Genomic DNA, 69313 nt, shown 5'->3' with positions numbered 1-69313 from the left:
CCTACTCTGTGCCAGGTATTGGGGAGAAACTGTTAACAAAACAGATCTGAGGCTATATTCTAGTGGAGGAGATGAAACTTCATAAAAGAATCATCCAGATGTAAGCACAATGATTAATAACAGGAATAGCTGCCGTTTAAAAATGGACAGTTATTCACTTCTGGCGCTTTACCCATATTACTTTTTACAGCTTTACCGAGGTATAATTGACACACAATAAAATGCACATATTCAAGTGTACAGTTTGATAATTTTGACATATGTATATAAAGCCAACACCACAATTGAGATAATGGACATATCAGTCACCCTTTGTAATCTCTCCTTACTGTTCCTCTCCATCCCCCACCCCAGTCCCCAGGCAACTATTGATCTGCTTCCTGTCACTATGAATCATTTTTATTTTCTGGAGTTTTGTATAAATGAACCATACAGTGCAGTGTGTACTTTTTTTTTTTTTTTTTGGTCTGGCTTCTTCAAGTCAGCATAAATATTTTGAGATTCATTCATGTTGTTGTATCTATCAATATTTCCCTCTTTTTTATTGCTGAGTAGTATTCCCTTGTATGAATGTATGAAGACTGTTCACCAGTTGATGGATGTTTGGGTGCTTTCCAGCTTTTGGCTATTACAAATAAAGCTATGAATTACTGATATTGTTTTATCTCTTCCTCCCAACCTTCTTAATGAGATGATGGTTAGTTCTCCCCATTTTACAGATGAAAAAATGGAGACTCAGAGAGGTCAAGTAATTTATCCAAGGCCACACAGCCAGTAGTTGGAGCATAGAATCTTAAAGAGTGAGAATGTTTGAGCTACGTGACTTTAGGGAAACACTAAAGTTCAGAGAGCCTCAGACCAGCCCCTCATTTTATACTTGGGCATCTGAGGCTGGGTCTCGTCCAGAGCTGGGTGAGAATTTGGGGCTCCAGTGGGCAGTCTTGTGCTGTGTCTGGCTCTGCTCTGCTTTACCCTGGCTCTTCATCTGGTCTGGGGGAAGGATCTGTCTGGAGTGGGGTAGGGATCTGACATTTTTTCAAGAGGTTTTAATTTCAGGATTCCTCCGGCTGCTCAGAAATAGCAGGAAGGATTTGATGCTGGCTCCAGGGCCCGGGAGGTTCCCCCGCAGCTGCTCCACCTCCCCAGGCGGGTGCAGGGTTTATGGCGGCAGCTGCAAAGTATAAAATAGTCCTGCTCGTAAATCCACTCTTGCCAGGGTCCCTGATGCCAGAGTTCTCTGCGATGCTCAGCATGGAGTCCCACCAGCCGCTGGGGACCTGCAGGGACACTGAGGGTGCCCTGGCAGGCTGGAGGGTCCAGGTTTAGGGTGTCTACCTGCAGCCTCTCCCTTAGGGTTTGGGGAGCCCGACTCAGCTGGAGGGGCTGGAGAGGGGAAAAGACTGGGGTTGCATACGGGGGATTGGGGACAGCGACGGAAGGGGGAGGTAGTGGACACGGAAATAAGGAACCAGGAGACCCAGTTAAGGGTCCTCCTAGCTGTGTGACTTGGGCATGTCACCTTTTTGAACTATGGGTTCCTCACTTTTAAAGCTGGGGCCACAGCCCTTGCCCTGTCTCCCCACAATACTGTGAGGTTAATAGATGTGAATGCACTTTACAAGGTGCAGGGCAGGGTGGCCTGATGGTTAGGGGTTCAGATGACCCAGGATGGAATCTCAACTCTGCCACCACCCAGCTGTGTGACCTTGGGCAAGTCACTTAACCTCTCTGGGCCTGAGTTTCCTCATCTGTGAAACGGGAGCTTGGAGGGAGTTGAGTGCATTCCGTTAAAGGGCTTAGAACAGGCCCCCACGAGTGCTCAATGAATGTGAGCTTTTGTTAGCTGTAAACTGTGAAGTGTGGTGTCCCACGAAGAGAAAAGAGGGAAACTTCTGTGTCTAAAGGTCTGGCTGTTCTGCAAGTTACCTCTTCTCTCCAGGTCTAGGTTTAGAAACTTCAGAATCATAAGATCAGTGATTCTAGATTCTTGGAACTTTAGAGTCTAAACATCTATTCTTGGGGGGCAGGGCAGAGGGTCCTAGAAGGGTTGGTGAAATCTGAGCACTTCCAGCAGCCAGGGAAGTCCCGTGAACTCCAGGGAGGGGGTGACGGACGCGGCCAGAGACAGAGACAGGCTGCTGTGGCCCTTTGGGTGGAGAAAAGTCACCCTCACCCTGTGCGCCCCTCTGCAGGGGTTTGGCGACCAGTGGGGGCTAGGGGTCATGCTGCAGCTGTTCCCCGTATCCCTCTGGGGTGCGGTGACCCCAGCCAGGGCTTGAACGTTGTCTGGCAGGCACAGCTGGAGGCGTGGCCAGCAACACGGGCTGGGGAGCCCAGGGACTGGGGCCCATCTAGGGCAGGCACTGGGGCTATTTCTAGGTTGGAAAGGGGAGGGGGACCCAGTGGGATTAATTGCCAGATGACCTGGAACATCTCTCCTCCCCTCTCTGCTGTGTTTCCCTCTATAAAACAAACCAAATGCTTAGACTGGCCAGAAACTCCTTCAGGCACCGTGGGGGAAGGGCAGAAGGTGTCTACATCTCCGAAAGGCTGGGGTTCGAATCCCGGCATTCAAATCCCACCTCCAGGCTGCGTGACCTTGGGCAACTTCTGCCCTCTCTCGGAGCCTCAGTGTTTCACCTGTGAAACCACAGGTGTTGCCCTGCTGTGAGAATCAGATAAGAAAATGCTGCTTGAGCATGTGGCCCACGTGAGAGACCCCCTGAGCCCCCACATCTCCCACCTGTGCCCTTCCTCGGGGTTTAAAGCCCACCGCGAGGGCCTGTTTCCATCACTGCTTCAGCATGCACTGTGTAGCAAGTGTGGCACTGAGCACTTTCTACACACTGCGTCCTCACAAAGCTGAGGGCAGTACAGATATTATCCACCTTCTACAGAGGGAGGCATGGAGGCTCAGACAGGCCAAGTGACTCGCCCAAGGTCACACAGCCAGAAAGACCCTGAGCCAGGCTTTGAACGTCCTGCGCTTGTCGTATCCCATAGGAAGTGCTCTAACCACAGCTCCACACGGCCTACAAGCCTATTCATGAATGAATGAGCACATGAATGCAGCGTAATGGGGTTGGAGGAGGGGGCCCAAAGCCAATGTGTCCAGACTTCCATGTGACCCCACAGCTCAGCGGGTGGCAGGGGCGTCATCACAGCTGCCGGGGGCTGCATCCACTGCAGTCTGCGAGGAGGAAAGGCACGAAAGAGGGCTTTGACCACAACGGGCAGCGGACTCTGGCCCCTCCTGTTCACAAACTGCGCCTGCGCGCGCCTTGCGTGGGGCGGGCACTCCGCTGGGGGGAGGGTGGCACCCCAGCCCCTTGCGCCACCACCCAGCAGGCGGCCTGTCTCCCCTCGCTACCGAGTGTGCTGAAGGGGTCTGCGAGGCCACGTGGCCCGGGAATGACCAAGCTAGTCTGTCGAACGCCAGCCAACGCTTTGCTCCTGCCCCGGACGCTGCATGGAGACGACGCCGAGAGTTCACCGGGTCCAGGGTCAAGCTCACAGCCCTGAGCTCTCTGGAGGCGTGAACTTGGAGATGGGCACCCAGGCAGGCCCTGGCCCTGGTCTGGAGCCCCGGGGTGGAGGTCTGGCTGTGCCCACTCCCTGGCTGTGCCGCCTGAGGAAAGTTGCTCATGCTCTCTGGACCTCAGCTGCCTCTCCCACAAACGAAAGAAGGCGGCTTGATCTGGATTTCAGATTCCACCCAGCGGCGGGCCTCGAACTCTGCTCCCGTGTGAGCCGTTATTGTCAGCAGCTGGGACAGGAGCTGCAGGACGCCATTTTTCCTGAAGTAAAAAGAATCACTCAATTCTTGGACGAGAAGAGCTTGGAAGAACCTGGCTTTTTTACCCTCTCGAATCCATCCCCAGGGAGATCAGCCTCCCCCCACGTTAAGAGACCCCTGGAAGAGTTCTCCCAGCTCCTTTGACGCTCTCTCCAGCATCTGAGCAAAACCTCAGTCTCAGGAAGCCCTTTTCCATCTAAGGTAAGTTGAGCCGGTTGGGCCCGAGGGCCGATTTCCCTGCAGCCCGGCCCGTAGCACGAGCTCTGGCTGGAAGGACCGGGCCAGCCACTGGGGAGCCAGTTAGAGACACTTATGAATTTTTCCCCTGGCCTCTCACAAGAGAAGAACATCTTATCTTTGTCCGGATCTGATCTCCGCACTGTCTGGTTTTGAGTAGACTGCGGGGAGAGAGAGGGGCCCTTTTGGAGGGTCGTACTGCAACATCTACCAAGGTTGTCAATGTCCTTGTCCTTTGCCCCAGAGATTCTCTTCTGGAATCTGCCTACAGAAATACCTGTGTGTGGGCCCTGAGATGGGATGTTCGTGCCAGCGTTGTTTAGAATAAGTGACAAAAAGGGAAACCGCTTACGTGCCGATTGCTGCGGGAGGCTTAAGGAGACGGTAGTCCTGTTGAGTGGGGGGATATTCAGAGAGGATTCGCTTCTGGGGAAAAGGGTCTGGACATAAAAACTATCGTCAGCATTTCCCAGTTTGCTTTTCACATAAATGATTTCATGTGAAAAATCACTACGAAGTCGGTTTGATCAGCTTCCTTGAACCAACGAGGGAGCATCCCTGCGCAGTAAATTCTTGACGGATGCGGTACCCCAGGGGCAAAGGGACTTGTCACACAGCGGGTGAGTTGGGAGAGGGCTCAGGTCCTGGGTCTGGCCTGGCAGCTCATCCTCCTTGTGGTCTGTTTTCTATCTTATGTTAGGGGAAAGGGCGGCCCTGGCGTAGGGGACTCACACCTGGGAGTCACCTGTTTGAAGTGTGAGCCCAGACTTCTGCTACCCGGGCTTCAGGCATCCCTAGAACAGAACCCGTTCAGGGTGCCTCTGGGTCAGGTGTCGGGCAGAGTGGGACCTGGGTGAGCTCGAGAACGGGGATCACAGGCGGCAGAGCTGGACAGCCCTGAGTCATCACATGTTTCCCAGGCCATCCTGCACATGGGTGTCTTTGCAGACACCAGGTCCTACTGGGGGGTTTGCCGAGGCAAAGGGTACAAGCATCGCGTTTTCAGAGTTGCTGCCAAATGACTTTTCCAAAATGCGTCACCAATTTCCATTCTTATCTTGGTCTAAGGGTGGTTCCGTTTCCCCACACCCTTGACGACACTGTGAGTTTCCAGTCGAAGAGAGAAGTGGTATTCCATTGTTGTTTTCGTTATGGTTCTCCGATTACAGATGAGAGGAGCTTTTAACCTCATGGAGTTCCTCTCCTATGAATTACCTGTTTCTGTCCTTAGTCTCCACGTGTATTGGTGGGGTACCCATTGATTTTCAACTTTTTTGAGCTGCAGAATCCTTTGTTTGAACAAACTCTTCCTAGGAATCCTAACTAAGTTAAGTGAAAGCAGAGCTGCATCCTGGAAGCGAGGGTGGGATACCCAGAGGGCACCTGTTTGCCCCTTTTCCCCCTCTGCAGGGGCCCCTAGGGCTCAGTGGATCAGAGTTTGCAAACAATTGGTATAGTCCTACCACTCCAGCTACAAACGGGGAAACAGACCCAAAGCCACCCAGAAAGGTAACGGCCGAGTCTGGTCTCCAGCGCAGATCACCTGACTCTGTCAGTGTTCATTCAAGAAGGATCTCTAGGGCTTCCCTGGTGGCGCAGTGGTTGAGGGTCCACCTGCCGATGCAGGGGACACGGGTTCGTGCCCCGGTGTGGGAAGATCCCATGTGCCGCGGAGCGGCTGGGCCCGTGAGCCATGGCCGCTGAGCCTGCGCGTCCGGAGCCTGTGCTCCGCAACGGGAGAGGCCACAACAGTGAGAGGCCCGTGTACCGCAAAAAAAAAAAAAAAAAAGAAGGATCTCTAGGTAGGTGATCCAGCCATGAGTGACAGTTTCCTCACTTCCCGTCTGTGCCCTTCACTTGTTTTTTGTGTGATGCTGGTGGTAGAGGTGGAGATGATGGCGGTGGGGATGGGGTGGTGGAGGTGATGGTGATAAGGTGGTCATGATGTTGGTGGGCGTGGGTGCAGATGTCGGTGGTGGAGGTGGCGGAGGTGATGGTGGAGGTGATCATCCTTGCCTTGTTCCTCATCTTCATGGGAGTGCTTCCAAAGTTTTCCCGTGGGCATGATGTTTGCTGTAGTTTCCTGGTAAATGTCCTCTTTTCAAGTTAAGGAAATTCCTTTCTATTCTTAGATTGCCAGGATTTCTGAGTTGCAGATGGGTATTGAGTTTATCAAATGCTTTGCAGTCTCTACGAAGATGAGACAGTTCTCTTCTCTCACCGTGGGGCACCGGATGGAGACGTCCCTGGGACAATCTGGGTGAACTGATTTTGCCTCAAGCCCGGAACCTCGCTCTCTCTCGTCCACTTTCCCTGTCCCTTCTTTCTCTCTCCCTAAACACAGACACTTTTCCAGGCCCGAGGAGCCTGACGGTAGAGGAGGGTGAGGCATCAGAATAGAAATGATCTCCCCGTGCTGGGTCAGCGCTTTCCGCCTGCCTGACTTCTGCCGTTTCCTGTGCTAATCCCAGGGGGGACCAGCCCCCCTCCCCATCTGGTTCCAGACATAGCTTGAGACATTCTGAGGGTGCATGAAAATGCTGGTGGCAGACAGACAGGGGAGGATCTTGAAGCCCCGCATTCCTCTCTGGGGTGCTGGAGGAGGGGTGGGCACGGGGCGGGTGTGTGGTGAGGCAGGAATTTGTCTTGGTGGGGGCAGGGTTGGTCCGGGGTGTGGGGAGAAGGGCTGGGTTGCTAGGCAAAAGCGGCAGAGATGAATCATGTTCTGGCGTGAGCTGGTTATGGGCTAAAATGAGAAGTTATCCAAGGATGTGGAATCTTTTTGTTTGAGCTGGAAGGGAATATGGAGGCATTGGGTTCAGCCCCCTGGTTTTGCAGACAGAGGAACCGCAGATACAGAGAGGGAGAAAGGTTTGCCCAGAGAGTAAGGAACGGGCATCTTGCCTCCTAGCTTTTTCCACGGACTGTGGCCAGAATAAGGCTTTGGCACCAACTCCTGTATTGTACGCGGTTACCGTTCTAGGCATCCGAGATTTCATGAATCCTCAGGCATGCTTTCCCTGAGGAAGAGAAATCCAGAGCGATACGCTCTGAGATGGCTATGAACAGTGTGATGTCAGGGTGGATGGGGGAGGCCTGTCTGGGGAGGTGGCATTTGAAGTGAGACCTGGATGCAGGCGGCAGCCCTGGGAAGCTCTGGGAAGAGGGCTGCAGGCAGAGGGACCAGCCAGTGCAAAGGCCCTGCGGTGGGAATGAGTTTGGTGAGTTTGAGGGACAGCAGGGAGGCCAGTGGGCTGAGGGAGGCAAAAGGGGGGACAGGCAGGGCCTTGGAGGCCGGAGAGAGGCTTGATGGGAAGCTGTTGCCTGACATTAATCAGGGGGCGTGATCCCCCTCGTGATTCCTTCTCCTGCCCTGTGGTGCCTGCTAAGGGCCTGCCCTGTGGATTAATGAGCATTTACTAAGCACCTATTGTGTGCCTGGCTGTCCTGGGCACTCCGCCTGTATGGTCTCATTTCACCCTGCAATGGCCCCTCCCAGGCTGACCGTTGGAGGAGCACATCTGGGAGAGGCCCACACTTGCCCATAGCCGCTCTGTGCAGGCCTCGCTGACCCAGGCTCTGTCCCTTGAGGCCCTCTGCTCAGCCAGAAAAGGACTGGCCTGCACGAGCGGCTTGTCCTTTGGTTCAGCTTCTTAAGAAAAAGAGTGGGAAAGGTCGAGAGGAGACTCAGATCCCGGCGGCCGCCCCAGAAGACTTGCCAGGAAGCAGGGCCACGCTGGCCCGAGACTTCGGGGTTGGAAGGGATGAGCACCCACTCGAAGGGAGATGGTCCCCAGGGGCCTGCTGTGGTGGGAAAGTGAGTGAGAATCCGGGGCTGAAGGGCAAATGGGACAGTGTGAGAAACTCCCCCAAAGCTCCTTTGCCGCCAGATGGTAAGTCCAGCAGACGCCTGGGATTCCACCATTAATGATTTACACTAAGCCTGGCTTTTCACTCCTCTTCTTGTAAGATGCAAATCTCCTTTGGAAGAAGGAGTGAGAAGATGAAGTCTCAAACCCAATATTGTGATAAAATTCAGAGATAATAAGTGATAGGGGCCCGAATGCTGGACAACTCCGAGGGGCCATCAGATTTAGAGCTCCTCACGGGCTCAGCGGAGACTTCTGGTGGGGCTGCCCCGCTGCGCACCTTCTCCCTCTGCCCAGTCCTGCTTTCCAGACCAGGCTTCCACAGGTGTTGATCCCAGGAATACTCCTGGATAAACACCCTGCACGGTAACTCCATCTAAGAGTCAACTTTCTGGGGAATCTGACCTGTAACAATGAAGGTGATGATGTTGATGATGATGGTGTTTATATAGTTGATACTGATGATAATGACTGTGGTGATAATGATGGTGTTGATGATGACGGTGATAATGTTGTTGATACTGGTGATGATGACGATGGTGATGATGATGGTGATGGTGGATGAATCAGCCCGCTCGGGCTGCCGTAACAAGATACCACAGATGACGTGGCTTAAACAGTACGAATTTCTTTTCTCACAGTTCTAGAGGCTGGAAAGTCCAAGGTCAAGGCTCTGACGGGGCTCAGTTTCTGGTGAGAGCTCTCTTCCTGGCTAGCAGATGGCCGCTTTGTCCTCGCATGGCCTTTCCTCTGAGCGTGTGTGGAGAGACCTCTGCTTTTAAGGTCTCACTTAACCTTAATTACCTCCTAAAGACCCTATCTTCAAATATAGTCACAGTGAGGTTTGAGCTTCAATATATGAATTTGGGGGAGGGGGGTGCAATGTAGTCCATAGCAGTGATGTTGGTGACAATGATGATGGCAATGACCACGATGGTGACAGTGTTGCTGCTGTTGATGTTGGTGATGATGATGTTGCTAATTATTATGGTGATGGTGGTGGTGATGATAATGACAATGACAACTGTGATAGTATTGAGGATGGTTATGGTGATGGTAATGATGGGGTTGATGGTGATGGGGGTGATGGTGATGATGATGATGGGGTGGTGTTGATGATGGGGGTGATGGTGATGGGAGTGATGGTGATGATGATGATGATGAGGGTGGTGTTGATGATGGTGGTGATGGTGATGGGAGTGATGGTGATGATGATGAGGGTGGTGTTGATGATGGTGGTGATGGTGATGGGAGTGATGGTGATGATGATGATGAGGGTGGTGTTGATGATGGTGATGGTGATGGGGGTGATGGTGATGATGATGATGGTGGTGGTGTTGATGATGGGGGTGATGGTGGTGATGGTGATGATGATGATGAGGGTGGTGTTGATGATGGTGATGGTGATGGGGGTGATGGTGATGATGATGATGGTGGTGGTGTTGATGATGGGGGTGATGGTGGTGATGGTGATGATGATGATGAGGGTGGTGTTGATGATGGTGGTGATGGTGGTGATGGTGATGGTGGTGATGGTGATGATGATGATGAGGGTGGTGTTGATGATGGTGATGGTGATGGGGGTGATGGTGATGATGATGATGGTGGTGGTGTTGATGATGGTAGTGATGGTGGTGATGGTGATGGGAGTGATGGTGATGATGATGATGAGGGTGGTGTTGATGATGGTGGTGATGGTGGTGATGGTGATGGTGGTGATGGTGATGATGATGAGGGTGGTGTTGATGATGGTGGTGATGGTGATGGGGGTGATGGTGATGATGATGATGGTGGTGGTGTTGATGATGGGGGTGATGGTGGTGATGGTGATGATGGGGGTGATGGTGATGATGATGATGGGGGTGGTGTTGATGATGGTGGTGATGGTGATGGGAGTGATGGTGATGATGGTGATGGTGATGATGATGGTGGTGATGGTGGTGATGGTGATGGTGGTGATGGTGATGATGATGATGGGGGTGGTGTTGATGATGGGGGTGATGGTGGTGATGGTGATGATGGGGGTGATGGTGATGATGATGATGAGGGTGGTGTTGATGATGGTGGTGATGGTGATGGGAGTGATGGTGATGATGATGATGAGGGTGGTGTTGATGATGGTGATGGTGATGGTGGTGATGGTGATGATGATGATGGGGGTGGTGTTGATGATGGGGGTGATGGTGGTGATGGTGATAATGGGGGTGATGGTGGTGATGGTGATGATAGCTAACATTTATTGAGTGCTTATTACATACCTGGCACTGTGCTTTTTTTACTTTACATGGGATCATTCTTTTAATCCTTACAACAAACCTCTGACTTAGGAGCTAGTATCCTGCTGATTTTTCAGGAAGGGAAATCAAGGCTCAAAGAGGTTAGGTACCTGCCTACAGTCCCATAGAGAGCTCGTGGCAGAGCTGGGATTAGAACCCATGTCCCTAGGTCCCCATCCAAGGTTGTACCTTCATATCCTGTGGTTTGGTTCAAAGGGCCTGTGTGTGATGGGAGGTGTTTGGGGGGGTCCAGCCTGATTTCCCCACTGGGGCTCCCTCTGATCCGTCAGCCTGAGGTCCCGGGGGGCAGGATGGAGGCCCCTGGAACCTCTTTTGCACCAGCAGCTCTGGGGCATTAAGGGTTGTCCTCACCTGGGGGGACTTCTGAAGTTATTCTGGGATCTGGGCTTCTCTGAGGTGAGGCCAGGGGCTGGAGTGTCTAACACGACATTTCCAAAGATAGCTGGGCGGGGAGGGTGCTGGTGGTATTTGAGGTTGTGCCCTGTGTCTGACCAAGCACTGTGGAGTGAGCTTGCCCATCAAGCCACGTGTGACAGAAGTCACGTCTGTGTGTCCCCTGCACAGGGGCAGCCAGACGACGACTTTGTGTACTTTTGGAGGCCTTGCTGGGAGGGTGTGTCTCAAGGCAAAGACATCATAGATTGGAAGCCTGGAAGTTATAGTATTTTACTTTACAGTTACTTTATTGTATTGTATTAATTTCATTTAATGTTTAGTTTAATTTTATTTTGTCACGCTGTGTGACTTGTGGAACCTCTGTTCCCCGACCAGGGATTGAACCTGGGCCCCGGCAGTGAAAGTACCGAGTCCTGACCACCGAATCGCCAGGGAATTCCCTACAGTATTTCAAACACAGTCACAGTAGCAGTAGTAGTGACTAGTAATAGTGACAGCTGCTACGAGGAATGGTAACAATAAGACCAATGCTAATAGTAATAACGATAACAGCAGCAGAGAGAGTAGACCAGCCGCAAGCTGAGAGCTTGGGCTGGAATCCTGTTGCATCCACTTCCCGGCTCTGTGATCTTGGACACATCCCTCTACCTTTTAGTCTCTTCATCTGTAAAATGGGATAATCATAGAAGTTTAGGATTTTTGTGCAGAATAAATGAGCTAATCTATATAAAACACCCAGCAACTGTGTCTGGTCTGTAGCTGGGGCTGAAGAGTCATGTGTAATCATGACAATCCCCGTAACGTCTATGAACTCTTCTTTTTTTAAAATTTGTTTATTTTATTAATTTTGTTTGTGGCTGCGTTGGGTCTTTGTTGTTGTGCATGGGCCTTCTCTAGTTGTGGCGAGCAGGGGCTATTCTTCCTTGCGGTGAGCAGGCTTCTCATTGCAGTGACTTCTCTTGTTGTGGAGCACGGGTTCTAGGCGCGTGGGCTTCAGTAGTTGTGGCTCGCAGGCTCTAGAGCGCAGGCTCAGTAGTTGTGGCACATGGGCTTAGTTGCTCCGCGGCATGTGGGATCTTCCCGGACCAGGGCTCGAACCCGTGTCCCCTGCATTGGCAGGTGGATTAACCACTACACCACCAGGGAAGCCCTGCACTCTTTTTTATTTATTTATTTATTAAAAAAAATTTTTTTTTTGCAGTACGCGGGCCTCTCACTGTTCTGGCCTCTCCCGTTGCGGAGCACGGGCTCTGGATGCGCAGGCTCAGCGGCCATGGCTCACAGGCCCAGCTGCTCTGCGGCATGTGGGATCTTCCTGGACCGGGGCATGAACCCGTGTCCCCTGCATTAGGCAGGTGGACTCTCAACCACTGCGCCACCAGGGAAGCCCTGCACTCTTTTTTATATGCCACATGCTTTACATGCTTCATCTCATTTAATGGTCATGTCAACCAGACCAGGTAGGTACTATTATCATCCCATTTTGCAGATGAATACACGGAGGTTTGGGGTGGTTGAAGTCTCTTGTTCAAGGTCACACAGGGTAGGCGGCGTTTGAACCCACCGGCTCTGACACCAGCGCGCCGAGCTCACTCTGCTGTGCCCTGCTGCTGGGCAGAGACAGTCCTCTCTGGGAAGGTGGCTCTTTGAGGGTTGGCTGATGTCATCTTGAGGGATGGAGGAAACAAGTGGACAGGCCCCAAAGCCACAAATGAGAGATGTGCTCCACATCCATCTTCCGGTTGGGGCTGGGGCTCGTCTGCAGGGTCCCTCTAACTCTGCCAAGACTCAGTGGGACCCGGAAGTCTTCTGTCCCGTCACGAGGATGGACACAGAGTCTACCCTCTTGTCTCAAGTTCAAGGGGCCTTAGTCATCAAAAGGCACCCCTCATTTGCTTGGCCTTTTAAGAAGATGCCATGATAGAGACAGCTAGTTTTGATAGGACAGTTCTTAATGGGAAGTTGTGAAAGTGCATTTTGATGTGGTCCCAAGTGGCCAGAATCCAGGAATAACATCTAGGAAAGGTTAAATTCGAGATGTGGTCATAGCCATGGTGGGGGTGGGAGGTGGGCAAGGACCTCAGCTGGAGCTCTAACCTACCACTTCCTTGCTGTGTCATCTGAGGCAAGCCGTTTCACCTCTCTGAGCCTCTGTTTCTCCATCCAGCCATCCTCCCACCCACTCGCCCATCCATCTACCCACCCATCCATCCACTCACATACCCTCCATCCATCCATGCATCCATCCATCATCCATCCGCTCAGTAAGCATTCATGGAGCCCCTAGTAAGTCAAGAGCTGTACCAGAAGCTGGGTCCCATGATTGAATTGCTGTCATCAGTAGAAGACTCAATTATGAACCATGATACATGGAATGCTGGGTAGCTATTAATAAGAATGAGGCAGGCCTGTAGGAACTGATATGGAGAAATACAGCTAAGAGGAAACAGAAAGATATAGAAGTATATGTAGTATGCTACCACTTGTGTAAAAAAGAAAAAAACAGAGGGTCTATTTAAACACATGTACACTTGGATATGCCTAGAAAATTTCCAGAAGGACACCTAAGAAACAAGTACCAGAGGTTGCCTCTGAGGAGGGAGATTGGGGAATTAGTAGGGGTGGCAAGGAAACTTATATATCATCCTGTTCCCTTTCAGGCTGTTTGAATTTTTGAAAATAGTATATTACCTGTTTAAAATTGAAAAAAAATTATTAAAAAAAAAGAGTGTCTGAGAAATGATATAGAAAGATAAGAAAAGAGCAAAGTCCAAAACCCATCCATGACATTTACAGGTTCAGGGAAGGACAGGAGACTGTAGGAACAGAAAGGGCACCTAGCTCAGCCTGGGGGAATCAGGGGAGACTTCCTGGGGGAGGTGGGATCTGAGATGAGGCTCCTAGGCTGAGTGCAGGTTAAGGGAAGATGCCTGGCGAGGGCTTTCCGGGCGGGGGCTGCAGCATAGGGCCTGAAGGGAAGGCTCAGTGTGGCTGGAGCTAAGTGATCCACGTGGTAGGAGGTTTGGAATTTGTCGGAAGGGCAACGGGCAGCCATGGACAGGTTTCAAAAAGAGGAGGGACAGGGTCCGAGTGGGGAATGGATCCCAGCAGTGAGGCTGGAGGCAGGGAGGCCAGTGCGGAGGCTAGGAGAGAGACGATGGAGGCCCAGACTAAGGCAGATGTGTGGGGTGGGCGGGGCAGAGAGGGAGGTTGGAGATGGGAAGTGACACCTTCTCACAGGACTGTGAGTCCCCACGGAAATCATTTCAGCAAACTGCTTTGCAGACTGCAGAGCATCTCACAGTGGTTCTCACTCAAGGCTGCACCCTGGAAACTCCTGGGGAGCTTTGAAAAAATGCCACTGCCCAAGCCCCACCCACACAGCATCAGATTTAATCAGGCGTTGGGGTTAAACTGGGCTCCTGGATGACTGAGGCGCAGCCGGGGCCGCGGCGTGTGGAGGTGAGTTGGCCAAATGAATGGATCAGGGCTCACCCTGCGTGGGCGTCCACCTTCCCGCCGATGCTCAAGGCACAGGTGAGCCTCCAATGGTGTTGAGTTCTGCCAGAAGGAGATGAGGCAGAAGCATGGCCTTTGGGGTCACCCAGCCCAAGCCCAACCTCGTGGCCTGGGAGTAGCTGACCTCCTGAGCCACTTTCCTTGTTTGAAATAACGCCCACCCCAGGGGGCCATCCCGAGTCTGGCTCAGAGCACGGGTGTGTGAGCCTGCTGTAAGTTACATGGCGGGGTCCCCCGTGGAAGTTTATGTGGAGGTGCTGAGATCCATAGGATGCCAAGATCTCTAGACCTGAGCTCACCCAAGGAAGGGGACACGGTGCCCTCATGTGGTGGAAACTAGCTGTGTTCTTAATGGAATTTCAAACAAAATATTCATTTCTTTTAGCTGCACGACCACATATTTTGAGGTTTGGGCTATTCTGGTAATATTGCCGTGGCTGTTTACGAGCAGCTTCTGATGTGTAAAATTTAGCCTCAGCTCTCAGAGGATGTAATCGGGACAAAAATATCTCATTTAAAAAAGTCACAAAGTACAGCGGTGGGGAATTGCAGGGCGGCCACATATAATAAAGAGAGAAGCGCAGCCTTAGAGGGACTGTGAATTAAACAGTAGAACATGCCACATGGGACAATGTGACATGGCTCCACCCAGCAGCTCTAATTTGAGATTCTGATGAAGGCCCTGCTCTGTGGCCTTCCCCGCGGGTTGGCGGGGGGGCGGGGGAAGGGGCCTTTGAAGTTCAGTGTCCTTCCCCAGAACCCAGAGAAGTTTTTTGTTTTTTGCTTTTTTTTTTAAACAAAGAAGGTATATTTAAGAGAAGCAGCAGCCAGCCTATGCCTGAACATCGGGAAAAACAAAGCCATCTTACTTTTGAAGTTGGAGATTTGAGTCTTAGCTGGCATTTTGAGATCATGTTTCACTAGAAAATTGGGCCTTTAGTGGGGCTTTTAGCTGTTGCGTGACTGTGGGCGCCTCAGCATGGCACCCCCTGCCTGTCCACCCTGGGGCCAGATGGGGTAGGAGGAACAGTGATTAGAACAGCTGTTATTTGTCCCTGAGCCAGGGAGGTATGTTTTTAAACTTGAGGTCACTGTACACGTACACAGTTCACAGTGAACTATTTAAGTGTCACAGCTGTGCAGGGGTGGACAAAAGGAGGTTCTTCCCAGGGGCTTGGCTCACCTGCCTCCACACAGAACCACCCAGGAGGTTCTCAAGAGTCGGGTATTGGAACTACTTGACCAGACCTACAGCAGAACCCTGGGCCTACGAGTTGACATCTAAAACTCATCCCTCAGGCCTCTTTGTGGATTTGGTCCACAGCTTTAGGGTAGCGTCCAAGCCAGCGTTGCTCAGATTTCAGGATTTACAAACTAGTGAAATTACAGACAGAATCTTTTGGACTGACTTTGAGTTGTCAGCCTGTTATACTGTAAAGAATGAAAAGTGATGGCCATCTCCTTTCATCTTCCGCCTTGTTTCAGAAAACATTATTGACATCTGGCTTTGTTAAAATCTCCATGCCTGGTCTTTACCGCCCAGTTTGCTGGGAAAGGTGCACGAGTCATCACCGTCCAGCATCTGTGAACAAACCCCAAGGGGCTGAGGGCAGCCCTGTGAGGTGAGTGAGGGACCCAAGAGACAAGGCTTACCAGAGACAAACACTGCCTTATATTCCTTTATTTATTATATATATGCAAATCTGTTTTATGTACAATATTTGGTCCTACCAATAATCTTACCAAGGCATTCTACTGGTAATCTTCCCCAAAATAGATTCAGGTAAAATTAGATATTTGTGCACTTCACGACTACCCAAACCTACTGATTTCAGTTTGGGGGCCATATGCATAATTCGAAATAGACATACACTAGATTAAGGCGATGAAAGTGAGCTGCAGGAAACCAAAGGATTCAGAACAACTAGACTGTGTATTTTGCTTGCATTAGAATCACAACGTGAACAGCAAATGCCGTGCGGATCTCATAGTGCTTTTATTGTAGTGCGAGGGCTTCTGAACACCTACGTGACTGCATGGCGTGGCGTGGGTGGGGGGGCGTGTAAGCAGCCCACGTGACCTGCAGGAAGCTTCGCCAGGAGCTCATTGCTTTGCCGCCTCTCCTTTCTTGGGTTCTTGTTTCAGTTTGAAATCAGCCAGGGCGGCCTTGATGGCATCTTCGGCCAGCACTGGAAGTAAGAGAACGAAAGAGAGCCTAAGTTTCTAGAATCTGCAGGAACAGTCTTAGGAAGAGAATCTTTAAGAGCTGAGGTAGCAGTGCTGGGACAGGCTTAACAGAGTCACCTCACCAGGGTGCTGGGCGAGGCGCAGGCCTGCAGGCCGACGGCTGTTTCCTGAGCCGGATCCCTCCTGCGGGGCGGCTCTGGGGACAGCCTGTGCGGCAAGTACCCGAGATTCTAGGTTAGTTCCTTAGCCTCTTGGACGATCATGTTTTCTTGCTGTGATAGGGTGAGGGCTTTGTACATAAAGTGTCTGATGCACAGGAGGGACACAACAAATGTTAGTTCTCAGCTGCTGTCAGGGAAGTCGGGATAAATGTGGTGGACGCTGGTGACACTGGATGGCATTACTTAGGTTGTGCCAGTTTGTGGCTGGGATGGCATTTGCCGGCACTCTCTAGTGACCGCAAGTGTGGAAACTTTTATTTTGGAGTCGATATTAAAAGGGAGGCTTTGGGGGGGCTTCCCTGGTGGCGCAGTGGTTGAGAGTCCGCCTGCCGATGCAGGGGACGCGGGTTCGTGCCCCTGTCCGGGAGGATCCCACATGCCGCGGAGCGGCTGGGCCCGTGAGCCATGGCCGCTGGGCCTGCGCGTCCAGAGCCTGTGCTCCGCAATGGGAGAGGCCACAACAGTGAGAGGCCCGTGTAATGCAAAAAAAATAAATAAATAAATAAAAATAAAAAATAAAAAAAAAAGGGAGGCTTTGGGGAAAATAAACACTGAGAAAGCTGGAATGACATCAGAGAGAGTTGGCTAAAGGTTTCAGTACCCAAGAAGGCCTAATGAAAAGGCGGGGGGTTCCTCTGAAACCATGCGAAAAGGTTTACAGGCTATGGCCTTTATTCACGGGTATTTGAAACTGCAGCGCACGTGGAAAGAACTCGGGTCTCAGCAGACCTCCATCCCTGCTGCGGCACTCACTTCTTCTCTTGTGAGTCCTACCCTGGCAGGAGGCCTGGCCCTCTGCTGATTTTTAACTAATTTGGTCAGTAAATCTCCATCAATAAGTTTAGGCTACTGTTTCCCATAACCTCCTTCCCCTAGAAGGTTGAGATTTGAAAAGCTTTAGACTGAAATGGAAAGCCAAGTATAAGCCTTAAGGCATCTGGACTTTCTCTTAGGGAGAGTGCAGAGGGGGATATTGCACAACTGGGCTTAGTCATTGCATGTACACAGATGCAGACCCCGACAGTGATGGCATCTGGAAAGGAAGTGAGGAAACACACAACAAACAGGATTATGGTGAAAGCGGCATTTTCTCCTTTACTGGTCCCAACTTCACCATAGCCGGGTGAACAGCAACAGATAAGACTGGGGTTTAGACTCTGGCCCTCCCACTGAGGAGCTGTGTGACTGGGGGGCTTTAACCTGAGCCCTCGTTTCCTCCTCTGTGTGGGCAGAGGTAATGACACCTCTGGGGACTGGAGGACGTTCCTGAGGGTTAGAAGTGAGGCCACAACCTGCTCGGCATGATGCTTGGCCCACACCACCCGCGCAGGACTCCCCTGGAGGCCGCGGTGAGACCCTGGGCTCTAACCCTCTGGAGATTGTGAGAACGGACTCCATGAGCTGTAACCCTCGGAGGCTGTAAAGGTGGACTCCACTACCTGAAAGGACTCGCCGTTCCCCTGTCACAAATCAAGTGGATGCCATTACAAAACTGCCCTAACTGTCCGAGCCCATCGGCATCCTGGAGGGGACACTTACTGGAGCAGTGCAGTTTCACAGGCGGGAGGCACAGCTCCTTGGCGATGTCCGTGTTTTTGATGGTCAAGGCTTCCTCCACCTGAGAGGCAGATGGGACAGACGGGAAGTTTTAGTGATGCTCTGTCTGGTGGGACAGAAAATAAAAAGGGCCGAAGAGGCCCCCACGACAGGGTGGTGGGGGACGATTTCCATTTAATAACCCCAGACAGGGGACTCCCACTTCCATGTCCAGGCTGCAGCTGGGCTCCTCAAGTACGAAGTATACGCACCTGCACTGCTCAGCTGGGGTAAGCCAGGCCCGCAGAGAGGCTGCCACGAGGCAGGAGTGGACCCTGGGAGGAGTCTCTGAGGGATCTGCTTGAGGCCGCCAGCAACTTGAGCCTTTTTAAAAAGGCAGTGATGTTCTATGCTGGTTTTGTGACTCTCAGCTTCTCTGGTGTCCTTATACTAAATGTTCAGAATAAATCCCGTCAACTCTAAGTGCTAGATGGCGTCAGGGAGGCGGGAGGGGTGGCACCCAGGCTGGCAGCACCCGGGACAGTGGCACAGACAGCTCCTGGAAGGAGAGCTCTTGGGGCTCATCCCCAGCCCCAAGGAGAACCTTTCTCCTCTAGGCGGACTAAAAAGGATGCCTGGGGTTTGTCGAGAGCCCAGGGGCATAACAGGAGGCAGGCCTACCTGGAACGGAGCCCCGCTGCCTTAAGGAAAGTGATTTCCCCCCCTGCCCCCCAATCTCCCAAGTCCACTAACTCCACTGAATTATGCTTCAACTTCTGTGGCTGGAAACTCAGATGGGAGTCTCTCAGGGTCAGAGAAAGGCCCTCTCCCCACTTTCTGATCACATTCACGGGGCCAGGCCCTGGGAGCACAGGTGCCCTGTCTCCTCATTTCCTCTTTCCCTGAGGATAGTTCTGGACAAATCACTTCACAGCCACCTCTGGCCCGAAGAGGTTAGGTCTCTGCTTCCCCGGCCCTGAGGACCTTGCCGGCCAGGAGGCCCTGAGCCACGGGGAGCCGGCGGCACGTGGCCTGGTACATGCCTCTGTGACTCAGCTCCCAGAACCTGGGCCCGTGGGGCTGCAAAGGTGAGCACCTGCGGTTTGGTTTTTCTGAGAGGTTTGAATGGCGACAGGATTTTAGAAAGGCTAGTTTGTTATTTCATGAATCCTTGTAAGCCACCTGCACTCCCTCCTGAAGCAGGATGGGAGGAAACAAACAAAACAAACCACAACGGAACCGCCCCCGGAGCAGACTTAGACTTCTAAGAAATGATAACAGCGGTGACCCTGGAGAAAGCCAAAGATTTCTTTTCACTTCTATTGTGTAAGTGAGGATCTTTTTTCGATTTAGTTAAAAACAAAACACCATCAAAACCCCCAAACAAATAAAAATGATCAACAACAAAAAACTCCAAACTAAAAAACACTTAAAATTATCCGTAATTCCCAACGTGGAGAAGAATTTAATAAAAACCTCGGTAAGCAAAATTAAAAAGAAAATTCTTAGCATATTTAGAAAAAAAAATCATAGGTTTTTGGTTTGTTTGTTTACACTCACTAGACCCTTCCCTTAACTGAGAGCCAGGTTTGTGGAGAATGTGACTTAATTCTAGTTTGCAGAAACCTACCGTCTTCCCCTTTACCCATTCGGTGGCTAGCGAGCTGGAGGCAATCGCAGAACCACAGCCAAATGTTTTAAACCTGGCGTCCACGATCTTCCCCTTTTCATCCACTTGAATCTAGAAAAGAGGCAGGAGTTAGCAGAGGTTCTGGTGTGCCCCATAGAACCTGGCGCTCATGGAGGCCCACAGGGCGCTCCCTGAGAGCTTTGGTCCTGCTTTCTGCACTTAAAAGTTTGGGCACTAATTACTGAGTTTCCTCTATTCCAAAGAGCTCAGTGATGAGAAGATAAAAGCAGGAACAACTATACAGAATTATACAGGCCTAGCTAGTAAAGATCAACCAAAAAATATGCCTCCTGCCGCCCCCAACCCTAGCCTGATTTTTGGCCATGAGGTTCTCCTCCCAGCTGCTGGGTCAATGTGCGTCTTTAAACACTGGGAGAGTCTGCAATAAAGGTCTCTGGATAATGCTTTTTCCTTTGGCGCCAGACTGCATGTAGTAGTTCCCTCTTGCCTTGTTTCTGTTTTCCAAGATAGTCATGAAGCTGTCTGGCAAGCTGCCCACCACAGTGACGAAGGAGATGTGGAGAAAGCTATGGTTCACCCAGAGTGCCAGGCACTACCTGCATGTCATCTCCAACGTGGGGAAGGTTTGATATATTGCGTTTCCTGTCTCTTTGGGGATTGCTAACTGAACAGCTGTGGTTTTCCTTTGATTGGTGAAATTCACAAAAGATTTCACTTAGCTAAGTTGGAATTTAGGCTGGTACAGTGAGCACAAAGGTGAGATCAGTTCACTATGTCAGAAAGGGTCAGCGTAGTTTACCAGTGTGACTAGCATTCAGCCCCTGCTCGAGTCACTTATAACACTGACTTGTCCCATCTCACAGGAATCGAGATGGGGACCAGATGCAATGCTATACACGTAAATGCTCTGTCAACTACGGAGCACTGTACAAGCAAAGGGGTCAGCGTTACCACCAGTAAAGATGGGAGCCAGGAGTACCTGTAATTTCATGACATCACCACACGCTGGAGCTCCCACCAGTCCGGTTCCAACATTTTTAGATGTCTTATCAAGGGACCCCACGTTTCGGGGATTTTCATAATGATCAACAACCTGAAACGAAAGGGTGAACAGAAATCACAGTCACTCTTTTTTGCTGTTGGTCTCCCCGACTTTGATGGCAAGGTCCTTGAAGTCAGCAAGCTGAACCTGGCAGGCCATCACTAAACACCAAATTTCACCTTGGAATGTATTCAGAGATTCCAGATAGTGGCGAAAAATCAGCAAAATCGTGTCTTAATTCCGCAGGGTTTTGAACCACAAATAATTACTTGACCTGTAACCACCCAAGTCACCAGAGTTGGGCTCAAACAGCATTTTTGTAATTTCCAAAGAAAATCCGTTCTCAAAGGATGATGATTATTCGAAAATCCTAAAAGTAAGTATGGTCCAGAAATGGAAAGGTTTCCCAGAGCCTCAAGGAGACTGTTACAGGAGGAACAAGGCTATGGAATACGTCCCTTTGTGTGCGAAAATAATAAATATCTCATTACTGTATTTCAGGGCCCTGAAATCTCTCTGGTGCAGCAGCGCACCCTGGTGGCGGAAAGGCTCGTGTCAACAACACACATCCCTGGGTCGGGGAGGAGTGAAGTCCCTGGGGAAACGCGCGGAAGCCAGAACAGAATAAACATCTATTCAAACTGGCACACGGAAGGCTTTAAAAACCTTGACGTTTATTTACCAGTTAGTAGTAAGTATCCCGATCTTTCCAGTCCCCTCCCCCACCTCTCCAACCACGGATTTTGACTCCAATCCCAAGGACCTACAAGATAATGTCCAATCTGGACTTTCTGCCCCGGCTTGATTCACCGTATTCTTTAGTCAACCGGTTCCCGAGTGAGAGAGTCTCATGTTTAGGGACTTTCCACCCCCAGAAGGTAAAGGCTGCAAACTATGCACCTATCTCTACTCACAGCTCACCACCACTCCACACAGAAAACAAAAATTAAAACGTTATGACTGTTCGTTACATGTCCATCTCCACTCGGAGATGAGCTGGAGTTACTGTTGAGCTCCTGCAACAGTAACATCACCCTAAGTGGCCTCCCTGTGCCAGGCACCCTGCCGAGGACTCCGCAGGCATGGTCTCGAGTACGGGGGGCTGCTAAGACCCCATATGACAAGTGGGGAAACAGGTTCTGCGCAGGGCGCTGACTTGCCCAAGGTCACGTGGCCAGGGCGGTGGCCTTGGCTGAAGCCGCACCCCGCGCCGCTGTGTGTCGGGCTGGCAAGTCACTGCAGGACCCTGCTTCCTGAGCTGTTGGGGGTTTAAAGGCTGGATGCACGAGATCGCGGCCTGAGGCCGGGCCCACGGGCAGTGGCCACTAGATGAGCGGGAGCTGTCATTTTTATTTCAGGCGCGGTTAGTGCCCCTGCGCAGGGAGGGAAAGTCCAGGCGGATTCGCGCGAGGGGCGGCCCCTCCGTTGGGGCCAGGGGCGGCCCGTACCCTGGGTCGCAGTGGGGCCTCCCGGGCCCCGGAGTTCCCGGGCCCCGCAGAGTCTTTCCTAGGCCGGGCCTCCGCTAGGATGCCCGCACTCTCGGTTGTCCTCGCACTCCCGCTCCCGCCCAATCCCGCCCGCTCCTACCTTCCTGTGATAGAGCCGAGCCGGAGCTGACAGCTCCCGGACCGGCAGACGCGGGGCCCGGAGCAGCAGTGCCGAAGTCGCCCGCCTAAGACGTCCTGCTCCAGCTGCCGCCATCTTGCGGGCTTGCGCCTGCGCAGGCCGAGTGCGAGACCGAGGCGGAGGGCGCGCGTGCGCAAGTCGGCTCCTAGCTTGGAGCGCGCTCCCTCTAATGTCCCGGCGACTTCGCGCCTGAGCCCTCCCGCTCCGTGCACGTGCACGTGTACGCGCTTTGGTCCCGCCTTGGCCACGCCCCTCCGGGGCGGGCGGGGCGCGGAACCCGGGCTGGACGCAGAGCCCAAAGGTCTGGAGTCGCAGGAGGGTTTGTCCTCCGTGATGGGTTCTGGATCTGAGGGGCTTCGGGCTGGAGTTCGGGACCCAAGTGTGCGTTCACAAAGTCCACCGCCGGAATGCGCAGAGGATCAACCAGTCCACCTTTCTTAGCCCTGTTTTGCAGCTTAGGAAGTTGAGGATCAGAGCGGTGTAGTAGCTTGTCCTAGGTTGCCCGGAGAGTTAGACTCAGTTGGGATTCAAACTTGAACAATCCTGAGTTGGAATCCCGTTTCTGCTCCTAACTGGCTGTGTGATCCTAGGTGAATGACAGCGTCTTTCTAAGCTTCGATCTTCTCTTTTGTACTAATTCAAGGACAGTTCTTTCATCCATTGAGCAAATATGTGTTGAGTATCTACTTTTTGTCAAGGTGCTTTGGGAATCCAACGGAAAGAAAAACATAATTTCTGACATAATTAAGCTTGCTAATGAGTGAGAAAGGCAATAAATAGACACACCAAGGCTTTCCTACGTCAAAGTGGAAAGCTTAGCTAAAAGAATACTTTGCCCTGATTTTAAAAAGTGTGTATGTTTGTCCCTATTTCTCTCTCTATGAAAAAGCAAACTGTCACGATTTATATGAAAAGGCATGGCAATGAAGAGATTCTAAGTAAATGTTTACTAATGTAGTTTATTAATATTGGTTTGCAGAATATGATCCTATAAAACCAGAAAACGCACATGTGTATTTAACTGCTAGGCACCAGGCATTACATAAAGGGGAGGAATCTCTTTGGGAAGTGAGTTTTTCTCATGAATGGTGCAGTCGATCCTTCCCAGAGGACTTACACTTTTCTCTGCATTTGAGGCTCAGTTACTGGGGAGACTGAACCACGCGCCAGGTCAGAATAGGCGGTAAGGCGTTAATTCCAAGAATCATTTTGACCTTCTCAAGATGGCGGCAAACCCTTAATGTCAATCATCACGCTCACTTCCTCTATGCCTTCCACTTCCTGTCTAAGGACCCAACTTCTGTCCGAAGTTGTGGCGAAACACATGCCCTGTTAGTGAGTTCTTTTTTCCTCCGACGAGAACTATTAAAAGTATATAAAATAACATGAGTTTCGTGTATTTCGAGGTTTTGCTGTCATCCGTGGCTCACAGTTTCTCTCGAGGTGGCAGGAGAGCGCGGTTTTGATCAGGCGCGCGCCGCGGGCAGCTTCTACTTCAGTGGGTCTTCGGCGGCAGAGTGAGGACCCGGGAGTCACTGTAAGCGCAAGATGGCGACGGCGGCCGCAGCATCGGCTTCGGAAGCGGAGGCTGAGCCCAAGGCCGGGCCCAAGAAGGAGGGGGAGGAGGTTGAAGCTAAGGAGGCTAGGACGAGGAGGAAGGTGTTATCGCGGGCCGTGGCCGCCGCGACGTACAAGACCGTGGGGCCGGAGTGGGACCAGCAGGAGGAAGGCGTGAGTGAGAGCGATGGAGATGAGGAGTACGCCATGGCTTCCTCGGCCGAGAGCTCCCCGGGGGAGTACGCGTGGGAGTACGACGAAGAGGAGAAGAACCAGCTGGAGATCGAGCGGCTGGAGGAGCAGGTGAGCGCGGGGGTGGGCGGCGGGCTCTTTCCCTCAGGTTCCCGGGCCCCGGCCCGCCTCCCTTGTCCTCGGCGGTAATAAAGCCGCCAAGGCCGCCAGAGCGCAGTTCATCAGCGCGTCTCCCGTCTTTCGAGCGCTTCCTGCTCGCCAGGTGATTTGCAGCCGTTATCCCATTGAACCCTCGCAAGAACCCTTTGAAGGAAGTAGTGTATTTCCCGTTTTATGGGAGGAAACTGAGGCTTTTGGTGGAAGGAATTCTCTTGCTCAAGATTACACTTCCTGCAAATGGCGAGACAGGCTTTTGGCGAGACAGGCTTTGAACTTTGAAACGACTTCAGAACTCCCGCTTTTAGCCACACCGTTCAGCTGTCCAGCACGACAAATAAAATTTTATTTCTAAAAGAGAGTTATTTGCCTGTAGGAATGACGACGATGATGAACTATGGCGTGGTCGAGAAAATATTGACCGTGACGGTGATAATAGAAATGGAAAAGGAGAGATTTCAGCGTCTGGAGCCTAAGGCCCCAGTTCTGGCTCTTCCACCCTTGCGTGCGCTTGGGCGAATTTCTTAATCTCTCTCAGCCTCGGCTTCCTCATTTGTAAATTGGGAGAAAAGATTTTCGCACATAGGTTTGTTACAATGCTAATTAAAGCCCGGGGCCTGGCACTAGTAGCTACGTAATTTCTAATCTGTAACCTTATGAGTTACAGGTGGTGGTATCTCTTGTGTAATCTAGGATTCCAGCAGGAAGTAGGTGACACATTCAAATTAGGAAAGTTTGAGAAAAGGTCAGTAAAGGGACTACTGTGTCTAGGGCAGGGAAATCAGGAGTGAAGGCTCGGTACCCCAGGGCTAGTAGTAGCAGGACCTTTAGGTGTCCACCTTTAGGCCTGAAGAGGCGATGGGAGGGACTGGTTTTGCAAGTGAGACGTTTGTTCTAGGGGTGCGGCCCCAGTTTCCCATCAGGGATTGGGGTGGGGAAGAAGTACCCTGACCTACCGCTTTGCCTCTCTCCAGTCTGCTGGTGCCGTCTGCTGGAAGCAAGACAGCCAGAGACCTCATCAGTGTGGTCCACACGGTGGGTCACAGGACAGGGAAGAGAGAGGGTGGAGTGGATTTGGAGGGGCAAACAGATGGAGCACATTCTCATTTTACAGATGAGGAAACCGAGGCACAGAAGGAATGATGAAACGCTTTGCTTAGTCACTTGTAAGGGGTTTTGAACTTTTCAGGGTTGTCTGTGGACTGAATGCCACACTGGCTATGAAATTACTTAGTGATGTGAGGTTGTTAGCCTGGGTTTCTCACTTAACTTTGCTGGGTGTGAGATTCCTTATAACGTCCTCTCTCGAGGTGATGTTTTTGTTAAGTTGTGAAACAGTTATATTATCTCTTGGTATACCTGTCGCACTTGTCATCGCTTCTGAACCAGCTCGGGGTAGGCAGGTGGTTACCATTTCTGCTTTTTATAAATAAGCACGCCAAAGTCCAATCAGTCTTTTATTCATTCAGCAGTGTAATACGAGGTGCCAGGCGGACTGTGTCCCTGTCCTGGTGGAAGGAAACCTGTTCTTCTGGCCTTGGGCCTTTCAGTGAGCCATGAGCTTACTCTGTAGGGGAAAGAGGATTACCTTTTTAAGGGAAGGGGAGGCTTGGAAGCAGAGCGATTAAGTCCGTGATGAGGGTACCCAGCTTACTAGAGAAGGATGGGTCAGTGCAGAGGCCACCGGTCTACTGGTATGGTGCAGTTGCCAGCCCTGCCTCAGGCCACCAAAGGTGACCACACAGGATGGGATCCGGCAGGTGATGGTGAATTGAAGAGCCTCTGGCTTTATCCTCTTTTCCGGGGGGTCTAGAAATGGACTTTTCCAATTTTTCCAAAACTCCCTCCCACCTCCTCCTAATCCCACAGCCTCTAGTTCCTGCTGTAACGACTTTCCTGGTGGAGCATGATGGTCGGTAACTTCCAGAGAGGGCTGTGAAACCCTCGGCCTTGTCGTACTTGCAAATTCCAGTTCTCGCCCTGAACGTGTTTATGAAAGCTCACAGTTAGTAGTGTCTGTCCATGTAACAAAAGCGGAGATTTCCCACCATTTGTGTTTGTGGCCTGAAACTAAAAGTGGCACCTCATGGTGTCTTACAGGTCATGCCAGCGCTCTGAGCCTGCTGTCCCAGTTGGTAAAGGGAGGGTTGTAGTAGTGCCTCCCTCACCGGGCTGTCGTGGAGCTTAAGCGACAAGACGTGTGTAAAGCTCCAGGCACAGTTTGACGCACAGTAGATGCAGTGATGGGACCTGCTCCCTTCTCCTTCCCCCGCCCTTTCCTGTGATTGCAGCTAAGTGTCCTCTCCACCAGGCCTCTCTGTCACCTCTCCGCCCCCAGTCCAGGGTCAGGTTGTGCTGTTAGGGAGTTAGGAAATCAATTCTCAGAGCACTTGCACGTTGGCTAAGCCTCCTCTTTCTTCAAAGCATCCTTTGTCGTTAACAGTGTTCTGAGACCAGACTAGACCGGCACATGTGCTCATTTGTCAGTGCTGGTTGAACACTCTGGAAAGTCTCTTAAATACATGTCAGGGTGCATTTAATGTACATGCTCTCAGAGCACCTCTTCATATATAGTATCTTCGTTATTTGGGCCTAAAAATCAGAAATTTAGATCAAGAACCATCCTAGAGACAGTTCCTTTACGTAACAGTGAGTTTTGTACGTTTCTCTTCTGACCTCCCTGTGGTGTTCACGGGAGGGCCGCTTGCATAGACGTTACTCAGGCTGGCTAGGCAGGACTTGCCCACCCCCCTTCACACTCAGGAAACACATTCAGACCCAGGTGAGTTGCGAGTGATGGGGTGACAGGGAGGACTGTGCCTGCTCCTTCGCGAGGAGAGTACATCTTCCATGATCTTCAGTTCTTTCACTGTGGTTACTTGTGTGACACACTTGACAGCCAATTTTGAGACGTCAGTGCATCGTGGCAGTCCACTTGAGATGCAGAGGTGTACTCCAGTGCTTTCCGGTACAGACGGGGAGACAGAACCCCTGGACGTTAGAACACTTGTGTCCTGACCTCGTCCTGTCCTTTTTCAGCCTATCACATAATCATGGGGTGGGTTCAGCCTGTCAAGTTTTATAAATCATGAGCAGGAGAACATTGCTAAAAGATTTTTTTTTAAATTATAGGTCATGGGCTTACCTGATATTGATTCTTCTTTATTATCTATTTGTGTGTAATTTGATACATACAAAGCAGTTCACATCTGTAAACTGTAAAGGATGGTAATGAGATGAACACCCTTGCTCTACCCCTTGCTCTAAGAGTGGGGATTCATCAGTACTGCTGCCCGTCCCTACGGCTTCTCCCTGGTTCCAGTGCCCTGCCTTGACCCCATCCCCTCCTCAAACCCAGGTAACTGCTTTTTTGAATCTTGAGTGCTTCCTTCTCTTTTAAAACATGTATAGTTTTATCCTCTAAGTATGCATTCCTAAGCATATATTGTCCACTTTTGTTTGTTTTTGAGCTTTTAAAAAAGTGTATCATGCAATGTGTAATCATCCGGGACTGCTTTCCACTCAGCAGTGTGTTTCTAAGATTCAACCGTGTTCTTGCAGTTGCAGGTTATCCATTTTGACTGCTGTGTGTTCAGTACACCAGGGTGTGAGTAGCCCACAGCTTATTGGTTGTTCTGGCATTTGAATTGCTTACAGTTTTTTTTTTTTCCTATTACAAACAAGCTACAAGGAACATTGTTACTGTTAAACTGTGCCAGTCTCAAACCCTGTAAGAGTTTCTCTAAGTCAGTATTTTTCAAACTGGGGCCATGGTCATGGGTCATGAATTCATTTTAGTGGATACACCCGGTGTCCCTCTGTGATATACTTTCTGGTTGCGTGGGTCTGTTTCTGGGCGCTTTCTAGTGTTCTGTTGGTCAGTTTGTCTGTCCCGTGTCAATTCCGTGGTCTAACTCATTACTGCTGAGACTTGCTACCTGTTGAGACAGATCCTCCTGTGTGCAGTTTAATGCAATAACTAGGGTCTAGATTACTAAGAGTACATTGTCAAATGGCAGTGTTAGTCGAATGAATTATAGGTCATCTGTCATCTCTGGAGAGGGAAATATTTATTGCTGAAATGTGGCAGACGTTGGAAGAGTAGATACTAGTCTAGTCTTGGTGTAGAGACTTAATGTAACCCCATACCCCAACTTGTTTGAAAGCTTTTTTTCTTCCCCTTAAGATTTATTTATTTATTTATTTTGGGCTGTGTTGGGTTTTCGTTGCTGCGCGCAGGCTCTCTCTAGTTGTGGCAAGAGGGGGCTACTCTTCTTTGCGGCACGCAGGCTTCTCATTTTGGTGGCTTCTCTTGCTGCAGAGCACGGGCTCCTGGTGCGTGGGCCTCAGTAGTTGTGGCTCACGGGCCCTAAAGCTCAGGCTCAGTAGCTGTGTTGCACGGGCTTAGTTGCTCTGCGGCATGTGGGATCTTCCCGGACCAGGGCTCGAACCTGTGTCCCCTGCATTGGCAGGCGGATTCTTAACCACTGCGTCACCAGGGAAGTCCCTGAAAGCTTTTTTTAAAAATTAAACTTTTCATTTTGAGGTAATTGTAGGTTTCCCTCCAGTGGCAGGAAATAATACAGAGAGATCCTGTGTACCCTTTACCCAGTTTCCCCCACTGGTGACCTTTTGTAAAACTATAGTACAGCCTCACAACCCAGGTATTGACGTTGACAAAGTCAGCACACAAATCGGCTCTGTCACCTCAGGATCCCTCCTGCTGCCCTGATAGAGCCACAGTTCCTGACCTCTAGCACCCACTAATCTGATCTCCATTTCTACAATTTTATCATTTCAATAATGTTATGTAAATGGAATCATATAGTATGTAACCTTTGGGGATGACCTTTTTTCACTCAGCATAATTCCTTCAAGATTCATCTGAGTTGTGTGTTCATTTGTTCCTTTTTATGGCTGAGTAGTATTCCGTGGCATGCATTTCCATGGTTCGTTTACCCATTCACCCATTGAAGGACCTCTGGATTCTTTCCAGATTTAGCTGTTAGGAATACAGCTGTTATGCACAACATAGGTTTTATTTCTCTGGAAAAACACCCAAGGGTGCAGTTGCTGGGTGATATGGTACTTGTGTGTTGAATTCTATAGGAAACTGCCGAAAACAGTTTCCTGAGTTGCTATACCCATTTTATATTCTCATCAGCAATGTATGAGTGATCCAGTTTTTTTGCATCTTCTCTGGCATTTGTTAGTGCCACTGTTTTTCCTTTTGGCTGTCTGATAGGTGTATAAGGATAGCTCATCGTGGTGTTAGTTTGTGTTTCCCTGACCGTTATTCATGTGCACTCACTTGCCATCTGTGTCCTCTGGATATATTGGGTTGGCCAAAAAGTTCATTCGAGTTTTTCTGTAACATCTTATGGAAAAACCCAAAAGACCTTTTTGGCCAACCCAGTACATGTTGGTTCATGTCTTTTGCCTACTTTTAATTTTATTTGGATTGTTTGTTTTTTACTGTTGAGTTTGGAGTTATATCTTTTAGATATTAGTCCTTTGTCAGATATGTGGTTTGTAAATTTTTTTTTCCAGTCTGTAGCTTGTCTTTGCATCCTCTTAACAGAGTCTTTTACAGAGCAAAAAGTTTTAATTTTGATAAAGTCCTGACTTTCTGAGTGTTTTTATCGTGAATGGTTGTTGGATTTTGTCAAATGCATTTTCTGTATCAATGGATACCATGATTTTTGTTCCTTAGCTTGATATATAGTGGACTACAGTGATTGCTTTTCAAAGATTGAGCTAGCCTTGCATACCTGGAATAACTCCCACTTAGTCATGGTGTATAATTCTTTTTGTACATTGAATTTAGTTCTGTAAGTTTTCCTGTCCACTCTGTGCTAGCTGCAGTCCACTTATTTTTATTTGCTGTGTTTGCATTTTCATTCAGTTCTGTGTATTTTAAATTTTCTTTGAGAGTTCCTCTTTGACCCATAGATTATTTAGAAGCGTATTGCTTAATTTTCAAGCATATAGAGATATTCCTACAGTAATTAATTGTTGTTATCAGAAAACATACTCTGTATGATTTAAGTTTTAAAAAATTTGTTGAGGTTTGTTTTATGGCCCAGCATATGGTCTCAGTGAATGTTTGTTGGGCACTTGAGAAAAATGTGTTATTCTGTTATTGTTGGGTAGAGTGTTCTATATATAGCAATTAGATCATGTTGATTAATGGTGTTGTTGAGTTCTTTTATATTCTTGCTGATTATCTGTTTGGTAATTCTTTTAGTTGCTGAAGTGGGGGATGTTGAAATCCCCAATATAATTGTGGATGTCTCTGTTTCTTGTTTTAGTTCTATCAGTTTTTGCTTCATCTATTTTGAGGTTCTGTTGTTTGGTGCATGCACTTTTAGGATTGTTTTGTCTTCCAGGTGGGCTGATCCTTTTATCATTATGTAATGTCCCATTTTATCTCTGATCATTTTCTTTGCTCTAAAGTCTACTTTATGTGATATTAGTATAGTCACTTCTGCTTCTTTTTGTTTAATGTTTGCATGCTATATCTTTCCCCATCCTTTTACTTTGAACCTACCTACATCCTTGAATTTGAAGTGAGTTTCTTGTAATCAGCATAGAGGTGAGTTGTGTTTTTATCCACTCTACCATTCTCTGTCTTTTAATTAGTATGTTTAGATCATATACTTTGAAGGTAATTATTGATATGTTAGGTCTAAAGCCTGACATTTTATTATTTTCTGTTTGTTTCCTGTGTTGCTTGTTCTCCTGTTTCTCTTTTCTTGCCTTCGTGTGGGTTATTTGAACATTCTTTAGTATTCCAGCTTGATTTATTTATAGTGATTTTTTTAGAGTATTGCTTTATATAGTTTCTCAGTGGTTGCTTTGGGTATTTCAGTATATTTGACTTACATGGTATCTATGTTTTACCCTGAGTGAAGTGTGGAAATCTTCCTATTTAGGTCCCTTTACCATTCCTCCTTTGAAATGTCATTGTTTTGGGTATCAGATAGCTTTAAAATTTTTATTTCCATTATCATACGATTTAGAAGACTCATGAAGAGAAGGATCATCTATTGTATTTACCCATATTTCTGCTCTTTCTTCCTTCCTGATGCTCCAAGATTTCTCTTATCATTTGCTTTCTGTTTGAAGAAATTCCTTTAGCTATTCTTTAAGAGTAAGTCTGCTAGTGACAAGTTCTTTTAGTTTTCCTTTGTCTCAGATGTACGATAGCTTTGGAAGCAATTATCTTAATTTATTAACTTTTTTTTTTTTTTTTTTTTTTTTTTTTGTGGTATGCGGGCCTCTCACTGTTGTGGCCTCTCCCGTTGCGGAGCACAGGCTCCGGACGCGCAGGCTCAGCGGCCATGGCTCACGGGCCCAGCCGCTCCGCGGCATATGGGATCCTCCCGGACCGGGGCACGAACCCGTATCCCCTGCATCGGCAGGCGGACTCTCAACCACTGCGCCACCAGGGAGGCCCTTAATTTATTAACTTTTAACTTGAAATATAAAGATAAACCTTTTTGTACCTATCACTCAACTTCATCAGTCTGTTGCCATTTTTGTTTTTCCCGATAGGGATTTTCATTTGTTTGTTTGTTTAGTAAAAGAAAAGAGCTCTTACTGATGTACCTGGCACGTGCTACAGCGTGATACTAAATTACCTTTCAGTGGGATAACAAGGATAGGAGGGAGGCTCAAGAGGGAGGGGATATGGGGACATGTGGATGCATATGGCTGATTCACTTTGGTGTACACCAGAAACTAACACAGTATTGTGAAGCAATTATACTCCAATAAAGCTCTATTAAAAAAAAAAAAACTCACAAGAACCTTACGAGCTAGAACCTAGTGGTGTATCCCATTTTACAGATGAGGGAATGGAGGCTTAGAAAAGTTAATAACTTGCCTCAGGTCATACTTTGTGTTTATTTATTTGCTTCATTAGAATGTTTTCTGTATTTCAGAGAGAACACACATGTGTTCTGACAGGAATTGTAACATATTTGAGAGAGTGTTAAGTTTATTATAAAAAGCTCTTTCTTGTGGATTTTTCTCCCTCTTCCTGAGGGTAAACCTTGCCTTGCTCTTTTCGTGGCTCTCCCACATTGCACATGTTTTGTGCTTGTGGCAGATGTGTCGTCACCAATGGTGAAAAAAGCTGAGTTATTTTGATGATGCCATTCTAAATTTCAACTTCTGTTCCTTTTTCTTCTAGCTGTCTATCAACATCTATGACTACAACTGCCACGTGGACCTGATCCGACTGCTTCGGTTGGAAGGGGAGCTTACCAAAGTGAGGATGGCCCGCCAGAAGATGAGCGAGATCTTCCCTTTGACCGAAGGTAAGGCTTCCGCAGTTGGGCTGCTTTTATAAACACAGAGAATTGAAGAGTGTCCTTTTTTTCCAGTGCTGAAAGTGGGACATGGTCCTTATAGAAAATTTGGAACATGTAAGTATAGTGGAAAGAAGAGAACCCATCATCCAAAGTCAGCGAGTTTTAGTTCATCCTCTTCTAGTTTTTGCTAAACGTAGTTGTGGTCATGTGATACTGACTCATGTTTTGAATCCTTATTTCTTTATCCTAACTTTATGATAAAATATTTCTATGTAATTAAACTTTTCCCCCGTTCCCTTTCCTGTTCTAGTGTTTGTGTATTTAATCCATTCTCAGAAACAGATAACTGTAAATGTATTATAACTAAACTTTCATAAATAATTTTTAATTTAAATGTTTCATACCTTATTTGTTCCACAGTAGTTGGGCATTTAGGTTATTTCTACTTATTTGAAACATAATTACACTGAGCATCTTTGTAGTTAAATCTCCGTGAATGTACATGATTGATCTTTTAGGGACAAGTTGGAAAACAGGTCCTAGATCCAATTCTGTCCCCTTCTCCCTCCCACAAAGCATAACTGCAGAGCATAGAAGCTGAAATCACATTGCCTGGCTATATGTCTTTCTAGCTGTGTGACCTTAAACAAATTATATAAACATTCTAAGACTCAGTTTTGGAATTCTCTGGTGGCGCAGTGGTTAGGAGTCCGCCTGCCAGTGCAGGGGATGCAGGTTCGAGCCCTGGTCCGGGAGGATCCCACATGCCACGGAGCAACTAAGCCCGTGCGCCACAGCTGCTGAGCCGGCGCTGTAGAGCCTGCAAGCCACAGCTACTGAAGCCTGCGTGCCTAGAGCCTGTGCTCCACAATGGGAGAGGCCACCACAGTGAGGGGCCTGTGCGCCGCGGCAAAGTGTGGCCCCCACTCCCCGCAACCAGAGAGGGCCTGCGCTCAGCAACGAAGACCCAGTGCAGCCAAAAATAAATAAATGAATAAACAAATTATTAAGACTCAGTTTTCCCAGCAGTAAAATGGGGAATAACAGTAGTTTCTGCCTTGTAGTATATTGATTGGAAGAGACATTCTGTGCACAACACTTATTAACACATGCGTGGCATGTTGTAAATGCTTAGATAGATGCCATTGTTATTAATGTCCCTGTCACCTGCCTCATAGGTTTTTGACAAAGATTGAATGAGAAAATATATCAGTGCTTTGCAAAATATAAAATGCCCAGCCACTCTAGAGATATTATGACTTTAGTGATTGATCTTCTTTGGAAGCATAAGCCTTCTATGTGCTTGGTGCAGGTTTTAAGAATTGAATTTCTGTGAACTGGGCCAGGTTGTATAAGGTGGATGAAACGTTCTCGTGCTGATGCCTCACGGTGCAGTCCCTGCTTTCAGCCCGCCCTTTGGTGCGGGGGGCGGTAATGCAGGGGACCCTGGTGTCTTGCAGAGCTCTGGCTGGAGTGGCTGCATGACGAGATCAGCATGGCCCTGGACGGCCTGGACAGAGAGCACGTGTACGACCTCTTCGAGAAAGCGGTGAAGGATTACATCTGTAAGTTCCCTGCGGGCTCTTCCGAGGGTGTCAGGTGGGCTCATCTAGCATCACTCTCTGCCGCCGTGGATTGTACTGTGAGGTGTTGCTACCCAGGAAAGAGCATTCATCCAGCGATTGGAAAGATTGGAGTTCATTTATTATTATCATTGTGGTTTTCAATTGAGGCTTTAGGTTTTAAAATACAAGTAGAAGAAATATTTGAAGGAAGGAGGTGAATATACTCACCCCCACCATTTATCTGGCAGGGAGAACTTACCTGGTATTTCCAGATGACTAAAGGTTACCTTTTACACATTAATTGGATTTTTAGAAGCTTTGGACGGAAGGCTTTTTTTTTTTCCAGTACTAAAAAACTTAAACTTTGAATTTTGACATTTTTATAGATTTATAGGAAATTGCAAAGATAGTACAGAGAAGTCCTATGTACTTGCTTGATCCAGTTTCCCCCAATATCTTATGACTATAGTACAAACTCAACACCGGGAAATGGACCTTGGTACAATGTGTGTGTATATAGTTCTGCGATATTTTATCCCACCACTGCATCGAGATGCAGAATCTTCCATTACCTCGGAGATCCCTTGTCTGCTGGTCTTGACGTTTTACCAGTGAAAGTGAAGTGTGGACGCCTTCCCTCCCTTAAAATCCCGTTTGATGGTATAAGTCTCTAAATATTTTCTCTACGTACACTGAGGACTATATCACACAATGCTATGGACAGAGTGTTCTTAAAAATTATTTAAAATGTTTCCCCATTTTTAATTAAATATCCTTTTTTCCTATCTGATTTTCCTCACTCCCTCTGTGGGCATTTCCCCTAGTGAGAAGCATAGACCCTCTGTAAACTAGACTAACCCTCACTAAGGGCTTCAGCTCCAAGAGCTAGTTCATTTCCATTTTCATTTTGCAGCCCATATGGCAGCTCTGTACTGGTGAGCAAAAACAGAGTAGCTCACAAACCTTAGCTAAGTTCTTGGAAATGACTTATTTCATTGAAAAAGCAAGCCTAAGGAAAACATACAGTAATTCTCATGTTGGCTTTATCTTTTTAGTATTTTTATTTTACAAGGTTAGTGTATCAGCATCAAAAATTATTTTCAGATCTCTGAAAAGTGACTTGATAGGCACAATATGTACAGTAAGAATCGACGCATTCCTAAAGAGTTTAATTCATTGGTCTTAATGCTGCAGGAGTGAGTATATAGAAGGTTTAAAAAGTGAAAGAAACAGGCAACCAGGTCTTTTTTGTTGTGTTTTAGAGATTTAAAATATCAGTAACAGGATTGGTGCTTTTAATTTTGTTTTTTCACTTTGATCAGAAGGCTTAAAAATGAATCAAGACTTAAAAGTTGAAAAATTCTAGGCTTTGCAGTCTTTCTGAAAAGTCACTCAGATTTGTAACTATTTTCATTTAAATATTTACTGGATTTCTTCAATTTTAACAAATGAGCTCTATAATCAGTCGTATTACATATTACCACGTGGCACGTACTGTTTATGGAGTCAGATCTCAATGGTTATACGTAGTAGGGCCATTAAGACAGACTTGCTTTTTGGGCTGCAGTGTTGGTACAGGGAACCTGGGATACTTGTTGGTGATGCTCTTCCCTTTCTCCATGAATGAGTACTTTTTTGGTGGGCTCATTTCTTCTGTTGTTCATCAGAACAAAAGTTTTGATGTTTGGGCATTTCATATCCTGAACTAATAGGACACTTCTCATTTTTAGGTCCTAACATTTGGCTAGAGTACGGCCAGTACTCAGTCGGCGGGATTGGTCAGAAAGGTGGCCTTGAGAAAGTCCGCTCTGTGTTTGAAAGGGCCCTCTCGTCCGTCGGGTTACACATGACCAAGGGACTCGCTGTCTGGGAGGCTTATCGGGAGTTCGAAAGTGCCATCGTAGAAGCTGCCCGGGTGAGTGACCAGTGCTTGCCTTGGCCACCCAGGGCTGTCCTCGTAAGTGGTCTTGGAGAAACATAGTTAGGCAGTAAATAAAATCACGAGTCTTTGTGGAGTAGCAAGCATGTCTTCTTTGACTAAAAAACAGATGACCCTACAATTTTTTACTGATATTTAAACATACTACTGTTTTAGTTACTGGTTCCGGGTGAGAGTACAAGGATAACGAAGTCATTCCAAAAAAAAGATTTTATATGTGTGTGTGTATACATATGTATGTGTACATATATACGTATATATATATCATGTCCCATAGTAACTGAGAGATTTAATCCCATCATAGTTGCGTTTTTAAGACTAGACTATGATTTATAGAATTTTATAGTCCCCTCCCTAGTGTCTCTTTTCCACTCTGTGTGTGACCACAAAGTTGTTGTTGGTACACCGTGGAGCCCTCTCCTTAAGTTAGATCACTGTGGTTAAAGTAGCCCAGTCCCGTCTTGATTGTGTCCCTGTTGAGAAATGTGCGGTGGTGCTCTCCCCCTACCCGGACTAAGGTGTTGGGGCTGAGCCTCTGGCTGACACGTGTGGCTGTCTCGAGTGTCAGTCGTGACCCCACGTGGAGTCTGCTCCCACGCTCCCCTCGGTGTTCATGCACTTTCTGGCCACTGTACTTGTACTCTTGCCCTCCCTTCATCTGGGAGTCTGTTTTCCTCTCTTGCCAGCTCCGGAGAGCCTGTAGGAGCATCCCCGGTGCCAGCTCCTCCAGGAGCCTTTCCTTGATTCCCTCCCTTCATAACAAACTCACAAACTCAGCCCTGAAAACCAGCTTGAAGCAAGTCGCCATCCTTTGATACTTGTGAGGCTTCGCTTTTGTGATGCTTATGCTGTATCTTGTTGTAGTCATTTGGGTTCATTTCTTAGATTCCTTCTTGCTCTCCCCTCATAAACACTCGCTAGGGAAAACATTCACTTTTGAGCCTCGTGCAGCATTTGGCACAATACCTCGTGTATGAGAGGTCCTATGAATTTTTTTAGTGTGAACTAAAGATGTGCTGAAATATTTTTTGAAGTAGGAAGAACCAGAGTTTGTCATTTACTACGAATTTGCTTCTTTAGCCCATAGCTGGCTTCCTTTCCCCTTTTGACCGGGAACAAACCTTTGATTCACAGCTGGAGAAAGTCCACAGTCTCTTCCGGCGACAGTTGGCGATCCCACTCTACGGTAAGAGAAAGTGACCCATCCACAGCCAGTCCTTCGTCGTTCTTAGAATGCTTTGGAGCATGTCACGTGATTAGGCCTTTCCCAGCATCTTGTGAGGCGAACGTGGCTGGTGTTCATATTCTCATTGGACAGTATCACTGTGGACAAGGCCCTGGGGAAAAACATATCTTGAATTGTTTATGCTCAAGTGGGTTATGAGGGTCAGGAGGGGCAGGACTAGAAGCAGACTTCCTGACCCCTAGTTTCCTGTGTTAAGACATTGTCAGGGAGGCAGAGAGGGGGTCTCTGAAAGGAATAGGGAAACTGACCCCCTGTGTTTTCTGGGGGAACTTTATTGAGTAAGAGCTCCATTATGAGCATTTTCTCTTCAGAAGTAACCTCCATAACAGCGTGGGGCTTGTACGTGGGCTAATATCCTCCTCCTGTGGAGGTGAGCTGGTGGTCCAGGAGCGCAGTCGATTGGAAATGTTCCTACCTGAATTTCTTGGGGCTTGGGAAGGAGTCTCCTTTTGTGTGAACATATTTTGGCAAGCCAAGCCTTTGAGCTTGAACGTGAGCAGTGCTGGGAGGACTTCCGAGCATGGGAAGAATTGGGTGCTGCCATCTTGTTTGTTCCCCAGGTGTGGTTATGTGTTGCACACACTCAGAACCTCTGGCCAACTTTTTTTTTTTTTTGCGGTATGTGGGCCTCTCACTGTTGTGGCCTCTCCCGTTGCGGAGCACAGGCTCTGGACGCGCAGGCTCAGCGGCCATGGCTCACAGGCCCAGCCACTCCGCGGCATGTGGGATCTTCCCGGACTGGGGCATGAACCCATGTCCCCTGCATCGGCAGGCGGACTCTCAACCACTGCGCCACCAGGGAAGCCCCCTCTGGCCAACTTTACTTGAGCCCAGGTGTTATTTCTTTTTACTTCCTGGTTTATTTGGATTGGATTCGACAAATTATGAAGTGGCTCTCCAGTCGAATCCTTGGGTGACAAGCAGAAAAGGCTAGAGCTGAGCTGGCTTCTAGGTTTCATCTCACATACCAGTGTGAGGCAGTACAGCATGGTGAGCAGAGCATGAACTTGAGCCAGACTGCCTGGGTTCAAAGGCTTGTTCTCCTGTTAACTGTGGCCAGTTGATGTAACCCTCTGCTTATGTTTCCTGAACTGCAAAGTGGGAATCATGGTAGAACCTCCCTCGTAGAGTGGTGGGGATCGCATGAGGTAATGGATGTGAAGTGTTAGAACATAGGGAGCAGTAGGTAAGTGTGGTTAGAGCGTTGCTATTTCATTTACTCTGATTGATTAACTAGGTGGTAGGGCTGCCCAGGATGGTGCTTTGAGACGGAGTCTAAGACCAAGTCAGGGCTCAGCAGAAGAGCTCAGGATTCCATCAGTAAGAACCCTGTGGCCACAGATGTGGGAGGGGCCAGTGGCACCTGAGTCTCAGGGTTTACTCTGTGTTTGAGTTGATAAAACCCAATGGCAAGACCCACGGGGCTGAATCCATCTCTCAATAGATATGGAGGCAACGTTTGCAGAGTATGAAGAATGGTCAGAAGACCCCATACCAGAGTCAGTAATTCAGAACTATAATAAAGCACTACAGCAGTTGGAGAAATATAAACCCTATGAAGAAGCACTGGTAAGTGTTGGTCTCTTTTACAGTAAACGTCTCTCTACAGACTTTTCCCTAATTGATAGTTGCAAGTAAAACAGTATCTTTTAACATTTGTTTTATTGTGAAATATACTATAGAGTGTATAAATGTGTACATTCAGTTTACATCCTGATAATAAAGTGAACATCCATGTACCCACCACCCAGGTTAAGAAATAGAGCATTGCCAGTACCTTAGAAGTCTCCTATGTGCCCCTCTCCGATTGCCTCCTCTTCCCTCTCCCGAGAGGTAATCACTTTCCTGACTTTTGTGATAATCATTCCCTTGCTTTTCTTTATAGTTTTACAACCTATGAACGTATCCTTAATTAATATATGGTTTAATTTTGCTTGTTTTTGAACTTTTATATAATGGAATCATGCTGTATATTTTCTTTCTACATGTTTTTTGGGTTTTACTCATATTGATAAGTATAGTTACAGTCCATTTGTTTTCACTGCTGTAAAGTTGTCTGTGTATAAACAATTTTTTTATCCGTGTTCTTAGGTGGTTGGGTTGTTTCCAGTGTTTTGCTAGGAGGAGTAGTGCTGCTCTGACCGTTCTTGGACGTATCTCTTGGTACCCATGAAAAAGAGTTTCATTCCATTACGTCAGAATGGAATTGCTGGGTCCTGGGGTGATGCTGAACTGTTTTCCAGGCTATCAGCTGCTACTCCCGCCTGCAGTGTCTGAGAGTTTTCATTGCTCTGCCAACCTGGGGTATTGACATACTTAAATGTTAGGCAATCTGATGGATCTGAAATTATAGTTTTAATTTGCGCTTCCCTCATAACTAATGACATTGAGCATCATTTCACACCTATTGGCCATTCAGATTTCCTTAAAAAAATTTTTTTTTTGAAGTGCCTGTTAAAGTCTTTGCCTCATTTTTCTTTTGGTTCGTCTTTTTTCTAATTGATGTATAGGAGTCCTGGGTCTTAATCCATGCTTTTGGTTGTATGTATTACAGTTTTTTCCTCCCAAGTTTGGGGCTTGTCTTTTCCTTTTTTTTTTTTTTAGTGGCATCTTTTGAAGACCAATTCTTAATTTTAATCTAATTGGATTTGTCATTCTTTCCCTTAGGGTTTGTGCTTAATAAATCTCTCCATACTCCGAGGTCACTAATATACTTAGTTCTGTTTTTCTTCTGAAAGTTTATAGTTTTGTCATTCATCTTTAGGTTTCCTTCTGGAATGGATCTTCGGGTATGGTCTGAGGCAGGGTCCAGTTTCGTTTTTTCATATGGAGAGACAGTTGTTCCAGTGCTGACTTTGATAACTCCATCCACCCTGACTCACACGCTGCCCCACGTCTGTCATGGATCAGCTTTCCATTTCTGTGTGGGTCTATTTCTGGGCTCTCTGTCCTGCCCCACTGGTTTATATTACACTGTCATAATGATGATAGTTTTATAATTGTTTCGATCTTTGGTAGCATGAGTCCCATCCGTGTTGTTCTCCTTCAAGAGGGTCCTGGCGTTCTTTAGCTCTTAGTACTTCCATTAAATAGAGAATCAGCTTTTCAAGTTCTACTAAAAGAACAAACAAAAAAAACCTTGATTTTTTTTTTTTTTTTTTTTTTTTCCCCTACACTGCACCACATGCAGGATCTTAGTTCCCTGACCAGGGATCGAACCCGGGCCCTTGGCAGTGAGAGCATGGAGTTCTGACCACTGGACTGCCAGGGAATTCCCTTGAATTTTTGATTGGAATTGCATTGAATCTGTAGATCAATTTGGGGAAGAATTTATATCTTTTAAATATTGAATCTTCCAATCTGTGAACATGGTATAGACCTCTGCTATTTAAGTCTTGTCTGTAAAGTTTTATAAATTTATCCAGTGTCTTGAACACATTTTTAGATGTATTTCTAAGTGTTTTTTGATGCTATTATAAATGGTATCTTTTTAAAGATTTTCTTTTCTAGTTGTTTGTTCCTGGTATATAAAATGAAATTTTTTTAGTATTAATTTTTTAGTCAAACTTGCTCAATCCTTATTATTAATAATTTATAGATTTGGGGAGATTTTATGTGTTGACAATACACACACAATATTATTTGTAGATGGCATTTATTCCCCTTTCTTGTTCTTAGAGTACTTTTAACTTCATTTACCACCCCTCAGATTTATGCTTTGTTTTCTTGTATTTCTTGTCTTTTAGTTGACCCACAAGGCATCGTTATTAATGCTGCATTTTGCAGTTCAGTTTGTTTACATTTACTGCACGCATTTCTCATTTTCTTTGTTCGTTCTTCTCACGTCGTAGATCTTTCACCTGGAATCACTTTTCTTTTGCTTAAAGTCTGCCCTTTAGCATCTCCTGCACTGGATATTTGCTTGTACCAGATTTTCTCAGTTTTTGTTCGTTTTCAAAGGTCCTTGCTTTGCTCTCCTTGAGAGTTGATTTCTCCGGGTATAGACTTCTAGGCGGACAGTCCTCTTCTCTTGGCGGTTAAATGTACCTTTTTGTCTCCGGCTTCCGCTGTGCTGCTAAGCCAGCTGTCTGACTCTTGCTTCTTGGAAGGAAATCTTTGTTTGTTCTCTGGCCAATGTTAAGATTTCATTGGTTTGGTTTGATGTCTGGCAATTTCATTGCAGTAGGTCCAGATGTGGATTTTTTTTGTATTTATCCTGCTTGAGGTTTGTTGGGCTTCTTGGCTCTGTTTTTGGTATCTTTCATGGCCTGGTGAGTGAGAACCCAGGCTCTGAGAGATGGGCTGCCTCAAGTTTGAATTTTAGCTCTGGGATAGTACTTAGCCTCCTTGTGGCTCAGTTGCCTCGAATGTAAGATGGGTATAGAAATGATAGCTGCTTCCTAGGATTGTTGTAAAGATCAAATTCTTTAAATGTATTTATTTATTTATTTAATTTTTGGCTGTGTTGGGTCTTTGTTGCTGCGCGTGGCCTTTCTCTCGTTGTGGCGAGTGGGGCCTACTCCTCCTTGCAGTGCGCGGGCTTCTCACTGCAGTGGCTTCTCTTGTTGCGGAGCACAGGCTCTAGGTGTGCGGGCTTCAGTAGTTGTGGCTCGCGGGCTCTAGAGCACAGGCTCAGTAGTTGTGGTGCATGGGATTAGTTGCTCCATGGCATGTGGGATCTTCCCGGACCAGGGCTCGAACCCGTGTCCCCTGTATTGGCAGGCGGATTCTTAACCACTGCGCCACCAGGGAAGTCCCAAGATCAAATTCTTAATATTATCTCTTAAATTGGCAAAAGCTTAACCTTCCCTTAGCTTAACCACCTTCACTTAGATTTTGTTTGCAGTATTTCTTGTTTCTTGGCCAGTTTGTTGTTGATTTGCAAGAAGCTTTTTTAAAATATTTAATCTAGTATTTTCAGTGGCACAGTGTGTCTGGGTAACTGATTTTGTCATTATTAGTAGAAACTGAGTCTGTCCAATATCATCTTTCTAAGTTCAGAGCATGCGTGCTCTCTCTCTGGTCTGCATGTGCTCCCTCTCCCTTTTTCACCTGTAAATGATTGGTATTTAGTTGCATTTCACACAGCTTCATTCATGAAATCCTCAGGCAGTTGAATTTCGTTTTGACCGTCAGCAGAGTGTGGCTGAGGAGAAAACAAGTTGAATAAGAGGATTTTGTTTAAAAAGAATTTTAACTGTATGCCTTTGGATCAGTAAATGTTGAGCGTAGCCTCCTCCATCTCCTGCATGTACCTGTACTCTGGCAGGAGCTGGTATTTGGAGTGACGAACCTGAAATAGCACAGGGCAGCAAGTAACTTTGGTATGGTTGCATTCACCCCACTCAGTAGGCCACGAAAGTGATATCTGTTTTGAAAGGATGGTTAGCAGTGGTCGTTGGCAAAGGTGTTTCTCTTTCATTCAGTTCCTGATTGATGGGAGATTTAAATTCCCTGTGGTCTAGGGATGGAGTTTAAAAAGCGTTTACGGAGCCTTTGTAACTATTGCCATGAAGAGGCACTTTGGATTCACTTTCTGCTCATCAATTTATAGACCTATGATATGCAGAGGTTCTGAGAGTGGGGATTGGTGATTCTTATCTTGTTGTAGCCGTTCTCACCCAAATTTACTACGGAGTTGTGTGTGCTTTCTGACAGTGTCACATAGTTCATTCCAATTTCATTGCCATTCTCCTTTGCCCCAGTTGCAAGCCGAAGCACCCAGGCTGGCTGAATATCAAGCATACATCGATTTTGAGATGAAAATTGGAGACCCCGCCCGCATTCAGTTGGTCTTTGAGCGCGCTCTGGTCGAGAACTGCCTTGTCCCAGACTTATGGATCCGTTACAGTCAGTACCTAGTAAGATAACCTACCTGTTCTAATCTCACTTTATTTTTTACCAATTTAGGTTCCATTTAAAGAAAATCAGAAAGAGTGCCAGTAGTTAGCTGCATGCTGCTCCTCTCTGCTTGACTCACTAAGGAAGTCTCCTGGTGTTTTAAGTTACTTTAAACTGATAACTGTAAAAAAAATTTTGCATAGCCTTACTATTGAGGACTTTATAACAGATTAATTTTTCTTTTAATTTCTTATCATGGAAAAACATAAATACATAAATGTAGACAGATTAGTAAAATGAAACTGCAGTTAACCATCACCCAGCTTCAACACTTAACTAATGGCACTAGTCTAGTTTCATCTATAATCTTACGAGGTTCCTTACCTATTTTCTTCCCTTCCATGTTATTCTGAAGCAAATCCAGAAATCACATTTTGATGGTAAATATTTCAGTGTGTATGTATAACAGATTTGAATCGGGATCTAAACGAGATCCATACATTAGGATTGGCTGACGTCTCTTAAAGCTCTTTGATCTGTAGGTTCCCCTCTCCACCTCTCTCTTCTTTTCCCGCAAAACCCCTTGTGATTTTTCTGTTGAAGAAACCAGTCATATTAAGGAAATGTCTTTTGTCGGTTGTGCTGGGAATGTCTCATGGATGGTGAAGTCTTAACAATAAAATTTTCTCTCCTGACCCTGGCATTCTTTATCATAGGATCGACAGCTGAAAGTAAAGGATTTGGTTTTATCTGTACACAGTCGCGCTGTTAGAAACTGCCCATGGACAGTTGCCCTGTGGAGTCGGTACCTCTTGGCCATGGAAAGACATGGAGTTGATCATCGAATGATTTCGGGTGCGGATGTTTTTGTGGGAAGACTTCTAAGCTTTTTGTCCCGAGTCAGAAACATTGAGCTGTGACAAAAGTCATTAAATCAGCGTTCCCCAAGCAGTTACTTTGGGATATTGGGTATTAGTGACAAGAAGGGCTCTAAATGGGAGGTATGAAGTAGTTGTATTTTTTGACTTATTAGAACTTTTTAACGTCTTAATATTCATTGTGATTTTCCAGGGAGTCATGGTCTTTTCTCCAACTTACTTGACCTGGAGCACTTTAACGCAGGGCACCTTGTGGGATGTGCCCTTTCTAGAACACAGTTCGTACACCACTGTAGTAGCCTTTCTTTTGAACATTTCTCTTTAGCTCATTTCACTTTGTTGCATCCCATTATTACTATTAATATTTAAGCCATATGGAATTTTATAGTCAGTAGCAGTTTTTATAATCATCTTGATAACTTCTTTTTGAATTGGCAACAAATCCTGGCTTTTTCTTCGACCCCAGTGACCTTCGAGAAAGCTCTGAGTGCTGGCTTCATTCAGGCCACTGATTATGTGGAGATTTGGCAGGCGTACCTTGATTACCTGAGGAGAAGGGTCGATTTCAAACAAGGTATTGAAGTTTATGTGTTTCCTATCAGAACTGAGTTTTTCCTTAACATGTGTTTTGGTAGGATGTCCCAGTTGCCCAAATATCTCATGGTGGGGCAGGTGATATTGGTAACTTTTTTTTTCTCAGAAATTTTAGCTATTTCAGTTTGTAACGAATCATGCCGTTTATTGTAAAGGGAGAGAGTAATGGTCCTTATGGTTTACACTGGCTCCTGCCAACTTCTTTAGTCTCATTTCTCCCTTCTCTCCCTTCTGTGTATCCTAAATAGTTCTTTACGTGGGACTGCTGTGTTCCTTTTAAATCATTGAACCTCCATGGGATCCCCTGCCTTCCTCTCTCCTCCTTCAAAAAAGAAAAAAAAAAAAAAAGAGCGACCAGAACCACACGCCCCCACCCCTAATTGGTGCTTGCTTCCTCATGCAGGGGGCTTTTAGCCATTCTGCTGGCTCGGGGAGACCCCCTCTGCTGTGGTCCGGCACATGGCGCCCTTGTCACCTTTGTCCTCGTACTGTCTGTGATGTGCTGTCTTCCTGTATCTGCCTCCCCCCACTGTGTGATGAGGGCAGGGACTGGCAGTTTTATTTCCGTGTCCCCAGCATGCCAGGGAGCTTCAGTATAGGATTGAAAAGAACAAACAAGACGTGGCATGTGGCTTCCTCGAGCCGAACCTCTCTGCACTTTCTCACAGACTCCAGTAAAGAGCTGGAGGAGCTGCGGTCTGCATTCGCCCGCGCCTTGGACTACCTGAAGCAGGAGGTGGAGGAGCGTAAGTGGGCCTCCCGCCTTGGCCGCTCGTGCTGCCTGTTATGCTCCATGTACCTTTTTAGTCAGAGGCGATTTGCCTCTCAATTACTTTCTGATTTTGTCTACTTCTGTTCTTCAAGGTTTCAGTGAGAGTGGAGATCCAAGCTGCCTGATCATGCAGAACTGGGCTCGGATTGAGGTAAATGTTTTTGACACATTGTCCGTTTCATCCCCCTTTGAGGGACCTTTGTCCGATAGTGTGACCGAAGCTGAGTCGGGATCCCAGGTGACGGTCTAGGCCCTGTAGGGATTCATGTTTATTTCCTTGCTCGACACACATTCGTTTCTGTCTTAGGGAGAATCCTAGCTCCCAGCTCGAAGTTGCGCAGCAGCTGTCTGAATGCCAGGCACTCACTTGTGTGTTACTTCTTCCCTTCCCGCGCTGTGCCCCATTGATGAGCACGTTCCCAGCATGAGTTGTTTGCCAGGCCTTTCCCTGTGTGCCGGGGGACGAGATAAACCCTGTCCCTGTGCTAGTAAGGCTTTAATCTAGTGTGGAAGACAGACAGTTTCACAAATAATCAGAGGATATAATGAGTTGAATGTTATTGCTGAACCAAGGACCCCAAGGTGAGTAAGACGTGAACCCTGCCCTTAATCAGCTCGTAGGATTGTAAAATTCTAACGGTTTGTCCTCTAGGGGAGAGTCAGGTATCTGGTAGTTGGTGGATGGGATGGTTGTGTTGAGACCACGTTAACGATGCAGCAACTGCGGCTCAGAAGTTAAGAGCCGGCATCTGCTCCTCGATCCATCTTTCTTTCACTGCCTTGTCCTTCAAATAAAACACTTACAGTTAATAAAAAACACCTGGCCAGTACTGTCGTGAGTGCCTGTGGGCTCCCAAGTGTGGTTCTCGAGGTGAACATGGGCAGACAGCCTGAGGCTTGTCACTGCAAAAAGGCTGACATGCTTGGGCCGGGCTGTTATCATGGGGGGTGGCCCGGGAATGTCCAGGGAGTTAAGTAACGCTGATAGTTTTGGGGTGAGTTTTGGGGTGGGAGGTTTTTAGCCATGTGCATCTGAAGTGTGTTTTGTAATGAGTGTCACCATCATAAGGTCTGAGTCCTCTCCTAACTCAGTCTGCTAATGCGTGCAGGCTCGCCTGTGCAATAACATGCAGAAAGCCCGGGAGCTCTGGGACAGCATCATGACCAAAGGGAACGCCAAGTACGCCAACATGTGGCTTGAGTATTACAACCTGGAAAGGTAACTGGCCGGGGTTGGGAGTGGTGCTTGTCAGGTGTGACCCGCATGCCCCCTGCCTCTGCAGCCTGGGCCTGCTCCGTGCAGTACACTGCTTCTCTTTGCTGTCCTGTCTCTCGGTGGCGGGGGTTTATGGGGCAGGGCTATAGAGAACCAAAGGTAATATTCTGTGCCTGGGCTCTTAGAGCCATGCATTACTTTTTTTTTTTTTTAACATATTTATTGGAGTATAATTCATTACTTTCAATTTATTTTGGTTTTGATTTTTGGACATGAATGTTTTATTTGACTTTTGGGCGAGCTGTTTATTTTTTGTATTTGCTTTGTCTATAAAAGTAGGAAATACTAAAAAGCAGAGAGGAAAAAACCCAAGTTTTTTTGCAGTGACAGGCCCGCACACAACCACCATTAGTTAATGGTTTGGGTATGTTCTTTGAGACTTTCCTATGCTTAAATTTTTAAGAAATAATGATGCAGTTATAGTATACACTTTCTAAACCTCTAAAATTATTTTAAATAATGTTTATAACATGGAGAAGGTATAAAGAAAATATGACCAGCTTTTAAATTCAGTATATCTTGGACATTGCATGTCTATAAATACATCTTTTTTCTGTTCTGAACATTTTGGTTTTTTTACCCGATTTAAAAAATAGTATGTGCTCAAGTTAAAATTGAACATTTAAAAAAATGTGAGATAGAAAGTGAAAGTCTTAAAATCCTTCCCCAGGAAGGTCACTGTTAAAACTTCTTGAATATTCCTCTAGATCAGCAGTTCTCAAATGTTTTGGTCTCAGGACCCCCTTTACACCCTTAAAATTTGAGGACCCCCTCAAAAGCTTTTGTTTATGCGAGGTATATTTATTAATGTTTACCATGTTAGAAAATAAAACTGAGAAATTAAAAAATATTTTTATTCATTTAAAATTCACAATAAATTCATTACATTTAACATTTTTATGAGAAAGGACTGTTTTCCAAACTCCAAAATAATGCAGTGAGAATGTGGGCTGGTTTTATACTTTTGTAAATATCTTTAGTCTGGCTTAGTAGCAGACAGCTTGATTCTCACGTCTGCTTCTGCGTCCCCTCTGCTGTGACGTTTTCATTGAAGAATATGAAGGAAATTTGGCCTCACACAAATAAGAGGTTAGGAAAGAGAAGGGGGTATTTTTCAGATAATTGCAGATATTCTTTTACACTACAGCAAAATTTAACAAGTCATAGTCATTTGCATTCTGGAATCTGAAGCCATATCAATGAACTTTTCACTCTGTTGCATTAATATCCATTGGTCTGTTTTGCACTGAGCAGACCTTTTATCCACACATGATTCCGTGACATGCGTTGTGTGTGTGGAAAATGCTGACTCATTAAGTCCTGCAGCTCTTCCAAATATTGATGCGTTTCACTATCCCATTTGTTATATCTGCACTGATCTTTGTAGAAAAGCCTTACAAGTAGGAAGCTGTCAGACTCATGGTGACAGATACAAATTTTCCAAAGCTCTAATTTTCACTTGAAAGCTCCAGTCTTATCACCGTCAACAAAAACTCTTAAGTGGTTTTCCTTGAAGTTATAGCCTCACTTCATTAATTTTTGAAAATGTCTAGCAAATACCCAGGTCTGAATCACCATAGTTTTTGTCACTCGGCTGTTCTCTCAAGTGAAAATGATGTTCCATGAAAAAAAGTAACTAGTCCAGCTTGCACCTCAAACAGTAACCCATTATCTTTGCTACAACCATTGTACTTCAGTATAAAGAGGTGCTTTGATGTGTGCATCCCATTTGTCACACAGAGTATTAACCAGGTGTGCACTGTCTTGATTCGTGCTAAGAGCCACTGTAGCTTTTGCACTCTCAGTGCAAGTGTCAGCACAGTGGAACAAGTCCAATAAACGTTTCGGTGTTATTGTGAAAGTAGTTTTGACTTTGCAGACCTCCTGAAAGGGTCTTAGAGGCCCTCAGGGGTCTGAACTGCTGCTCTAAATTTGTTCTGCGTGTCCTAATACGTATTTACAATGTTTATGTATATTTATAAACAATTTTAAAACAGAAATGAGAACATAGCATCTCATAACTGCTGGGGTGAACAGAAAGTTGCTTGTTTAGATACACCGTCCGGATGAGCAGTATATATCTCCACGTCAGTGCAGGAAGATCTGACTCTAGGCATGAAATCTGACAGTCCCCTGTGTCAGCGACTCTCCCCTCGAGTGGGACCGTGTCCTAGAATTTCTCTAGGGACTTTATCAAGTCACCCACAGCTCTTGGATCCCCCCATGCGTTGCACATGTGAATGCAGTAAAGGCAGAACGCCTGGCTGAGGACCACTGTCCCCAGGTGCGTTTTCCACTAGCACTGACTTGCTAAGGGAAAGAGTGGCTTAGAAGAAAGCCTTCATTTTTGACTAGAGGGGCTCTCTGGGAAAAGGAGAAAAGCATTGAAAGTATCAGTAGCACAAAGAGCGTGGCATTTCAGAAGCGGTGGGCTTTGACGCCGTGACGTCAGCTGTGTGAAGACAGCCCTCCCTGTGCGCCTTCCGCTTCGTGTGCTGGTAACCCCAACTGCGTGTTTTCCGCCTTAGGGCCCACGGTGACACTCAGCACTGCAGGAAGGCTCTGCACCGGGCCGTCCAGTGCACCAGCGACTACCCAGAGCACGTCTGTGAGGTGTTGCTCACCATGGAGAGGACAGAAGGTGGGGACCTCGGCGCGCTGCCTCTGGCTTGGGGTCTGTCCCTTTTGCCATTTGGTCTCGGGTCTGTAGGCTTAAGGACAGACTGTGTTTACGGCTTCAGCCCCTCAAGGGGCCTCTCTGATGCGCCCGTCACGCGGTGCTCGCCAGTGAGAGGGGGGAGTCCTGCAGCCCTCCTCAGACTCCACGTGCCAGGGGGCCCGTGACGATGCTCTAGTGCAGGCCTCTCAAGACTCTCTTTGGTGGGGGCTGTTGTGTGCGGCATCCCTGGCCTCCCTCTACCCACTAGGTACCAATAGCACTTTTCCTGCCCCCAGTCCTGACCACCAGAACCATCTGCAGGCATTGCCAAGGGTTCCCTGGGAATCAGGAGAGACTGTGCTCCAGCACAGCGCCGAGAGGCAAACGGCAAAACGCGCTCCCTTGTCACGTGTGCCTCCCTTGTGAATTTCAGAGCCTCAGTGTTCAGTTTCCACGGGCGTTAGTCTGGATTTTGGGGTATGAACCCCTCAGAACTGGAGATAGACATACAAACAGCAGCAACAGTAAGAAAAACACCCCAGCATTGATCATTTCAGGAGCTCTTAAAATCTTTCGGCCTTAGTACAGATGTCTTGTGCCTTTTGCATTAGAATGTTTTCATAATCTTTGCTACAGAGAGCCCATGATAGAACCTATTCTGGTTTTCAAGTCTCTTTTCTAAAAGAGAACGGATGTTCTAAACACACCTGGAAGGACTATTTGAATTCTGAAACTTGAAACCTATAGAAATGAAATCTTCTTAAAATGGGGAGCCGATTCTCCAGTTGTTACTGTTTGAAGGAAGAGCTTTCTTCTGGAGGTGTGGGACAGTAAGAAAATTTTATATTATTATATCCTTCAAAATCTGAAGAAGTGAAAGTTTGCTTCTCTTCCTCTCAAGGTACTTTAGAAGATTGGGATATAGCCGTTCAGAAAACCGAAACTCGACTGGCTCGCGTTAATGAGCAGAGAATTAAGGTAACGATGCTCTTTATTTCAAGTCTTTGAACCTCTGAAAACTATTTTAACTGTGTTTGGAATGAATGTTCCATGTCAGAACCTTTGGGGTCGTCCTGAGAAATGTCTTTTACTCAGAGTATTAACTATGAAATGTTTGAATCAACGTTGAAGCCTGTCATCTTTTTAGATCGGCTTAAAACTTTAGCCCCAACGATAGATACAAATCCAAAACAGAAATTTTGGCCCTAAAGGTTATTGGAATGGACGAAGAAGCTAAAAGAGGAGCCTGACATACTTAGCCTAGCGATTGGAGCATGAACACCCCCAAATAAATCAGGGCCTCAGTTTCATAGATTTTTTTTCTTTCTTCTGGTGAGTCATCATGGGGATCTTGTGAGACATACCGTAGACTTGAGATGCGGCTCCCAAGAAGCCTGAAGAGGCTGGGGCTCGGCTGGGGAGATTGGGAGCAGCCCTCCTCCTCTTCCTGGTCTCCTCCCTTCTCCCGGGTGGTGGCCATCCTCCCTGTGCCCCCACCTCTTCCATCACGAGTCAGTAGACTTCATGTAATCGCCACATCCAGTGATGCTTCATATCCCGATTTTCCAGGCTGCGGAGAAGGAAGCAGCCCTTGCCCAGCAAGAGGAAGAAAAGGTTGAACAACGGAAGAGGGCCCGGGCAGAGAAGAAAGCGTTGAAAAAGAAGAAGAAGACCAGAGGCTCGGACAAGAGCAAAGCTGATGAGGATGATGAGAAAGAGTGGGGCGATGATGAGGAAGGTAAGGCCTGGTAGGACTTCCCGGAGCTCCAGACAGGGCACAAAGCAGCACGGAGAACTTTCTTGCATTTGAGAATAAGTTGCTTGCGAGGTGCCCACCACCCTCCCTGTCCCTGCCTGCCCTCTACGTGGGTGCCGTCTTCCCCGGCTTGACTCCAAGGCCCTGTGCCAGGTGCCACGCCATGTAGACACACCCCTGCCCGTACCCCCTGGGCTTCGCTCCCTACCCTGTTGCTGACACCACCGCCCCCTTCCTGAGCGGTGCCTCCTCTCCCTCCGTGGGCTCCCACACCCCACCCTGTCCCATCACCCCCCGAGCATGGACACTGCCTTATCCTCAGGCCCTGGCGCCCCGCACTGCTGCTGCAGCCGGGCCCTGCAGTGACACCAGCCTTACTTGTCCCCACCTGATGGTTTTGACAGGTAGAATTTTCCAGCCAGTGTTTCTGTCACCCCTGCCATTTCAGGCGTGGGCAGGTGTGGGTGTGGGTCAGATTTGTTTCAGCAAAATCAGTCAAGGTAAAGAATTGTCTCTAGACACTAAAGGACACTAAACATTTTTCTAGTTCAGAGTTGTCAACCTGAGGGAAATAGTAATGGAGTCATTGTTCAGTTGACCAAGAATTTCTCCCCGAGTCTTTTTGGGGCCTTCAGAAATGACCGTGGGTAGCTCACTGCGCTTTAGGGCTTCTGGTTTAGCAGGGGAAGGCAAACGGGACCTGTGACTGCGGTGACGTGTAATAGGGACTCGGGGAGATGTAGGTGTGAGTCATGGTGGAGGCCAGGGAAAGCACTAGGGGGTCAGCGGCCTGCAGGAAAGACTTCGTGGGGAAGTGACGCTGCACCTTGGCATCTGGGGGAGGAGTGACTGACTGTCAAGTGAGAAAGAAGGGAAGGGGCAGCCAGCCAGGGCCAGCAAGGCACAGGGCACAGAACAGCCTGGTGTTTTCTCCGAGCAGCAAGTGTCTGGCTTTGGGCCCTGATGTATGGCAGAGGGCTGGGTGCTGGGGTGGGTGAGGCTGGGGCAGCAGGCAGGCCAGCAGACCCAGTCAGGGCGCCCTGGAATGCAGCGTGCCACGGTCAGGCTCCATCGGGAAGGCAGTGGGAAACTGATGGGGAAGGTCTGGAAGCAGGGGGCCCTCACCAGTTGGGTTCCAGTATGGTCCCCCTGGAGGCAGTGGGAAGAGCGGGTTGGAGTAGAATGTTGTTAAGTTCTGTTGAAGGACACGACAGTCGTGAACATGGGTAGGAACTGTAGCACTTTGTACTCCTTCCAGGGGTGGCCCGGGGAGCACATTCTTCAGTGTCACCGGAGGTGCTTGTTTACACGTGGTCCCCAGGCTCTATCCTCCCCTCGCTGCCCTGGGCTGTCTAGGATGGGGGTCCTTGGGATTTGCCAGCCCAACTTGGAGACCCACTGACCTCTCATATGATTAAGCATGGCCGATGAGGACTTAGGTTATCACTTGCACCTGAGTTCGTCCCCTCACACGAATGTAACGGGGGCCCAGAAGGGAGTGGGATGAGTCGGGCGGGTCAAGAGAGACCTGGCAGAGGGCGGGGCGTATAGGGGGAAGAGAGCCCTTTCCCTGCCAGCCGCTCCCCTTGCACAGCTCACCGACAGGAAGGGGCAGTTAACTAATCGTCACTGCTTTTCTCCTGACCTACTGTAGAGCAGCCTTCCAAGCGCAGGAGGGTGGAGAACAGCGTTCCTCCCGCTGGGGAAGCTGAGACGGGCCCAGAAGCCGACCCTGGCCTCTCTGGGAGCAGCGCCCCTGCAGCCGCAGAGCCTCCCTCTGAGCAGAAAGAGCAGCGGGCGGCCGCCCGAAGGAGGGATGCGCCCAAGGTGCTGCACGACAGCAGCAAGGACGGCGTCACCGTCTTCGTCAGCAACCTGCCCTACGGCCTGCGGGAGCCTGCCGCCACGCTCCGGCCGCTCTTCGAGGCCTGCGGGGATGTGGTCGAGGTCCGCCCCATCTTCAGCAACCGCGGCGACTTCCGGGGCTACTGCTACGTGGAGTTTAAAGAGGAGGCGATGGCCCTGCGGGCCCTGGAGCTGGATCGGCAGACGGTTGAGGGGCGGCCAATGTTTGTCTCCCCCTGTGTGGACAAGAGCAAAAACCCAGACTTCAAGGTAGGTTTGTGGAATAAAGCACGCCTTTATGTAGGGTTGCGGTAGGACGGGGTAAGCGCTCTTTTCCTGCAGCAGCTCATATTTAGAATACACGTGGAACATTTGTTAAGAAGGAAACTTCCGCGTTAACCAGGTCAGTTCTGTTCTGAGCTGTTTCACTGAGGTCTCAACTCGGGGCTGGGTCACTTCGAACGGGCATTACTTGACACAGGACGGTACAGTTAGGAACTGTGTGATGGCTGCTTGCCGTTGGATGGTTAGGAGTGACGGGGGACTGTGCCAGGTGTTTTGTATGTTGCCTCATTGCGTTGTCACCCAGGCTCTGGGAAAAGTGGCTTCACTTGCCATTTTACACAGGAGGAAGTGGAAGCTCCGAGAAGTTGAGTGACTTGCCCAGGGCGAGTTAACAGTTCCCAGCACCCGGAGCCGGCTCTGGGCTCTGGCTGGGCCAGGCCTGCGGACGAGGCCTGACCCCGCGTTGTGGGGAGCTGGGTTGGGCCTCGGGTCATGATTTCCTCTCCCCACTCCTCCCTGTAGGTGTTCAGGTACAGCACTGCCCTGGAGAAACACAAGCTGTTCGTCTCGGGCCTGCCATTCTCTTGCACGAAAGAGGAACTAGAAGAGATCTGCAAGGCCCACGGCACTGTGAAGGACATCCGGCTGGTCACCAACCGGGCCGGCAAACCCAAGGTCAGCGTCTGAGCAGACGGCAGTTGCCTCCCGGAGTCTGGGCGAGCCTCTGTTCAGAGGTTACTTGGTTCTAGAGTGGGTTCTGATCTGTCTACTAGGAAGCAGACGAGAAGTTAACAGAAGGATAGGTGCGCTAGGCTTTTTTTCCATTTGGAGTCAGATGAACCTGTATGTGGCTCATTGTACTAAAAAGAATAGGGTGTTTGAAGAAAAACTACCACGAATTAGCAGGGGGTCCAGTGCAGCTCCCAGGCTGTGGGACCTTGGGGTGAGGTGCCCCCCTTTGCAGTCTCTTCCCTCCTGCCTGGACCCCTCTTTTCACTAGGCCTCTGGCCATCTCCCCAGGTCCCTGCACTGGCTTCCCCCTTACCACGTCCTCCCCTTCTCTGGTCCCCTCAAACTCTTGTGAAATCCTTGACCACGTTTTGAGTAGTTGTTTAAGAAGAGTTCGGTTGACCTCTCAACCCCTGCCCCGTTTATCCAGGTTAATCGAGATTTGAAGAATATGAATAAGGGCGTCCCCAGGCACAGGGACATCGGGGCTCACCTGTGTCCAGGACACCTCATCCATTTGCTAGATTTATGCTGGTCCATCTCTCTCCTTCCTTTCTTTTTTTGGCTGGAGCAAGCACAAGATGCATTGAACTTAAAAAGCTATTTGAAGTTAGTCAGTTGCAGAAATAGGGAGGGAGACTAGTGCTGTGAGACCTATAGACAAAGGATGGCGGTGGTGGGGAGGGAACCCAAGGGTCGAGGGCCCACCCTGAACCGGCGGTGGACCTCAGGGAGGAGGTTGTGCCCTGCAGCACTCACCTGGCCGGGCTTTTGCAAACTTTCAGGGCCTGGCTTATGTGGAGTACGAAAACGAATCCCAGGCCTCTCAGGCCGTCCTGAAGATGGACGGCATGACGATCAAAGAGAACGTCATCAAAGTGGCTATCAGCAACCCGCCTCAGAGGAAGGCTCCGGAGAAGCCAGAGGCAAGGAAAGCCCCGGGGGGCGCCGTGGTGCCGCGGCAGGTCTACGGAGCGTAAGTGTTGTGTGCTCGTTGGTGCAGACTTCGTCCTGGCCTGCACCGCGGTGACCGAGTTTCCCCTCAGCGCAGTGAGTTCAGACTCACTGAAGGTCAGGGCCTGGCGTCCCTGGGGCGCTCACGCTCGTTCCCAGGGCAGGGTGTCTGCAGCAAGTCCACGCTGAGGGCCAGTCTGGAAGTGGGACCCTCTCTCGTGTTCGCCGGTTTACAACGGTGATTTATTTATTTATTTGATTATTTTGATTAAGACAGTGATTACGTTAAAGTCCCCTTTGGCAGGTGAATCCATATGTGTAGGTTCCAAACCTGACAGCCACGTGCTTGCCGTGCTGATCTATATCTCCACCTGTAATCCAGATAGAAGCTCTGTTCTCACCCGACAGGGATCAGGCAGCAGGGTGCGAGGTTCTTTGGTGAGGTCTGCAAGTTTACGGCCATTTTCATCCACCCTATGTGTGACAGTGTTACACAGGCATGGCCCTGGCCAGAATTTTGGAAAAGGCAAAGTTGGTTAAAGTGATTTTTATCTAATAGCCGAAGTCAGGGAGAACAGGGCTCGTCTTATTACCCTTCTTGTTTTCACCTTTTACCTTGGGGTGATCTAAGACCGTCCTGGCTTATTTTCATCAGTTGTCACCTCAGAAGGTCTGTGCATTGTTTGCTCTTCCAGGCGGGGGAAGGGGAGGACCCAGCTCTCTCTGCTGCCCCGCGCCCTGCAACGCCCAAGCGCCACTGCGGCCCAGGCTGAGAACGGCCCTGCCCCACTGCCGGCGGCCACCGAGGTACCCAAGATGTCCAATGCCGACTTTGCCAAGTTGCTTCTGAGAAAGTGAGTGGGACTGTGTGAGAAGGGAGATGCCTTACTTGATGCTGGCCGGGAAGATGCCCGGTGCCCAGCTGCGCCCTGGCTGTGCAGGACCCAGTGCAGCGCCCGTGACCACACGCTTGCTCTGGTTTAGGTAGGACGGGAAAAGGGTGTCCAAGGAAAAAAGAGGCTTTAAGTGCTCCCTCATATTGAGGGCGAGAGGACGAAAACGGTCACTCCACAGGCTGGGCGCAGGGTGCAGTTTCCTAAGATGTGTCTCAAAGAGTGAGAGAAACAGAAGTGAAACGCGAACACACCGTTTTGAGACCCCCTTGTCCAAATATTTTTGGCCACCTCTGGTCCCCTTTTTATAAGACACTTCTCTTACACCCTGCACAGCACATGTGCCCATCACTCTTTTAATTTTTAAAAGACAAAATGGCAGATGTTAGTAATTCACCAGAATGGCCTATTTTAGTAAAGGGGTGGGGGCAAGGGGCATCACATAAAAAACATCTGGTGGGCTTTTGTTCACGGGGGCTGTGCATTTTTATATTACGTATTTGTAAATGACACGTCAACCCACTGTTTTGTTTCCTAAAAGCAAAATACTTGTGACATTTTGTTTTGTATAGGAATTCTGTGCGCCATCTGCTATGGATGTTTTTCTTTGCCTAGTGACTAGTGAACTGTGTTCTTTGTCTAAATATTGAGTTTCAGCCCTTTGGTTTTGTTTAAATAGCATTGTCAAGTGCAAACTTAATTCTCCCCATTTAGCTTTATTAAACTGAAGTTCTCTTAAAAACTTCTTGTCGAAAGGTACTCAGCTGTGCATTCAAATATGTTTTGAAATGGGTGTACCTTGGTTTACCTAATGGGTGTGTAAATAGAACTTTTGTAAGTCAAATCCGCTTGGCACTTTGATTTAAACCATTTCTGCTGTGATATCTTCGGTTTAAAACTTCAGTTTACAGCAGTTTGGCGCTTACAGCTTTCAAGCTTTTTTTACCCACATCTTTTATCCAGTACTTATTGCTTTGAAAGTGACATTGGCAGTTCAGTAGGGAAACTGACTTTATAAAAGGCACTCTGGGGAAAAAAATCGGAATTCTTTCCTATGTCATGAAAATCAGCTCATTTATCTGTTTCTAAAGGTTTTATGCATCATTCAGGCTTTCCTCTATTTTTTAACTTAACATTTTTAATGGACAATTTGAAACAGACAAGTAGACAGAATAGTAAACCTAAGCCCCGTGTGCCTGTCATTGAGCTTCAGCATTGCTCAGCTCGTAGCCGGTCTTCATCTCCACCTCCTGCCCCTCTTGTATCCCCTGGGTTCTGGAGGCATATCCCAGACATCATTAGTGCTCACCCAATAATACTGTAGCACGTATCTCTAAGGACTTAAAGGCTGTGGTTTTGTCATTTCTAGAAACATTTCATGTTGTTTTGTAAGTAAGTTTTTTAATTGATAGGTTCTCTGTACCTCATCTTTATCTTCTGCGCAGAACGTTTGTTAGGTGTTTTTGAATTCAAGCAGCGGCTGTGGAGCAGTCAGAAGAACCTGTGTTCTCTAGGATGGCCGGCCATCCACTTCCCTGCAGAGAGGCCCGTTCTGTGGGTGAGAGGATGTGGGTCAGTCGGGGACCAAGGGGCCATGGACCTTTCCTTAGCAATCCAGGTCACGTGGTGGTAAACGGTTTTGTTCTCTTGCTGTTGCTAGTCCTCTGACCTCACTTCACCCTCTCAGATGTCCACAGGGGCTTGTTACAGAGGTGGACCTTTCAGACTTGAGCAGGACCCGATTTAGGTGCAGGGTGTTGACTGTTCTAGAAATAGATTTTCAGGAACGTAGGAGTGGGTTTATGTAGTCCTGGGGGGGAAAAACTGATGGTAAATAGATATATGAAAAACCATTTCAGCTACTCGTGTCTTAGTGCAAGATCAGCGATACATCCCTGTCAACATAACCAACCAGTTCTGTCTCGTTGTCTTGGTGAAATAATTAATTACCATCTTGGATCTGTTTTTCTCCCAGAACAATATAAAGAATAGGGCTAAAGTTCTCTGAAAGAATCCCTTCTACCCCTTAGGATAGATGGGAACATCTCTTGTAAAATAAGGTAGCAAAGTCTCAGGCATTTACGTAACAAAATACTTTATTAGTAATTTGTTAAAATAATACCCTTCATATAGCTAAAGTGCAAATTTATCCCTCTAGTACAAAGCAAGCACTTCTGTCAGGCTTCCTTGGTGTGCTTATAAAGAGCAAGACGATTAGAAGAGTTAAGGTTTAAGAAATACCTTATGGCAGCATACAAATACAAAAATATTTTTTATCAAGGTTTGAATAACTATCACTTGGGGCCATTTCATACACCTTTTCACGTACTAATCTTTCAGAAAATTACTCCACGCTCCATTCAGACTAAACAGCAGCAGCCAACTTGGAAACTTGGCTTTGTTCCATGTAACATTTTATCTTTTAACAAGTTGCTGGGAACATGAGGCCACTCCAAGGCAATCTGCTCTGCTTCCCCGAGGGGACAGTGGCTGTGGGGCAGGTGAGTGGATTAAAGGGATGCATCCTGGCTACGGTCAAAAGTGTTTCTCGGCTCCTGTGAACTGGCGCTCTGACTCCTCACAGATGCTTGTTGGGTACTGACTAGGTGTCTGTCTTCGGATGTGTCCTAATGCCTGATTGATTTGCAGTAGGATTTAATTGTTAGGTGACAAACCCAGAAGAACCTTTAGACTGAACATCTGGTCTGAATTGCTGCAAATTTGAGAAACATCCAATAATACAAAGAACCCAGGATAGCCATGCCCCTGTTCTTAATTAGAGAAACGGTCGATGTGGCAAAACAACAGCCTCTGGTACTGGAGTTTGCAAACTATGGCTCAAAGAATCTTTTCTTGAAATAAGCGAGGTATCTAACTAGATATGTTGTAAACGTTCATTTCGTATCTCAGAAATTTGCTCTACCGGTAAGGATTAGTCACAACACTAACCTCTTGGTAGGGGAGCCAACATCTGTACGAAAGGAAGCTTTCAGTCACTTCTCACAACTGCGACCGGGTTCTCCTCAGCCGTGCGGGCTTCTCTCAGGTAGTCACAGACCCTCGCGGCGGGTTCCAGAAAGGGCTGCAAGGGGTTACTCCTCCAGACCTCATCCCACAGCTCCCCCACCTCAGTGCAGATTCTGCTCCAGAACCTGTGTTCTGGTCACACAAGGAGCACTGATGCCCCCAAAGCCTGCTGGGGCCACCCCAAGGATCGGGGCCACCAGCACAGACAGCCGCCAGCACACATTTATTTACCAGCTCAGAGGGAAATAAATAACTGGGCTCAAGTATACGTTATCTTAGGGACAAGGCTTAATAACTTACTTTTCTTCTTTAAAGAAGCATTTGGAGGTAAAGAATGTTTAAGTTCCTTACCCATCTCCTTCTGCTCTGGGAGATGACTAGGTTTCTAGAAATGCCGAATTTCTTGGATTTATTCCCCCCGGGACATCCTTTGTCACCAAGGGAGGATTTAGAGCGTTAGGGCTTCACAGGCAGCGTCTCCTTGAACCTGGAGTGGTTGGGTATGGCCTCTGGCAGTGCCACAGGGTACTCTGTGGTGGCAAAGAGCAGGGTGTCCAGGGTGGTCTCCGTGCACTTGGCAATGAAGCGGATGAACGGCCTCACGTCGCCTTCGTTGGCCACCTCCAGCACGTGGTAGTACTCGGACCTCTGCTCCTTGCGGATGGTGATGGGCGGGTAGCCCGCCTGCATGAGGATGAGGTTCATGAGCAGGCGCGAGGTCCTGCCGTTGCCATCGATGAAGGGGTGGATGTAGACGAGTTTATAGTGGGCCAGGGCAGCGGACTCCACCGGGTGCAGGTTCATGGCGTCCTCCGAGTTGAGCCACTGTATGAACTCCTGCATCTGCTTCTCCACCTCCTGAGGGTGGGGCGGGACGTGGTGGCCCACCAGGACCTGGGTCGTGCGAAAGCGGCCAGCTTCCATGGGATCCACGTACCCCAGCACCCGCCGGTGGATCTCCAGCACGTCGCCGATGCTGACAGAGCCGATGCGGGAGAGCAGCGTCGTGTTGACGTACTTCATGGCCGCATGCATGCCGATGACCTCATTCTGCTCCTCCAGGCTCTTCCCCGGCACAGCGTAGCGGGTCTCCAGGATGTGCCTGATCTCGGACAGGGTGAGAGTGTTGCCCTCGATGGCCACTGTGTGGTAGATGTGGTGGTAGTACGTCTCCTCCATGACCCGGCGCAGTGCCGAGTTGCCCTTGGGGATGGACATGACCTTCTTCACTTTGCTGTCGATGATGCTGAAGTACCGCTGGTCGATCTCCTCCACCAGCGGCAGCGTGCGGTCGCGGTTGACCAGCGCCTTCTTGTAGTCGGGCGCGATGGTCAGTGCTCTGGTGTACAGGTAGTCAGCCTGGATGATGTCCCTGTCCTCTTCTGAGAAGATGCCGAACTCATTGAGCGCGTCCACGAAGCCCGGGTCCATGTTGAGGGCGTGCAGGAAGAGCTTGTGGGCTTTCTCTCGCTTGCCCTGGCGTTTCATTTCCAGGGCTTGGTTCAAAGCTGCTTTGGCTTCTAACTTGCTGGCTAGAAAAGAGTCAAAGAGGCGTGGGTCAGGGAGGGGCAGAGGACGTTCAGGGGAGGCGTCACCCCTGACAGCTGGTCTCCTCCATGGCCTCAGGGGGCTCAATCCAGCCATATTGTACATGCCCTTCCACATACCTGTATGTGCAGACAGGTTTGTTCCCTACAGCCCAGTAGGGCCCTGTGCTGGTCACTGTCCACTCAGCCCCAGAGCCATTCTCTACCGTGGGGGCAGCAGCCGGGCTCCCCGGCCCCCTCCTCTGACCTGCCGTCGTTGAGTGGCTGTGTTCTCCTACAGCCGCAGCTGTCAGGCGGCCCTCCCCTACCTCTGCTCCAGCTCGCAGCCGTTCTGGTGATTTCTTCTGGAGGTGCAGGTCCCTTCCCCCTGCCTCCACCCCTGCCCCTTTAGGCCCTGGCTGCTGCTAGACCCTGGGGGCCTCCTCATCCCTGGGCCTTTAAAAAATTCTTTTAATCCAATGGTTTTCAACTGGACCCTGCTGTACCTCTGGCCCTTTTCTGCTGGCCCTCCCACCCCCAGTGCCAGCCACACCTCCTATAGACTTCTTTTAGTTCCTCAAGTGCCCAGGGCTCTCCTACCCTGTGGTCTCTGCCTGGAACACTCTCCCCTCAAACCTTTTTCCTTTGGGTCTCTCCTCAGGCATCCCCTCCTCCAGGGAGCCTTCCTGGTGTGCTCCTACAGCTCCCTCTGCTTCCGTATCACCACATGTATCTCAGCCACCTATCGCCTTGTCTAGCTAGGAGCTCAGGGCTGACCCTGTGCCCCGCACACACGACATAGCTGGCCCTCTAAATACTTATGGGATTAACGAGCGTCGAGGCGACGTGGCCATTCTTACCTGGAGAGGCCTTGGTCTTGACCACCAGCGGTGCTGCATCCCTGGACGTGACACTGAGCTCCGTGGATGGGCTGGTGCACTTGGTGACGGCAGGCTGGGCCCTGTCCAACTTGCTCCTGAGCAGGTAGAAGCCTTTGAGCACAGCCAGACACTGCTCCTCCATGGCCCCCAGCGGCAGCAGCAGGGCCAGCAGGGAGCCCAGCACCATGCTCAGCAGTATCACCCACAGGAAGCGGCCCCAGACTGAGACCCATTTTGGTTCAGTCACCGCCATCACTGAAGCCATCGACATGAGTGTCATCTGGACCCAGGGGTGGGCCCCTTGCACATGTCCACAGTGGCCTGGGAGAGAGGAGGATCTGCAAGGAACCAGGAGTTGCAGGAGGTGAAGCAGGGTGAACCAATACCCTGATGACATTTCTGGCTTCAAGGGAGGCTTGGAGACCCCACGGTTCTTAATTCACTGTGAGCAGGGGGTGGGGGTGAGGCAAGGATTAGGTGCCGCCTCCAGGGCGGTGTGACTGCAAAAAGCAGTGCTGCCACCCCCCAACTGCTATTAAACACCTACTGTGTGCCAGACCCTGTGCTAAACCCTAAGGACCTCACACGTACCCTCCTGCAATCTTCAACAGGAGCTGAGGCTGCCCCATTCTCCAGCGGAGACTGGCTCAGAGAGGTGAAGGCCCTTGCCCAGAGTCACCCAGTGAGCAAGTGACGGCCTTGGGTTCAGGAACCCATGGCTCAAAAGCCTCCCCACTTAAGCATATAAATCTGTGGCCTCTGACCCCAAACACTGGGTGCCCTAGACACATAACACACATGTCCAGAACAGCTAAGGTAGTTATGAGGCTCATTCTTTGGTAAGTACAACTATTTGGAGGCCTGATTTATTGCCTGTCCAGGAGGCATCCCGCCTAGAGTTTGGGCAGTCTGAGCATCTCGAGAGGAACTCAGGTTGTGGGCCACTAGAGGGGGTGACCACTTGCCTTCTGTGACAATGAGCAGGTGCTTGGGGCTGGCAGTGGGAGTGCAGGGATCGGCTCTGCAAGCACCATCATACTAACAATAAGCATTTATTAAGCAACTACGGTGTGCTGGGCATTGAGCTGAGTGCTAGCAATGCCTTATCTCACTTACCCGTCACCACCTCACGGAGGAAAGCTGCCCCAAGGCTCCACTTTACAGACGAGAGAAACTGATACACAGAGCAAGTCAATTCCCAGACAACCTACAGGGAATAAACAGAGGCATTTGGGAACGAATTCCCAGTGCATCTGGGTCCAGAGTACCCAGGTCTTCACCTCTTTTATTCATAACCAGGGTCTAAGCACCCGATCCCGTCTGCTCCTGGTACTGGACCAAGACCCAGAACTGACTGATAAGATTTCTGGGGGAGCCTGGCTGGTTGATACAGAACATCTGAAAAGGCTTGGTACGAGCTCTAATGGGGAGGTACGGGAGAGGGTGTGGGTCACTGCTTCATCCAGGTGGTCGGCGCGGGCTCCTCGGCGGGGCTGGAGTTCTCCGAGGAGGACGGGCGATATGGGGGGCACCAATCTCTCAGCCCTCACTAGCTAGGGAGGGGGAAACAGAGGCTCCAAGAGGCGAGGACACTGGACTAAGGTCATTCTGAGGAGCCGCCCCTTTCCGAACCCCACCCAGGGCTCGCTGCCCCGCTGCACCCTTCCCAGTTCACCCCCTCCTCACCTCGCGCCACTACCCGGCCCTGCTCTGCTGTCGCCTTCTCAGCACTCGCAGTCTCGTCTGGCCGCCGGCTCCGGGGTCCGTCAGCCCGTGGCCCCGCCCTCGGCGACTCTCCATTGGTCGGCCCGCCATCCTCTTCGCAGCGTATTGGCTTCCTCAATTTGTCTGCACTTCGCATTTCCGGGTTCCCGCTCTGCCTCCGCTTTCCCGGGAAAGACGCGCCGTGGGCCACTCCCATTGGCTGACTCCTGTATTGGTCTCGTGCCCGAAAGGACCAATAAGCAATAGGAGGGGCGGGGCGTGAGCGACAAGCGGGAGCCCCAGGTGCGGAAAACCCCCGCCTATGCGGTTTTGGGGCGCTCTGGGTACGGCCTGGAAACTCGAAGTTCCGATTGCCTTTCCCTTAAGTTTCTTCCTTCCGCGGGCCCCTCTCGCCGTCCCCTGGGCCTCAGTTTCCTTAGGTGTAAAGCGAGAATGCTCATGGTTCACACCTGTCCACCCTGTTAGTCTGACTTAACACCCCACGTTCTCAGCCTCCTCTCTGTGCTACCAGGGTTGCCCTCTTCCCGCGTCTCTCACCTTTTTCTCCTGACTTTTAAATTTACATCCTCTTGAGAAGAGCCTGGCTGGTTCTCTTGCTTCCGGTGTGGGCAAAGAATGTTGCCTGCCATTTCAGCAAACAAAGAACTTTGCCTGCCATTCTGGTAAACAATGGATTATGGCCATCCCTCAAGCCATCCTAGGTTGCAGCTGCCCAGAGGGTTTGTGTGCCCTAGGTGGAACTCAAGATGGAAAAAAACAGGATACTGGTACTAGATAGTTAAGATGCATATCAAAGGAACAATTTCAATGAGCCTAGATTCTTCCGTCTTCTTATAGAAAGGCACTAAACTCATTCACTTGAGATGCTTTTTGTGATTAGCAGTAATCTTCTGAGTGTTCAATTGCACCCCCCCACCCCCCCCACCCCCCGCAAAAACTCATATCCTGGCTCCTCCCTTACCTCTTTGGAACAGTTCTTCAGAGTTGAGAGGGCTCTGCAGTCGTCAGTAATGTCCCTGAACAAGAACAATTCAACTTTCAGGTTGTATGCTTTGTTTTTCAGTCGACAGTGAGAAGTTTTCTCCTTGAAGCAGAGAACTGAAAGCTCCATTTTAATTCACAAATATTGACAGTAAACATCCAGGACATGCCCAGAAATGCTAAAGTACATGAGTTAAAAAATATATATATTAGCAGTACAGATTCTGTAGTCAGGGAAACCTGGGCTTAAATTCAGACTTTGTCACCTTGGCTGTGTGTTCCCTTGAGCGAGTCACAGTTACCCCATCTGTAAAATGGGGGCAAACAGCCTACCTCACTTTTGCCCTCAAGTTTGGGATTTGCAGAAGGCCTGACACCAAAGCAAGCTCCTTTTGTCCGATGCACAGCAAGCCAAAATGCTGAGAAACTGAAGTTCGCAATGAAGAGGATTGATTCGCAAGGCAGCCAAGCAAGGAGACAGGAGAACAAATCTCAGATCTACCTCTCCTTGAAGGCAAGGGGCTCAGGGTATTTATGAGATGAAGAATAAAGCTGCAGGGCGGAGGCGTGGGGAGCAGGGGCAGGTGATTGGAAAAAGGTGTGATAATTATCATTCTGCACAGGCATAAGCTACAGGCCTCTGCATTCAAAAGATGGACCCCTGCCCATGCCCAGGTGAATGGTGGGTGGTCCTATCCAGTCTCAACCAGCTCAGCTGAACTAGACACAGCTGACTCCAAGTTCCTAGAAAACAACTTGGGCAAATACCTTATTGTTTAGCTATGGGCTGCTTGGAGGACAGGCAAGTCTTAAACAACCTTAGTGGAAACAGGTGAGATGGATTTAACTCACGGTTGCAGTTCCCCCTATTTTTGATCATTCCTTAATCTTGAGGAATAAAGGCAAAAACCGTTCTGGCTACTTCCTGCTGATAAGGGGTGCAGCTTGTGGAATCAAACTGCTTAGTACTCACTTGAAAATATTCTCTTACTCCTGGATTCAAGTTAACATTTTGATTTTAATAAACAATTACTACCTACACACCAGTTGTCAAGGCACTTATAGGCCCAAGATTGGTAACTGAAACCACAGACGAAGATGTACCCTGAGGGGGGCACACAGAATGTCAGACATCTGACATTCTTAGGTATTAAATATGGAAGGGACATAGCCTGGGAAAATTAAGTACAGTTTCTACAATATCCTGACAAAGTAGAACCTTGCCAGGGGTAGACACCAGGTCTTTAAAAATCCAAGGACATGAGGAGAGGACCAAATTTCAGCTTAGTCAAGAAAAAACAGGGGACAGGAAATTCTATTAGCCTAATCTGATATGTTACATCTGAAGACATAGTGAAGATAGGGAGAGTCAAAAAATTAATGACAGGCACAGTCAAGGGATCAGCATGGTCCAATACAGAAGAAAGGTTTTGGATGACAAGTCCAACAGCTAAAGGGATTAGCACTTCTCAAACTTTGGCAAAAGTAGGTAATCACTGAATTGTCCTTCCAAGCCTGGGAGGTTAGAAGCCAAGAGAAGGCAAAACAAAAGAGAACAATCATTCTGGTAATCTAACAAGTTATTTAAATTGCCTTCTGAGAATTACCAAAGCCACCACTGCAGCAATCCCGCTCACCTTGATTTCTTTCTTGCAGCTTCTTTCTGAAAAGAAACTTAAGATCCATGAAGGGGTTCATTTGCCTCCTTGGAGAAGACACTGTTGGGGGTCTGGAACCAGCCAAGGTTTGGATGATCTTGGTCCCAGTTTTTCTTCTGCAGCAAGCATGGTTTCTGTTTCCCCATCATGTTCCTCATAAGGTCTGGTCCAGTGAGGATGGAGCTGGTTTTCCAGATGTTTATTCTTCCAAGATTCCAGTCTAGAGGTTAATCGTCTCCCCTAAGAGCTTCCTAAAAGGGGTTCTGCTATGAGTCCAAAGTTGGGGATCCACATGGGGCAGAACCCGGCCACCCCCAGGAATCCCTGGGGGTCTAGAGTTTCCATTCTGTCAGGGAGCAAGTCTCTCTATCCTTGTGAGAGTTCAGAACCCAAGTATTTAACAGAGGGCTGAGAACTCTGCCTTTTTTTTGGACCCATTTTAGCCTCTTTCAATCAAGAAGTTCAAAGTCAACACTGTATTCTGGTCCCAGGTGTTTGTCTTACTGGTAATCAGAAGATCATCCACAATACTGGAGCAGGGATCCCTTCTTTAGTGGAAGCTCCCTCAAATCTTTTGCCAGGATTTCTCCAAACATCGTGGGGGAATGTTTAAACCATCCCCCCGCCCCCCAGGAAGTAGTGTCCAGGAGTACTGTTTCTTAACTCTTGTATCTATCTAGACCTTCCCATTTGCAAGCAAACAACTCTTGGGAGTCAGAACTCAAGGGTATGCAAAAAGAAAAAAAAAAAAGCCATCCTTCGACTCCAATATGGGAAACCAACAAAAATCTCCAGACAAAGTAGTGAGCAGGGTGTATGGGTTAGGGATCACTGGGTGAATATCTTAGGTGTAGCAGTCTTTGCTCTCTTCCCAGACCCCCATCCCCTCTCACCTCCTGGCTCACCTTCTGCAGTATCTCTTCCGGAATGGTCACAAGCTGTCTTTTGGGGTTGGAACAATAGAGTCCGCAGTGGGCAAGCCTGCTCAGGGGGTACGTTAATGTTTATTTGCTCAGATGCAAAGGTAACCCTGGTATTTAGTGAGTCTTGTCCCAGAAGGGGAACGGGGCATTCAGGCATGCGTAGAAAGCCATGCTTCAGATGGGTTTTCCCCATCTGACAGTCTAGTGACTGGAGAAAGGGCTTTTTCAAGGTTTCTCTCAACACCCCAGTCACTAACAGTCTCAGAAGAAAGTTTGGAAGGCCAGGTGTTTAAGACAAAGTAAGTGGTCCCCGTATCAATCGGAAAATCCAAAGGCTGATTCCCCACACGGGCACAGTCATCCGGGGCTCCACATGGGAGATACTGATGGACTCGATGGGATTTAAAAGAACCTCTGTCATTCTTTTTTTTTTTTTTTGAATTTTATTTATTTTTTTATACAGCAGGTTCTTATTAGTTATCCATTTTATACATATTAGTGTATATATATCAATCAACCTCTGTCATTCTTGATCACCTGGCACACCAACTGTTTACCTTTAAGTCTTATTGAGGATGGGAGGCTTTCCTGTTTACAATATGCACGCTGGTGGGGTCCCACTATCGGATGCACCATTCAAGTGGGAGCTTGGGGCCTCTTACCTTTTGCTGAGTCCCTTGTGGGGGGTCATCCATTTGGTCCGGCTCTTCCCTGTGTCAAGGTGGTCACCAGTGGAGTGGCCGGTTTTATTCTCCGTCGTTCCCTTTTCTCCTGAACCTGGTCCCTGCCATGAAAAATTCTGAAGGCAATTTAAACAAGATGAGACATAGGCATCCCTGAAGCCCCTTCCACCTTTTGTCATTTCCTCTGTATATCAGGGGTGCTCTGACCAGTAAGAGTTATATTAGCCATCTTTAAATTCTGTGGAGCCTCAGGGTCTATACCTGTATATTGCCTGTAGGCTTTAAAGATCCAGTCTAGAAATTCTGGAAGATCCTCATTCGGTTTCGTTTTTACCTCCTGTACTTCACTGAGGCTTCTTTGGCTTGGCACCCCTCTTGGCACCCCTCCAAGAATGCAGTCTCCATGACGTTCAAGTTCTAGCCCATCCCCAGCATTCACCTCCCAACTGGGGTCTGCTGTTGGTACAGCCGCGCTTGCCATGGCTCATACTGGGTTACCAGGGATTTCTGTGTGCAGCTCATCTGTCTCTCCCGTGGCTTTATCCAGCACCATTCTATGTCCTTCTGAAGTGAGGAGGGTATTTCATAAACTTTGCCTGAACCTTTTTTCTGGGTGGGTGGGGGCCATGCTGCGCGGCACGTGGGATCCTAGTTCCCCAACCAGGGGTGGAACCTGTGCCCTCTGCAGTGGGAGCGCGGAGCGCCCTAACCACTGGACCACCAGGGAATTTTGAACATCTGCCCAGGTTGGGTTGGGGGTTGCAAAGATCGGTGAAAGAAGATCTTCCATTCTCTTTGGGTCGTCTCTGTAAGCTGGCATATGGTTCTTCCAATTAAATAAATCTGAGGTTGAAAAGGGATAGTGGACCCATATCCATCTCATAGGCTACCCAGTCTCAGCGTTCACACCCCCAGTGGGGACTTAGCTTAAGGGATATTGCCCCACCCGAGTTGGGGTAGCTCCCTGGCAGGTATGGGAAGGGGAGACCATTCCTATTTGTTGACTCTTGGAGACCAGGGGGCGGAACTCTGAGCCTGAGGCTGTGGCTCAGGCTCGGGCAATGAAAGAGCAGGAACACCATCGTCTGGGGATAGAGAAGGAGCAGTCGCAGTGTCTGACTGACTTCACAGCAAGTGGTCCTCCCTTGCGTTTGAATCAAGCAAAAGAGGTTTCTCTGTCTCCCCTTCCTGTTGGACCATAACCCTGTATCTCCTCTGCATACGTTTATTCTGATACAACATCATCAGAGACTGTATATAATGCATTTCATCCCGTTCTTCTTCCCATTTACAAACTAAATCTAGCTGTAGAATTGTAATTTTAGGATTCTTTTTCAGACCATTTTGCCTCAGAGTCTAAGGGATATTGTGGCCATGCAGTGTTACTAAACAAACAAAACAAACCATTTTTTTCTTTTCCATGGATTCATTACTCAAAGTCTCCCAGTTTGGGAGAATGCAGCTAGAGGGCTGCACAGGGGAATTGAGTTAACATTTCTCATTTTGGAGGGGCTTTGCTTCCAGGTGGTTACAGCAACAAAATCTTTCTAAGGGTCCTTGCTACAGGCACCAAGAAGCTCAGTCCCCAATAGCCCACCTTTAACAGGACAATCAGACATAGACAGACATAGATAAGACCAGACCAGAACAAACAAGACCAAAAACCAGAGCCCCAGGCCTTTCACCCAGGTATGGAGTACCTTGTAGCTGTGAATCTTTTATGTTGGCTCCAAAATGCTACCAGGTGGGCCTCCAACCCATGACTGGGTGATCATGCAAAGACAATTCAGGCACAGGTGTGTTTCTTTAACAAGATTAATCACCCCAAAGATGTCTTCCAAACTCCCAAGCCCCCAAACCATCTCTTTGTTGCAAAACAAAAATAAGCACCAAAGGTCAGTGGCACCTAGCTGGGGAGACCCAGGGGAGGGTCCCTGACACGAACAGACTAGGAGCTGCTGGGACTCGTCCACAGGCTCCCAGTACCAGTGAGGGGCTGACGAGTCACAGGTAATAGGTGTGTTTGGACTCACCTCCTGGATGGTTCCCCAAATTTGCTTCCAAACCAGGTTCTCGC

At 48.3% G+C, this 69313-nt stretch overlaps 3 protein-coding genes across 6 annotated transcripts; 1 reads left to right on the top strand and 2 right to left on the bottom strand.

Annotated features, from left to right (window-relative positions):
- Nucleotides 1-15777: 15777 nt before the first annotated feature.
- On the bottom strand, nt 15778-22519 carry ISCU (iron-sulfur cluster assembly enzyme). 2 transcript variants are annotated; one of them, XM_082640168.1, is made up of 6 exons: nt 22339-22519; nt 20689-20802; nt 19689-19799; nt 18062-18140; nt 16424-16508; nt 15778-16303 (listed from the first exon to the last, which is right to left on the bottom strand). In XM_082640168.1, the coding sequence occupies exons 1-6, from the start codon at nt 22450-22452 to the stop codon at nt 16267-16269; spliced, it is 540 nt and encodes a 179-aa protein (XP_082496294.1). In that variant the 5' UTR covers nt 22453-22519; the 3' UTR covers nt 15778-16266. The 2 variants fall into 2 exon arrangements, with proteins under 2 accessions (XP_082496294.1, XP_082496295.1); XM_082640169.1 differs by lacking the exon at nt 16424-16508 and having other exon boundaries at nt 22339-22509.
- Nucleotides 22520-23805: 1286 nt separating this feature from the next.
- On the top strand, nt 23806-56591 carry SART3 (spliceosome associated factor 3, U4/U6 recycling protein). Of its 3 annotated transcripts, none has more exons than XM_082640164.1 (19): nt 23806-24237; nt 32480-32606; nt 34061-34165; nt 35896-36080; nt 37185-37290; nt 38795-38919; nt 43056-43211; nt 43908-44046; nt 44536-44643; nt 45332-45409; nt 45528-45586; nt 46545-46654; nt 49240-49352; nt 50272-50348; nt 50940-51108; nt 52781-53241; nt 53779-53931; nt 54771-54961; nt 55635-56591. In XM_082640164.1, exons 1-19 carry the CDS (start codon nt 23926-23928, stop codon nt 55795-55797), a joined length of 2937 nt encoding a protein of 978 aa, XP_082496290.1. In that variant the 5' UTR covers nt 23806-23925; the 3' UTR covers nt 55798-56591. The 3 variants fall into 3 exon arrangements, with proteins under 3 accessions (XP_082496290.1, XP_082496291.1, XP_082496292.1); XM_082640165.1 differs by having other exon boundaries at nt 23807-24237; nt 37239-37290; XM_082640166.1 differs by lacking the exons at nt 23806-24237; nt 32480-32606; nt 34061-34165; nt 35896-36080; nt 37185-37290 and adding an exon at nt 39102-39183 and having other exon boundaries at nt 38832-38919.
- Nucleotides 56592-56669: 78 nt separating this feature from the next.
- On the bottom strand, nt 56670-63038 carry FICD (FIC domain protein adenylyltransferase). The gene is made up of 4 exons (XM_082640167.1): nt 62953-63038; nt 62383-62473; nt 61246-61604; nt 56670-60391 (listed from the first exon to the last, which is right to left on the bottom strand). Exons 3-4 carry the CDS (start codon nt 61544-61546, stop codon nt 59316-59318), a joined length of 1377 nt encoding a protein of 458 aa, XP_082496293.1. The 5' UTR covers nt 61547-61604; nt 62383-62473; nt 62953-63038; the 3' UTR covers nt 56670-59315.
- Between the last annotated feature and the right edge of the window lie 6275 nt (nt 63039-69313).

This window comes from Mesoplodon mirus (assembly GCF_964341445.2).
Source record: "Mesoplodon mirus genome assembly, chromosome: 13".
Taxonomy (NCBI): domain Eukaryota; kingdom Metazoa; phylum Chordata; class Mammalia; order Artiodactyla; family Ziphiidae; genus Mesoplodon; species Mesoplodon mirus.
Note: the sequence above shows the minus strand (reverse complement) of the source record. Positions and strands in the feature narration are given on the sequence as shown.

Coding starts and splice junctions, on each gene's coding strand:
- FICD (XM_082640167.1), bottom strand. CDS start 61,546: ATGACACTCATGTCGATGGCTTCAGTGATGGCGGTGACTGAACCAAAA. Junction 60,392..61,245: donor CAAGACCAAGGCCTCTCCAG/GTAAGAATGGCC, acceptor ACTCTTTTCTAG/CCAGCAAGTTAGAAGCCAAA.
- SART3 (XM_082640164.1), top strand. CDS start 23,926: ATGGCGACGGCGGCCGCAGCATCGGCTTCGGAAGCGGAGGCTGAGCCC. Junction 45,410..45,527: donor GAAGCAGGAGGTGGAGGAGC/GTAAGTGGGCCT, acceptor CTGTTCTTCAAG/GTTTCAGTGAGAGTGGAGAT. Junction 53,242..53,778: donor GCAAAAACCCAGACTTCAAG/GTAGGTTTGTGG, acceptor TCCTCCCTGTAG/GTGTTCAGGTACAGCACTGC.
- ISCU (XM_082640168.1), bottom strand. CDS start 22,452: ATGGCGGCAGCTGGAGCAGGACGTCTTAGGCGGGCGACTTCGGCACTG. Junction 19,800..20,688: donor GTGATGTCATGAAATTACAG/GTACTCCTGGCT, acceptor CCTCTTTTCTAG/ATTCAAGTGGATGAAAAGGG. Junction 16,509..18,061: donor TGTGAAACTGCACTGCTCCA/GTAAGTGTCCCC, acceptor CTTGCCGCACAG/GCTGTCCCCAGAGCCGCCCC.